General features: G+C 40.0%; 1 non-coding gene across 1 annotated transcript; it reads right to left on the bottom strand.

Moving 5' to 3' along the window:
- Positions 1 to 62159: 62159 nt before the first annotated feature.
- Positions 62160 to 62266, bottom strand: LOC136225159 (small nucleolar RNA R71). Its single transcript, XR_010686890.1, has one exon. It is a non-coding gene; the product is annotated as a small nucleolar RNA R71 (small nucleolar RNA).
- Between the last annotated feature and the right edge of the window lie 9823 nt (positions 62267 to 72089).

The following is a 72089-nucleotide window of genomic DNA, read 5'->3' as shown; positions in this document are numbered from 1 at the left end:
AAGGTTGCGAGTGTCGTTGTTATCACATTCCTCGAGCGCAGAACTAAGCGACATATGCTTTGGCCACGTTGGTGTCGGTATGGGATAATCCACAGAATATTGCCTCAAAGAATCTAGTATTGAGGAGGTCTTACAAACCGTGCTCCGAAGATGTAATGTTGTTAGGAGTGGATGGAAAGCCTTGGTATTTCGACATCATGAACTTCATGAAAAGTGGAACTTATCCGACAGAATTAGAGCTTAAGGATCAAGCCGTGATCAGAAGGTTAGCCCAGCAGTTCGTCATCCACAACGATTTTCTTTACAAAAGGCACGCCGATGGTTTACAATTGAGATGTTTAGACGAGGGAGAAGGCCATAAAGCAATGGAGTCAGTGCACTCGGGAATTTATGGAGCCCACAAGGGAGGAGCAGTGCTAGCAAAATCATAAGGCAAGGCTTCTATTGGCTCACCATGGAAAGGGATTGCAATGAATATGCGAAGAAATGCCCCGATTGTCAAATCCATGGCGATTATAATCACCTACCAGCTATGGAACTGCACGTGTTGGCACCCGTTTGGCCGTTTGAAGCTTGGGGCATTGATATCATCAGTGAGGTGAGGCCTAATGCATCAAATGGACATAAGTCCATCGTAGTTGCCATTGATTACTTCAGCAAGTGGGTGGAGGCAGAATTGTTTAGTAAGCTAGGATCGAAGCAGATGAGAAAGTTTATTAAAAAGCGTCTAATCACCAGGTTTGGGGTGCCTCACCACATGATCACGGATAATGGGATCCAGTTTCAAGGGGAAGTTAAAAGTCTCTTCCAAGAGTACGGTATTGAGCATCATAGATCGTCTCCATATCGCCCACAAGCTAACGGGACAGTAGAAGCGACCAATAAGAACCTTAAGAGGATTCTCGTAAAGACAGTAGCATCGCATCGAAATTGGCACGAGCAGCTTCCGCTCACTTTATGGGCTTATCGCACGACGATTGGAGCGTCAACTGGGGCAGCGCCGTTCTCCTTAGTATATGGGGCAGAAGCGGTTCTGCCTATTGAGGTTGAGAAGCGATCGCTGAGAATTGCGGTAGAAGTAGGGATTCCCGAGACAGAATGGGTGAAGAAGTGTTACGAACAGTTGGCTTTGGTGGATGAAAAGAGTATGAAGGTTAGGATCAGTCCTATCAAAGAAGGGGATATGGTGCTGAAACAGATCCGAATGATGCACATTGACCTTAGGGGCAAGTTCAGGTCAAACTGGGAAGGACCATTCCTCGTGAAGAAAATCCTAAGCAAAAGGGCGATGAAGTTAACTACTATGGACGGCATGGAGTTCTCTGAACCTACCCATCTGGATAGGCTTAAGAAACACTTTTCGTAAAAAAAAAAAAAAAAAAAAAAAAAATTCCCGATAGGTCGAAAACCCGCAAAGGGCGATCTATGCAACAATAAGGGACATCCCAATGAGGGAAAACTCGAAAGGGCGCTCATTTGAAAATTCCGGGATAATAAAAGGAGAGTTGAAAAATCGATGGGATCTGAAAATCGAAAAAAGGCGGGTCCTGGTAACAGTAGTTGTATCTTGAGCAATTATAAAAATAATGTATAAGCGGCTAAGTATTTCTGTTGTTTGTAGATAAATAAAGGCATGAATATATTTGAAGAGAATGATTGGAATTATTATGATCGACTGAATGCATGGTATTGTAAGTCATGAGTTATACACTTCTTTTCCCCACCACCAAATAAAAAGCCGACCCAAAAATCTTTGTCACATATACCCGTCGTACATCACGGTAGTACTAATAAAGTTGTAAACCGAAATAATGACGGGACTATCAATGAGAAGGAATCCCAAAGTCCCAAAAGCCCTCAAACGAATCAAAGCCTCTGAAGTAAGGTTCCCGCTCCCCGGCAACTCGGCGGCTCTCCACCGCAATCCGCAAACTCCCCTCAGCAGCTCGCTGGGCTTCTATATCCACATGACTCCTCTCCTCGGTTGCTCGGCCTCGCTCCTTCCAGTTGGAGCGCTCATTCTCCCTATCCCGACAATGACGTCCGATCTGAGCATCAGCATCCAGTAGCCGCTCCCCTTGCCCAACCGCCACATTCTCCTGTAATCTTCGGTCAATAGAATGGAGGGAAGCAATGTATAAAAAAAAGAAGAAGAGAAAAAGAGAGAAAAATATTCATTCATAATCATGTGCATACATATCACTACACTAGGTCATACCATAAAAGTATTCACCAGGTAATGGGCGTGACTCAAGTCAAGCCGTATGCATAAATACGCGGATAGCTCCAAGAAATCCGTGTGAGTTTAGGCAGGCTCCGATAGGTAAATTAAAATTCGATCAATGGGCACAGGCCCCGCTACGGACTGCGGTCTACGACATCATCAATAGGCACAGGCCATGCTACGGGCTTCGGTCTACGGTATCATCGACTCCGATCAAACGCGTACAATCCTGGTAAAAAGAAGCGACTGCGGTCACAAACTCTCGGACGAGTGATAAAGCCCAAATATCCAAGCAACTGCGGTCACAAACTCTCGGACGAGTGATAAAGCCCAAATATCAAAGCGACTGCGGTCACAAACTCTCGGACGAGTCATAAAGCCCAAATGTCAAAGCGACTGCGGTCACAAACTCTCAGACGAGTGATAAAGCCCAAATATCAAAGCGACTGTGGTCAAAAACTGTCGGACTAGTGATAAAGCCCAGCTAACATCAACAAGGAAACACATGCGATCGATGTAGAGATTAGGGTTGAACGATTGATTTGGAGATATGCAAAACGAAAGAACGCCTGCGATCGATGTATAGATTAGGGTCGGATGTTCGATTTGGAGGTCTATAAAATAAGAAAACGCCGGTGATCGATGTAGAGATTAGGGTCGAATGATGGATTTATGCAAAACGAAAGGACGCCCGCGATCGATGTAGAGATAAGGGTCGAACGACTAATTCCGAGATATGCAAAACGAAGAGTACCTGCGGTCGATTTAGAGACTAGGGTCGCTAGAGAGAGCAACTTTACCTGCGGTTGAGATAAAGACTAGGGTCGCTAGAAAGCGCAACTTTACCTACGGTCGAGATAAAGACTAGGGTCGCTAGAGAGAGCAACTTTACCTGCGGTCGAGATAAAGACTAGGGTCGCTAGAAAAAGCAATTTTACCTGCGGTCGAGATAAAGACTAGGGTAGCTGGAAAGAGCAATTTTACCTACGGTTGATGTAGAGACTAGGGTGGCTGGAAAGAGCAATTTTACCTGCGGTTGATTTAGAAACTAGGGTAGCTGGAAAGAGCAATTTTACCTGCGGTTGATTTAGATACTAGGGTAGCTGGAAAGAGCAATTTTACCTGCGGTTGATTTAAAAACTAGGGTAGCTAGAAAGAGCAATTTTACCTGCGGTTGATTTGGAAACTAGGGTAGCTAGAAAGAGCAACTTTACCTGCGGTCGATTTAGACTAGGGTCGCTAGATAGAGCTATACACTTGCGGTCGATTTAGAGACTAGGGTCGCCGGAAGGAGCGTTCGTCTGCAGTCGATGCAGAGGCAAGGACGGGACAACCAAGGCAAAGATCGAAGACAAGGCCGGAGCATGCGGCATAGAGATCAGGTATTCTTCCTCATACTCTTTACGTGTCTCTTACTTTTATATGTTTTATATTGCATGTGTTGCATTAGCAAAAAACGTTTTCAAAACACACACGTCACTGTCAAAATAGCAAAGTAGGGGTAACTGTAGACACCGAGTCGGAGCACCTGTGACGAAAACCTGAAAACAAGACGGTGGAAGCGATTGATCCCGGAAGTTTCGAAAAAAAATAATAAAATAAATAAGTTACGGTGGGTCGCTGTTGTTGATTGGATGGCTCGCGAATGCTTAGCGCCATGGTGCGAGTACTTAGCGGCGGCCGGCGCGCGTTCGACGACAGTCGGACACCCGCTCGACGATGCAAAGCGCGCGCTCGACGCCCGTCGGACGCACGCATCCAACCAGGAATAGCACGCGCTCGACGCCCGGCAGCGCGGAACACACGTTCGGACGTGTGGACGCCCGACGGCGCGGAACGTGAGCTCGACGGCCGTAGGGGGCGTGCACGCCCGGCGGCGCGAGACGCGCCCCGGCGGCCGTTGGGCGAGCGCCCAATCGCGTCGGGCGGACGCCCAACCTCGCGTTGGGCGACCGCCCAACAATTATTGGGCGGCCGCCCAACAATGTTGGGCGGTAGCCCAACGCAAGGTTGGGCGGCCGCCCAACATGGTTGGGCGGCCGCCCGATTTTACTCGGGCGTCGCCCATTTGTCCGGGGACCCGTTTGCCTATAAAAGGCACGGATCCCCATGCATTGAAGGGGGAGGGATTCTTTGGAGCTTTCTCACTCTAAACATTTTTAGAGAGAGAAAGTCAATTTTTTGGAGAAAATATTTTTTTCCCAAAAAAATCCAAATTTTCCCAAAGTCAAATTTTTACTAAAAAACACAAAAAACCGGAAAATCACGACTCGTGGAATCAATCGGCTTCGACTGTCAGATACCGAATTTAAGGTATTATCCGAGGACTAGACTCTTTTATTTTATTTAATTTATTTCCTTCTTCTATTTATTTTTATGTTATAGTTTTTATTTATTTAGTTATTCATTTATTTTATCACGTTTTATTTAATTTAGCGTATTTATTTAATTTTTGTCTCGTGTTGAATAAAATTTGGTTTTGTTTTAAAATAAAAAACCTCGTTTTGATATCCCAATACGAACCGTGATCCGATAAAAAGGTAGTTCGGGTATTAAAGACGTTGTAATTATAAGTTGTAATTTAAAGAATTTCCAAATAACGTTTTAAAATAAAAAAACGTCGTTTTAGGAACGTCCGTTATTGACTATGATCCATTTTTGGTAGTTCGGAAATCCAAAACGATTGAATTAGATTTAATTTAAAGCTTTTGAATAAATCTGGAAATAATTGGAGTGCTGCTGTAATTTGCCATTTCTGTCACTAATTGCTGTTTACCGACGGATTTTCGGTCGGTAAATCTGCTGGAATGTAAAAAATGCTGTTTTAGTCCCTCTTTCTCAACTTTTAAGTTTTTGATCCTTGGTATCCATATATATAGTTATGTAATATATACTTTTAAACTATTTTTTAGATATTTGGTACCTATAGTTATTTAGAATGTCTATATATTATTTTTCATTAATTTGATCTATTATAAGTATATGTATATATATATTTCCTTTTTCATTAATTTGAGTTATATTGGATTTTATTTTAAATGTTATTTACTTGAGCATTTTGGAGATAATTAGTAAATATTAGTGGATAAATATATATTATTTTTGACATTTAAAATTACATTAGTTATGTATATATATAGTTTTGGGATATTTGGGCTATATTAGTTATTATTAAATAAAACTATTTTGGTGACAAATGTTATTTTCTTATCTATGAGTTTTATTTACTATTTTCACATGTTTAAAGTATAAAGGTATTATATTTAGTATTTTCATATATGTATTATATAGTCTAATTGCATTAACTTTTATTTCATATTTCCTTTTTGGATTAAAATGTATATATATATGCTTATATTATTTTCTTTATTCTTTTGGGCCATTTAGGGGTCCATGTTTCAAATGGGCTTTATTTAGGGGTGAATTTTGGTTTAAATATGTTTATTATTGTAATTATAACAAGTAGAGAATCCACTAAGGAAAAAGGGGAAAATAAATCACAAAAAGAGTTTTCAATTTAATTATTTAAACTAATGAGTTTTTAGAAGTTTCTAATGTAAATAAATAGTGTTTTCTTGACATTTCAAAATCGTTTCCCAAAACATCACGCTTTAAAACCTTAGTCCGTTCCAACGACGGATTAAGCGAACCTTGTAATTAAAATCGTTTTCATTGTGAATAATAGAGTTTTTGAATCGTTTTCTTAAAAGATTTGTACAAAATAAATTGACTTGTATGCTTAACCACGTTTTCTTATTAAAGGTCTTTATCTTGATGTTTTCAAACGCTTGAGTCGTTCCAACGGCGATTCGGGTGAACTTCATCAAATGGGGTTTTTAAACGTACCTAAATCGTTCCAACGGCGATTAAGGTGCGAACCATGTAAATGAACTCGTTTTCGGGAAGTGAATTAGTATAGAATTAGTATGTAACACGGAACATAAATCACATTGTAAATAAATCAATTCTTCCTTCTCCCCCTCTCTTTCCTATGTATTTTTGAACTGATGTAAATGGGTGATTCTTTACCAAAGTGACTTTTCAATAATATATGCTCAAAATGGTTTTCAAAACGAGAAAGAAAAGGTTTCAAATGAATTTTAAACTTAAAGGAATATACGATTAGTCCGTTATCGCCTAACATGCTGAGTAGGAGGCCGGTGGTTCATAACCGGGCGATGTCGGGGTGCCTAGTAGCCTTTCTCCGGAAAGGAGCTAGCCTTCTCGGCTCGTACCTAAGTTTCCCGAACCCACACCGGTCTCCCGCAAGGGATCGGTGTTCATTTTCCCATTCGTGGGTGGCGACTCTTCCATATCTCCGAGCTCCGGTCCTGCCGAGCAGCTTGATTCCACGATTGGTTGCTTTCGGCGCCAATCACCGCTTACGTCGCCATGAGGTGTCCACCCCCCGGTCCGCCCGGGAGATTAGGCCGCGGCACCTCGTCTAACAACAGTTTATTAGATTTATCATAATAACATGTAATGATATTCATAGCACTTTATAAGAGTGAGGGATCTCAATTTTCTTTAATTAAAAATGGAATAAGAAAGGGGAGGAAACTTATCTTTTTCATCATAAAATTTCAGATTTAATGTAGAAAACTCTTTCCCTCCAATATATGGAGAACTGTATCTTTGGATAGATTTGTTGTACTGATTGAGCCAAAGTTTGAGATTGTGATTTCTATTCTGTTGACTCCATTGTTTTGTTCTTTGTGAAACTCTATACAATCAAGATTTTGTGATCTTCTATTGTTAGAGATCCACCTTCACCGCACCAATTGATAACTTATGGAAAAATCCTTGATCGGAGCACTTCCCTGTGAGGCGCCGTTGGGATCGGCCGGGGACACTCCGATGTCAAAGTCAGTAATATTTCTGAGAATAAACTGTAAGCACAAAAATAGAGAATCAGTAAGTGTACCTTTGATCCTAGGAAGCTGGGGTATTTATATAGGTTTCTGTAACCTTCAACATTAATGGGGAAGCAGGTGAAGAGTTGTGTCATTACTCATCTTTAATTGCTATCAATTCTCCATTAATCCCAGCATTTAGCATTGAAACCCTCAGAGTTGAGGTATTCGAACAGTCAAGTCTTTATTCCCCTTTAATGGCTATTAATTGCCATTTAATTGTATTTATTCCCATTCATGGATGGTAATAAAGGCGCCTTTTCGTATTCTTTGATCCGTCAAGGCGTATGTACGCTCTCCTTGAGAGCTATGGCGGGTCTCCACTACTCGTTCTCATCGGGCGTATCTCGTTATGGCGTATCTCGCCATGGTCCACGTGGTATGGCATAATTCTAGAAACTCCTTCCTTTTCTCCATTATTTGCATATTCACTCATGCATTAATCCTGCAATAATTGTCATTAATTCCATATTAACCATGCATAAATATCTCTTTTAGAAGGAATAATGGTTTGCCATTATTTCTATTTATTTTCCCTTATTCCTTATTCAAGAATAATTTGGGTTGTTATCAAGATTCATCAAGAAGTACACCGCAGGGGGATACCCAGAGGAAGTGCCGATGTTACCCGATGAGGAGACACCTGAGGCGGTGTTAACCATGGCTAAGTACAAAGGAGGTGAGAACCCCATCGACCACATAAACTGTTTCCGTGCCTACATATTTGACGCAGGACTCTATCGAAGTGAGTTGGTTCATCATTTTCCAAAGACACTCGTAGGAGAAGCTTTAATGTGGCACCGAATGCTCTCGGCAAAGGAAAAAGGGGACTGGGGGTCCCTCATGGAGGCTTTCGTGCAGAGATATGAGATGTACATCCCGTGGACTGGGTCGTTGGAAGATTTAGAAAGGATCAAGCAATTTCCCGAGGAAGCATTCGTGGATTATGCTAGGAGATGGAGGTTCAAGTATGCCTCATGTCGGGTCACCTTGAGCGATCAGGAGCAACTCATGTGTATCCGAAGGGGTGCTATTCCACTCATCGCTAGAAGAATGAATGGAGTGTTCCTCAGGGACTATGAAGAACTGATAGGCTGGGCTCGGTATGGATCGTCGGACCCTTCCTACATAAATCCGAACGTCCCTCACGTAATGGATCTGATGGTCGTGGATATTTGGGGAAGTTCCTCCGACGAGGAGGGTATCAATCTGAGAGTTCCGATCAACATCTGGGATGAGTCTGATGATGAGCTGGAAATGGCTGCTAGCACCGAAGGAAAGATTCTGTCAGGTTTTGAGATCTTCAATGATGTTACCGACTGGGGCAAAGGAGAAGCAAGCTGTTTCATCGAGGAGATCATGATGTTAGATCTTAATGCCGAGGAGAAGATGATCACTATTGAGGCCACTGTGGGAGCGGTGGATGAGTCCAGTACCTCCAAGACTTATGAGAAACCCGAGAACCCTGTTGATGACAACTAGATTACCGCTTTGTTTGAATCTGATGATGTACTCACCAATACTATCAATGAAATGAATTCTGATTTTTCTTACTTGCTTAATGTTGATTCTGATCATTCCATGCATTCTCATTCATATAACATGCCCACATTTGAAATCAATGCAATAGAAATGTCAACTTTAAATCTTGGCACGGATGAAAATCCTAAACTTATACAAATTGCTCAAGAATTAACTATCGAAGAGAGGAAAGAATTTGAGAGAATAGTTAAAAAATACGAAATAGTGTTTGCTTGGACATACGAAGACATGCCAGGAATCGATCAATCAATCGTAACTCACCGTATTCCAACATACCCCGAGGCTAAGCCCGTGAAACAGAAACTCCGACGCATGAGGCCGGAATGGGCAGATAAGATCCGAGAGGAAGTAAAGAAACAGTTAGAAGCAGGTTTCATCGAAGTAATCGACTATCCCCCTTGGGTCGCAAATGTAGTGCCATCGCGAAGGAAGACGGCAAAGTGAGAATGGGCGTCGACTATAGAAATCTTAACAAGGCGTGCCCCAAAGATGAATTCGCATTGCCTCACATCGACGTATTAATCGACAGTGCTGCATCGAGTGTCTTGCACACGAATGTTGACGGCTTCATGGGCTGCATACAAGTTCGGATGGCAGAAAAGCACAAGGCAAAGACCTCGTTCACAACTGAGTGGGGAACGTACTGCTATAGGGTAATGCCGTTTGGTTTGAAAAATGCCAGGGCAACTTACCAGCGAATGGCTACGGCATTGTTCCATGATATGATACACAAAGAGGTAGAGGTTTATGCGGATGACATGATGGTCAAGTCGGAGACGAGAGAGGGGCATTTCACTGCACTCGATAAGTTTTTGGCCCAAATTACAGAATTCAAACTAAGGTTGAACCCGAAGAAGTTCTTCTTCGGCGTTTCATCGGGGAAAATCTTAGGCTATGTAATTGGAAATAAGGGAATTGAAATAGATCCCGACAAAGTGAAGGCCATACGGGAAATACCGGCACCAAAGAATGAGAAAGAGGTGAGAGGGTTTCTGGGATAGGTTCAGTATATCAGTCGGTTCATAGCAAGACTCACTGCAATCTGCGAGCCGATCTTTAAGTTGTTACGGAAAGATCAACCCACGATTTGGAACGATAAATGCCAGCAAGCATTGGAGAGCATTCGGGACTACTTGTCTAATCCACCAGTTCTGAGACCGCCTAAACTTAGGAAACCGCTTCTCCTCTATGTAGCGATCGAGGAGCGATCTATTGGGGCAATGCTGGCCCAAGAAGGAGACGCCGGTGTGGAGCACGCGGTGTATTATCTGAGTAAGAAGTTCCTGGAATACGAGCTTAAGTATAACATGATCGAAAAGACGTGCGTGGCAGTAGTATGGCTAACGAAGAAACTACGGCACTATTTTCAATCTTACAAAGTGATCATTATTTCTCGGATGGATCCCGTGAAGTATCTGTAGCAAACTCCGTCTCTAACAGGGAAGCTAGCCCGATGGTTGTTGCTTTTGTCCGAATTTGATATCGAATACGTAATGAAGAAGGTTATCAAGGGGAGAGCCATAGCAGAATTTCTGGCCAACCAACCTCTGAACGCAGAAGAGGAAGAGATAAACTATGATTTCCCTGATGTGCACTTGAACGCAATAGAAGTCATACCATGGAAAATGTTCTTCGATGGAGCAGTTAATTCGAATGGGGCCGGAGTAGGAGTGCTACTTATCTCACCAGAGGGAGAAAGGATCCCGATGGCAAAGAAGCTATCCTTCCCTCTCACCAATAATATGGCCGAATATGAAGCGTGCATCTATGGGTTGGAGTCATTAGCAGCACTGGGAGCATCATATGTTGAAATCTGGGGCGACTCAAAGCTGATCATCGAACAGGCACAAGGAAACTGGGAAGTAAGGGAAGAAAGGTTACACCCGTACCTAGACCAGCTAGGGGGGTTGGCACAGAGGTTCAGTGAGTGCCGCTTTTATCATATTCCTCGAGCGCAGAACTAAGCGACATATGCTTTGGCCACGTTGGTGTCGGTACTCACAAACCGTGCTCCGAAGATGTAATGTTGTTAGGAGTGGATGGAAAGCCATGATCAGAAGGTTAGCCCAGCAGTTCGTCATCCACAACGATTTGCTTTACAAAAGGCACGCCGATGGTTTACAATTGAGATGTTCAGACGAGGGAGAAGGCCGTGAAGCAATGGAGTCAGTGCACTCGGGAATTTGTGGAGCCCACAAGGGAGGAGCAGTGCTAGCAAAATCATAAGACAAGGCTTCTATTGGCTCACTATGGAAAGAGATTGCAATGAATATGCGAAGAAATGCCACGATTGTCAAATCCATGGCGATTATAATCACCTTCCAGCTATGGAACTACACATGTTGGCACCCGTTTGGCCGTTTGCAGCTTGGGGCATCGATATCGTCAGCGAGGTGAGGCTTAATGCATCTAATGGACACAAGTTCATCGCAGTTGCCGTTAATTACCGCACCAAGTGGGTAGAGGCAGAATCGTTTAGTAAGCTGGGATCAAAGCAGATGAGGAAGTTTATTGAAAAGCATCTAATCACCAGGTTCGGGGTGCCTCATCACATGATCACGGGCAATGGGGTCCAGTTTCAAGGAGAAGTAAAAAGTCTTTCCCAGGAGTACAATATCAACCATCATAGATCTTCTCCATACTGTCTGCAAGCTAATGGGGCAGTAGAAGCCGCAAATAAGAACCTTAAGAGGATTCTCGTAAAGACAGTGGAGTCGCATCGGAATTGGAATGAGCAACTTCCGCTCGCTTTATGGGCTTATCGCACGATGGTTAGAACATCTACTGGGGAAACACCATTCTCTTTGGTATATGGGGCAGAGGCCGTTCTCCCAATTGAGGTTGAAAAGCGATCGTTGAGAATCACAGTAGAAGCAGAGATTCTCGAGACGGAATGGGTGAAGAAGCGATATGAACAGTTGGCATTGGTGGACGAGAAAAGGATGGAGGCTCTTTACCATGTGCAGTTATATCAAAGAAGGATGGCCCGGGCCTTCAACAAAAAGGTCAAGGCCAGCCCTATCAAAGAAGGGGATATGGTGCTGAAACAGATCCGAATGACGCACACTAACCCTAGGGGCAAGTTTAGGCCAAACTGGGAAGGACCGTTCTTCGTGAAGAAGATCCTGAGCAAGGGGGCGGTGGAGCTTGCTACTATGGACGGCATGGAGTTCTCCGAACCTACCAATCTGGATAGGCTCAAGAAATACTTATCGTAAAAAAAAAAAAAGAAAGAAAAATTCCCGATAGGTCGAAAACCCGCAAAGGGCGGCCTATACAACAATAAGGGACATCCCAATGGGTGAAAACCCGAAAGGGCACTCATTTGAAAATTCCGGGATAGTAAAAGGAGAGACGAAAAATCGCTGGGATCTGAAAACCGAAAAAAGGCAGGTCCTGGTAACGGTAGTTATATCTTGAGCAATTATAAAAATAATGTATAAGAGGCTAAGTATTTCTGTTGTTTGTAAATAAATAAAGGCATGAGTATATTTGAAGAGAATGATTGGGATCGTTATAATTTACTGAATGCAAGATAATATGAATCATGAGTTATACATTTCTTACCTTTCTTTTCACAATAAAAAGCCTACGTACTATCTACCCCACTCCCTATACACAAGCTATACATCGGGGTAATTCTAATAAAAGCTACGAAGCTATACATGATAAGCCTAATAAGGAGGGAAATCCCAGTGGGCCTCAAAGTCCCTCAGATGTGACGCCCGCTCCGCAGATAGGGTCTCCTCGGCGACTCGAAGTCTCTCCTCGGCAGCAAGGCGCCCCGCGATCTCCTCCCGCACCCTCTCCTCAACAGCAAGGCGTCCCGCGGTCTCCGCCCGCATCACCCCGGACCAGTGGTCGTTCCTCTCCCGATACACCTGGCCAACCCTGGCATCGGCCTCCCGCAGCGCTTCGCTCTGTCTCAGCTCATGTGCACGGAGATCGCTCTGTAAAAAAAATAATAAAAAAAAACAGATATAAAAAAGAAATACAGACTAGAATAGAAGTCGTACATACACATGTGCATACATTCCACTACACGAAAATAAAATAAAGATACATACCAGGTGGCTGACGCAACGCAAGCTGAGTCGATCTCTAAAGAAACCAGATAGCCCCACATAGTCGGTGCACGTCTCCCTCGAAGTCTGGAGAGCGTCTGAGGGATCAAACGGTATCCTCGACGTAAAGGCAGGAGGGGCCATCTTGACATCGGCATAAGCCACTCCGGACTGGTCATAGCAAACTGTCGCGAAATCCCTCCCAAAGTCAGGGATGGGTACGCCCAAAGGGGACCTCTCCGGTCGGGCGGCGCCGGAGGACTCGCCGATATAATAGGGCGGCTCGCTCGCAGACGCCTGAGCTCGGGCACTATCAAAGAAGTCTGACGTGTGGGCACTCCTCCAGGAACCCTCCTGCAAGTAGAGACACAATAAACACCCCTGACCATCTCGTAAATAAAAATAAATAGGCCGAACTGCTCACCGGAACCGCCTCCTGACCAAAGACTGCAGCGATAGCCTCCCCCGAAAACACGTCCGCCACGGGGTCCACCTCCATCGCCACCGCTGGGGCATCCCTCGCGCTCAATAATGTCGATAAATAGGGAACACGACCCCCGGCATGAACCCATACATCTCTACCAGCAAAGCGGCGAGTCAAATCCCGACGAATGACCGATAAGGGCATAGTCCGCACCGTAAACATGGAGACGGGGATCTCGCCTGGTGTCCAATGTGAGGCACTAACCCCGGTGATGCCCCGGTCGCCCAAGTACCATGCCCGCACGCAAGGGCCGGTAAGCACGCTCTGCTGCTCCTGGATCAGGGTGACGTACGCGTAATCGGGACCGAAGTCAAGGTCGTCCCACCTGAATCTAATCTGAAAGCACAAAGAAAAAGTCAGGTCTAATCAAACAAAAATCTAGCGCGATTAGAAGATATTTACCTGCCCCAAGGTCCGTGAATCAATCCAATCTAGGAGCTGCGCCACCGTCTGCCTCTCCCCGGCACCTAGATCGAACTCGCTCCACCGAGCCATAAGTGGGGGCTTCACTACCCGTGGCTTGCGCCGACGCTCGCTGGGAAGAATCCGCCTCTCGTAGGCCCAAACCTGCTTGTAAAAACAAAGGTTATGAACAGAAGGCGCGAAGAAGATAAAAGGGGCAAGTTAAGGATGAACCACGTACCAGAAGAGCAAAAGCGTAACCGTCGAAGTCCTTGCGCTTCCGGCAAGTCAGATCCAAAAACTTGTACAGGTAAGCTAGACCCGCTCCTGCCCAATCGTAAGACGCCACCGCGTCCAAATCACTGAAGGCCTGAATGAGACCCGCATGTATCGTCTCGCTCTTGGTGCGGAATATCGTCTCGCCTAAAGCATACACCAGGAAGCTGCGTACAGCCAGATCAGTGTCGTCGGTCCCACAAAAATCCCTACGACTCAAAAGCCTTGAGGTAGTGATGAACTTCACCGGGGTGGATTTGACACCCGTGTAAACTCCCGGCCCGATCAAAGCAGCCAACTTAGCACGGTCAACCCGTGGACGCATCATATCAAAGGAGAAGGGAACTGGAGTACCACTCCCCCGTAGCCCGGTCAGTAAAGAGAAGTCGCGGGGCGAGATCGTCATCTCCCTGAACGAGAGGTGGAAGGTGTGGGTCGAGTCAACCCATCTCTCGCATAAGGCCCGTAGGCCGAAACGGTCGCACACCCCGTTGGCGCGGGGCAGCGCTAAAATAAAGGGCTCAAAGCCCAACTCTCGCACACGGGCTCTCGCCACGGCGCCTAGCATGGAATACCACACATGAATATCTGCCGTAGTCCCGAAAATGTCGATGAACTGGAAAGAACGGAACAGGTAAGTTTAAATGTTGTTCCTAGGCTTGCATCTGATGAAAGCACGTTAATCTAGCTATTCTTTCGGTCAAATCTAACCCAGAGACATCTTGTCAATTTGGACCGTCATTTTGTGAAATCTCTCCCTTAGGGTGGTTTGCATAGGATTTGATTAATTCATTATTCTTTGATCTACTCTCGTCCGCATTGGCAAAGAGAATGCATTAGTCAAGTTTTTACTATTCACATGCATTAGTCAAGTTTTCACTATTCACGTGCATTAGTCAAGTTTTCACTATTCACGGGCATTATTCGAGTTTTACTATTCATGTGCATTATTCATGTTTTTACTATTCACGTGCACTATTCACATTTTTACTATTCACGTTTTTATTGTTCATGTTTTTACTATTCACGTTTTTACTATTCACGTTTTTACTATTCACATGCATTATCACGTGCGTTAGTCAAGTTTTTACTATTCACGTGCACTATTCACGTTTTCACTATTCACGTGCACTGTTCACGTTTTTGGTTTACTATTAGCAGGCATTGTTCGTAGTTTTACTATTCACATGCATATAATTCGCATTCTTTCAAAACGACAAATAAAGTGTTACTTGCAAGCAAAGGAATTCATGTTTTCTAACTAAGGTCTTCTAAGGCAACCTAGGGGTTAGCATGCAAATCATGTTCAAAGTAGGGATACTAAAGCCTAGAAATTTAGTCAAAAGACGAGGAAGTAAGAAAGTACTTACCTGGTTACAGCGGGTCCGGCTCAGATGAGATGTGGGGTCCTGAAAAGGGTCCACTGTAGTAAGGTTCACGAAACCCTCCTCCATGCCCTTCGTGCCATCATGTTGATCCAAATCCATCCCGAGAATAATCCAAATCAGAAGTTAGAGAGAGAGAGAAGAGAGAGAAGGTGTGGGGTTGGAATGAAACCCCACCACCTTATATAAGGAAAGGGAATGACATTCCCGTAAATAGTGAAGAAGGTACGATGTGACATAAAGGTAAAAAGTAAATAATTATTTACCAGGTTCACAGACCTCCGATTTGCAGTCCGTTTCAGCCTGCGCTTCTGCCAGACAGTGACCAATAATGTCGAGATAGAACTCCAGATGACAGCCAATTTTTACAGAACAGCGGCAGCAGTCAAAATACAGACGACAGTCAACAGAAAAATAATTGTTAGCTTGAATCATTCCGGACTAAAAATACGTTCCTATCAAACCATTCAAATCTCCAAGACACTAGCTCCAGTGAGAAAATACAGACAACGGTGTTTTAAAAGAATTCAGAATTGTTAGAAAGAACCTTTGCTTTTGAGCCGTTTTACCCGCGGTCGTGGACCAGGGTTGCTTTTGAGCCATTTTACCCACAGTCGTAGACTAGGATCGCTTTTGAGCCATTTTACCCACGGTCGTAGACCGGGGTCGCTTTTGAGCCATTTTACCCACAGTCGTAGACTAGGGTCGCTTTTGAGCCATTTTACCCATGGTCGTAGACCGGGGTCGCTTTTGAGCCATTTTACCCACGGTCGTGGACCAGGGTTGCTTTTGAGCCATTTTACCCCGGTTGTGAACCGGGGTCGCTTTTGAGCCATTTTACCCACGGTCGTGGACCAGGGTTGCTTTTGAGCCATTTCTGCCCGCGGTCGTGGACCAGGGTTGCTTTTGAGCCATTTTACCCCCGGTCGTAGACCGGGGTTGCTTTTGAGCCATTTTACCCACGGTCGTAGACCAGGGTTGCTTTTGAGCCATTTCCCCCCCGGTCGTAGGCCGGGGTCGCTTTTGAGCCATTTTACTCGCGGTCGTGCACCAAGGTTGCTTTTGAGCCATTTTTACCCGCAGTCAACTTAGGCTAGGGTGCGTAAGAAGAACATCCGCCGGCAGCCGATTCAAAGGCAAGGACGGAAAGAATCGAGAACGACGCCGAAACGCGCAGCGCAAAGGTCAGGTATTCTTCCTCCTACTCTTTACGTGTCTCTTACTTTTATATGTTTTACATTGCATGTGTTGCGTTAGCAAAAAAACGTTTTCAAAACACACACATCACTGTCAAAATAGGAAAGTAGGGGCAACTGTAGACACCGAGTCGGAGGACCTGTGATGAAAACCTGTAAACAAGACGGTCGAAGCGGTTGATTTCAGAAGTTTTAAAACAAAAATATATAATAAGAAAAGAAAAGTTAATGTGAGTCGCGGTCGTCAAGTGGACGGCTCGCGAGTGCTCAGCGACGTGGTGCGAGCGCCTAGCGGCAGTCGACGCGTGTCCGACGACAGTTGGACGCACGCTCGGCAGCGCGGGGCGCACGCCCAACGATAGTTGGGCGTTCGCCCAACTAATGTTGGGCGTTCGCCCAACTAGGTTGGGCGTTCGCCCAACCGGCTTTGGGCAACGCCCAATTTTATTTGGGCGTCGCCCAAAGCTTCCGGGATCCGGTGCCTATTTAAGGCACGGATCCCAAGGCATTAAAAGAGGGGGGATTTTTGGAGACTTTCTCACTCTAGACATTTTTAGAGAGAGAAAGTGATTTTTTTTAAGAAAAATAATTTTTTTCTCAAAAAGTCCGAATTTCCCAAAAGTTAAATTTTTACTAAAAAAGAGGAAAAACACAAAAAAACCGGAAAATCACGATTTGTGGAATCAACCGACTTCGACCGTCAATACCGAACTTGAGGTATTATCCGAGGACTAGACTCGTTTTATTTTATTTATTTCCTTCATTTATTTATTTTCATGTCATAATTTTATTTATTTAGTTATTTATTTATTTGTCACGTTTTATTTAATTTTCCGTATTTATTTATTTTTTATCCCGTGTTAAAATTCGGTTTTGTTTTAAAATAAAAAACCTCGTTTTGATATCCCAATACGAACCGTGATCCGATTAAAAGGTAGTTTGGGTATTAAAAACGTTGTAATTATAAGTTTTAAAAAGATATTTCCAAATAACGTTTGAAAATAAAAACGTCGTTTTAGGAAACTCCGTTATAGACTATGATCCATTTTTAGTAGTTCGGAGATCCAAAATGATCGAATTAGACTTAATCTAAAGCTTTTGAACGAATTTGGAAAGTTTTGGACTGCTGCTGTAATTCTCCCTTTTCTGTCACTAATAGCAGATTGGCGACGGATTTTCCGTCGGTAATCTGCTGGAAAACGAAAATTCATATTTTTAATCCATTTTCTCAACCTTTTGGTATTTGATTCTTATATATGTAAGTATGTAATTATGTAATATGATTATAAAAATTATTTTTGGGGTCATATAACTATTAATTATCTATTATGTAGTTATTTATTCCATATTTGAAATTTAATTTGTTTTGATTCATTATTTGCATATATGTATATATATTTTTGGGTTATCAAAATGTGGGGTTTAGCTATTATTTGGGGAGGGTGTTTTCTATATACTTATTATATCATTTTTTTTGCATTTATGGTCTTCCATTACTTTTACATAGTTTTAGTTAGGATGAAAATGTATTATATTTTGTATTCTTTTTCATTTTCTTTATTATATCATATAGTATTTCTCACTTATTTTTATATATAAATATATCCCTATTTTTAGATAAAATCATATATATATATATATATGTATTTCTATTTTATTTTTGTATACATGTATATATTCCAAATGAGTTTTACTTGGTAAATTTTGGTTTAATTGGTTCATTAGTGTAATTATGTGTGAATAAAGAGTTGATTGAGTGAAAAAGGGAAAATAAAATCACAAAAAGAGAGTTTAATTTGCTTATTTAAACTTAAGTTTTTCTAGATATTCCTAAACGTTTTCTTGACATTTTTAAACCATTTCTTAAAACATCACGTTTTAAAACCTTAATTCGTTCCAACGACAGATTAAGCGAACCTTGTAATTAAAATTGCTTTTAATTGTAAATAATAGAGTTTTTGAATCGTTTTCCTAAATGGTTTTTGAACAAAGTAAATTGACTTGTATGCTTAATCACGTTTTCCTGTTAAAGCTTTTATCTCAACATTTTCAAACGCTCGAGTCGTTCCAACGGCGATTCGAGTGAACGTCATTAAACGAGGTTTTGAAACGTACCTAAATCGTTCCAACGGCGATTAAGGTACGAACCATGTAAATAAACTCGTTTTGGGGAATGAGTTTAGCTTAGAACTAGTGTACAAACTAAAATCACACCGTGAATAAACCAATTCTTTCTTATCCCCCTCTCTCTCCTATGTATTTTAAATTTATGCAAAATGGGTGATTCTTTACCAAAATGGCTTTCAATAATATATGCTCAAACGGTTTTCAAAACAAGAAAGAAAAGGTTTCAAATGAATTTTAAACTTAAAGAGATATGCGATTAGTCCGTTATCGCCTAACACGCTGAGTAGGAGGCCGGTGGTTCATAACCGGGCGATGTCGGGGTGCCTAGTAGCCTTTCTTCGGAAAAGAGCTAGCCTTCTCGGCTCGTACCTAAGTTTCCCGAACCCTCACCGGTCTCCCGCAAGGGATCGGTGTTCATTTTCCCATTCGTGGGTGGCGACTCTTCCATACTCCGAGCTCCGGTCCTGCCGAGCAACTTGATTCCACGATTGGTTGCTTTCGGCGCCAATCACCGCTTACGTCGCCATGAGGTGTCCACCCCCCGGTCCGCCTGGGAGATTAGGCCGCGGCACCTCGTCTAACAAGTGTGTAGTTGAGTCTTTCTTAACCCCAAAGTAATTACCGCTTAAATAACATACGAAACCGAGTCGTCTAATACTTATAATTATAAATCCCGTGGATTCGATACCCGGTCTTAACTGGATTATTACTTGATTCGACGGGGTACACTTGCCCCTAAGTAGTGACGTCTAGTGAATTTAGAGCAATTAGAAAGACCACATCCATAGTCCCATAGCACACTCATATCACACTACATCCGTAAACACAGCTAGACGAACCACGCATCAGTTGTACCTCGGTTGTCCCCCAACATAATTGACCATCTCCACCCCATCTCCAGCGAAAGGGCTACCTGCTTGACAATCCTTTGCATGCTGGTCGCCGACACAATGCACACAGGTGGGAGGTTGGCTGAACCTAGTCAATAGGACATCCATCTTCGTACTCAACTCCACAACAACTGGGCTCTGTTCCTGATCTTCCACAGCAAATACCTGCTGCCTTGTGGGGCCAGCGAGTTTCTCCTCTTGCCACTGCACACTCTTCCTTGCCAGCTCATTGATCATATCATACGCTTTTATTGCGGTCTTCCTAAACAAATCTCCACCCGCGGTGGAGTCCATAGTAGCTCAGTTAGTGGGCATCAAGCCATGATAAAAGACGCTCACCAACTGATGTTTAGATATGTCATGATGAGGGCACATGCGCAGCATTTTTCTGAATCGGGTCCAAGATGTGTGGAGCGCTTCGTGCTCGGGTTGGTGGAATGAAGTGATTTCACCCCTCAACATCACTGTCTTCGAAGGAGGAAAGTAGTAGGATAAGAACTCCTTCTCCAATCCTGCCCATGTGGTGATTGACCCGGGCTCTAGTGTTCTCAACCATTCTAGAGCTTGCCTAGTTAGTGAAAACAGAAATAGCTTCAGCCTGGCAGTATCTTGGGGAACCCCATTTGTTCTCGCAGTGTCTGCGCACATCAGAAAGTGATCCAGATGCTCATTCGGGCTCTCATGTGCTTCTCCTCCAAACAGTCCCGTTTGTTGAATCAAATGAATTATGCCCGACTTGATTTCATAGGTGTTAGCTGAAATGTTCGGTGCAGCGATCCCAGACAGGTGCTGGTGTCGGTGTGGTGCTAAGATTTTGCTCATCGAGCGAGTGTCAACTTCTGTTTCAGCGTTCTCATTGTTCATGTTATTGTTGGGAGGGTTGGTCTCAGCCATCTTGATAGGCTCAGTGATTTCGTCTGGCTTGATAGTCCTATTTTGCTTGCTCCTGCGAAGAGTACGTTTAAGTTCAAGGTTAAGAAGGACACACGGTATTTCCGCTGATCGAGTATGCATATGCTGAAAAGAAAAGATAAATAAAATAAAAATGTTTTCCTTAAAGAAGGAAAGTATAACTATCTAGTATACAATTTTATCATACAATCTTATCGTACAGTATTACATAGTTCTACATGAATATTTTAATTTGTTTTTGGCGAAACAAGTAATAAAAATTTTTACACGACAACATGCCACATTCGTATGGCCTATATACAGAAACAAAAAAAATGTATAACCTAATTTATTCAACATATAAACAAGTAAACGATAATTTACAAACAAGTATATATATAAACAAGTATAAATGATATAGACAAAGGATATTCACAAACGAATGCCTAAACTAACAAATCGACATTTGGTTCGATATTGCAGAAGAAATAAATCGCCGGCTGTTAGACGAGGTGCCGCGGCCTAATCTCCCGGGCGGACCGGGGGGTGGACAACCTCATGGCGACATAAGCGGTGATTGGCGCCGAAAGCAACCAATCGTGGAATCAAGCTGCTCGGCAGGACCGGAGCTCGGAGATATGGAAGAGTCGCCACCCACGAATGGGAAAATGAACACCGATCCCTTGCGGGAGACCGGTGTGGGTTCGGGAAACTTAGGTACGAGCCGAGAAGGCTAGCTCCTTTCCGGAGAAAGGCTACTAGGCACCCCGACATCGCCCGGTTATGAACCACCGGCCTCCTACTCATCATGTTAGGCGATAACGGACTAATCGTATACTTCTTTAAGTTTAAAATTCATTTGAAACCCTTTTCTTTCTCTTTTTGGAAACCATTTTGAGCATATGATATTGAAAAGCCACATCAGTAAAGAATCACCCATTTATGTTTATACATACACATAGAGGGGGAAGAAAGAAGTGATTTATTTACAACCGTATTTAAATGTTATGTTGTGTGTCTATTCTACATTAACTTATTTCCCCAAAACGATGTTTATTACATGGTTCGCACCTTAATCGTCGTTGGAACGATTTAGGTGCGTTTTAAAACCCCATTTGATGAAGCTTACCCGAATCGCCGTTGGAACGACTCGAGTAATTGAAAACGTTTAAAGTAAAAGTCTTTTAATAGGAAAACGTGGTTAAATATACAAGTCAATTTTATTTTGTACAAATTCATTAAGAAAGCGATTCAAAAATCTCCATTATTAACAAAGAAAACGATTTTGATTGCAACGTTCGCTTAATCCGTCGTTGGAACGGATTAAGGTTTTAAAACGTGGTGTTTTGAAGACGATTTGAAATATCAACAAAAATGACTCTATTTATCTACATTAGAGATTTAAGAAAGTTCATTAGCTTAAATAATTTAATTGAAAACTCTCTTTTTGTGACTTATTTTCCCCACTTATTTAATGGACTCTCTAACTATTATAATTACATCAATAAACACATTTAGGCCCAAAAATTAATTTTTCCAAGTGAAGCCCATTTGAAACATGGACTTATAAATGACCAAAAGAAATAAAGGAAATAATATAGATATATATCTACACATTTTAGCCCAAGAGACATAAAATAAGAGTAAAAGAAAATATACTATCTAATACATATATAAGAAAGAATAATGAAAATAATATATTTATACTTTAAACATAAGAAAATAGTGAATGAAATTCATAAATAGGAAAATAGCATTTATCACTCAAAATAATTTTATTTAACAATAATTAAGATAACCCAAATATACCCCAAAACTATATATATACATAACTAATATAATCCTAATGTCAAAAAGACTATACGTTCATCCCTTAATATCTACTAATTATCTCCCAAAATGCCCAAGTAAATAACATTTAAAATAGAATTTAATGTAATTTAAATGAATAATAATAAAAAAGAAAGTAATATGTACATATACAAAAAATTAGAATAAAAATGGAATACCAATCTCCTATAATAATTATATATGTTAAAGTTTTAAAACAATTTGAAAAGAATATATTACATAATTATATATATATATACTAAGGATTAAAAGTCTAAAAGTTAAGAAAAAGGGACCGAAATGGCATTTTTTACATTTTGGCAGATTTACCGACGGAAAATCCGTCGGTAAACAGCATTTAGTGACAGAATTGGCAAATTACAGCAGCACTCCAATATTTTCCAGATTTATTCAAAAGCTTTAAATTAAATCTAATTCAATCGTTTTGGACTTCCGAACTACCAAAGATGGATCATAGTCGAACACGGAAGTTCCTAAAACGATGTTTTTATTTTAAAACGTTATTTGGAAACCTCTTTTAAATAAAAAAAACTTATAATTACAACATTTTCGATACCCGAACTACCTTTTTATCGGATCACGGTTTGTATTGGGATATCCAAAACGAGGTTTTTATTTTAAAACAAAACCGAATTTTATTTAACACGAAACGAAAATTAAATAAATACGTTAATTAAATAAAACGTGACAAAATAAATAAATAACTAAAGGAATAAAAACTATAGCATAAAAAAAATAGAAGGAGAGAATAAATTAAATAAAATAAAGAGTCTAGTCCTCGGATAATACCTTTGATTCGGTATCTGACAGTCGAAGCCGATTGATTCCACGAACCGCGAACTCCCGATTTTAATAAAAATTTAGTAAAAATTGAACTTAGGAAATTTGGGAATTTTTGAGAAAAAAAATATTTTTCTCAAAAAAATCCACTCTCTCTCTCTCTAAATGTTTAGAGTGAGAAAGTTTTCCTCCAAAAGCCCCCTCCCTTTTCACCTTGGGATCCGTGCCCTTATATAGGGAAACGGATCCCGGAACAATGGGCGACGCCCAAAAAAAAATTGGGCGTCGCCCATTGTGGTTGCGCGGTCGCCCAACCTAGTGTTGGGCTACCGCCCAACATTGTTGGGCGATCGCCCAACTTTCGTTGGGCGATCGCCCAACGGCGTTGGGCGAGCGCCCAACGCGAGGTTGGGCGCCCGCGCCCAACCCTCGTCGGGCGTCCGCCCGACGCGTTGGGCATCCGCCCGACGTGGTTGGGTGCCCGTCCGGCGACCCTCGGGGCGTGCCCCGCGCCGTCGGACGCGTGCACACCGTGGCCGCCGAGCGCGCGTTCCGCGCAGCTAGACGCTCGCACGTCGCGACCTCGAACGCGCGCCCCGTGCTGCCAGGCACGTGTGCTCAACGGCCCATGAGGGCGCGCACCGCCAGCGGTCCCAGGCATTGCTCGGGCGTCGAGAGCGTGCCACTCGCGGTGCGTCCGACGGACGCCGCGCGCACGTCTCGAGCCGTCAAACGGGCGTTCGACCATCGTCGTCCGCGTGCGGGATGCCGTTGTGTGCCCGCGCCGTGCCGTTAATTTTCCTCAGCTTATTATTCTTTATATATTTTTCAAAACTTCCGAAATCAATCGCTTCGACCGTCTTGTTTCAGGTTTTCGTCACAGGTCCTCCGACTCGGTGTCTACAGTTGCCCCTACTTTTCTATTTTGACAGTGATGTGTGTGGTTCGAAAACGTTTTTGCTAACGTAACACATGCAATGTAAAACATATAAAAGTAAAAGACACGTAACGAGTAGGAGGAAACATACCTGACCTTTGCGCTGCGCGCTTCGGCGTTGCTCTCTGACTGCATCAGACTCTACTTCGGGCTGCACCCTAGTTCACGACCGCGGGGATAATGGCTAAATAGCTACCTTAATTTACGACCGCGGGGATAATGGCTAAACAGCTACCCTATTTCAAGATTGCGGGGATAATGGCTAAATAGCTACCCTGATTTACGACTGCTGGGATAATGGCTAAACAGCTACCCTATTTCAAGATCGCGGGGATAATGGCTAAAAAGCTACCCTATTTCAAGATCGCGGGGATGATGGCTAAACAGCTACCCTATTTCAAGATTGCGGGGATAGTGGCTAAACAGCTACCCCATTTCAAGATCGCGGGGATAATGGCTAAACAGCTACCCCATTTCAAGATCGCGGGGATAGTGGCTAAACAGCTACCCTATTTCAAGATTGCGGGGATAATGGCTAAACAGCTACCCTATTTCAAGATTGCGGGGATAATGGCTAAACAGCTACCCCATTTCAAGGTTGCGGGGATAATGGCTAAACAGCTACCCTAGTCTACGATCTTAGGTAAATATGGCTCAAAAGCAACTCCGATCTACGACCATGAGTCAGATGGCTCAAAAGCAACTCCGATCTGCGACCGTGAGTCAGATGGCTCAAAAGCAACTCCGATCTGCGACCGTGAGTTAGATGGCTCAAAAGCAACTCCGGTCTGCGACCGTGAGTCAGATGGCTCAAAAGCAACTCCGGTCTGCGACCGTGAGTCAGATGGCTCAAAAGCAACTCCGGTCTGCGATCGTGAGTCAGATGGCTCAAAAGCAACTCCGGTCTGCGACCGTAAGTCAGATGGCTCAAAAGCAACTCCGGTCTGCGACCGTGAGTTAGATGGCTCAAAAGCAACTCCGGTCTGCGACCGTGAGTCAGATGGCTCAAAAACAACTCCGGTCTGCGACCGTGAGTCAGATGGCTCAAAAGCAACTCCGGTCTGCGACCGTGAGTCAGATGGCTCAAAAGCAACTCCGGTCTGCGACCGAGAGTCAAATGGCTCAAAAGCAACTCCGGTCTGCGACCGTGAGTCAAATGGCTAAAAAGCAACTTCGGTCTGCGACCGTGAGTCAAATGGCAAAAAAGCGGGTTCTGTTTCTGAATTTTCTTACCACACTGCTGTCTGTATTTTCTCACTGGAGCTATCATCTCGACGATTCGATGGGCACACGTTTGAGTCCGAAATGAAATAGACTACTGATTGTTTTTCTGTTGACTGTCGTCTGTATTTTGACTGGTGTCACTGTTCTGTAAAAATTAGCTGTTGTCTGGAATTGATGTTTTGACAATGTTAGTCACTGTCTGGGAGAAATGCAGGCTGAAACAGACTGCAAATCGGAGGTCTGTGCACCTGGTAATTAATTATTTACTTTTTACCTTTATGTCAAATCGTACTTTTTTCACTATTTACGGGAATGCCATTCCCTTTTCCTATATAAGGTGGTGGGGTTTCATTTCAACCCCACACCTTCTCTCTCCTCTTTCTCTCACTAGACTTCAATTTGGATTATTCTCGGGATGGATTTAGACGAATGGGATGGCACCAGAGGCATGGACGAGGTTTATGTAAACCTGGATAGAGTGGATACCTTCCACGACCCTACAACACACTTGAGCAGGACACGCTGCAACGAGGTAAGTGGTTTCTCACTTTTATTTGATTTGAACTCTAGGATTTAGCACTCCTATACGAACATGATTTGCATGCTAACTCTTAGACTACCTTAGAGGACCTTAGCTAGAAAACGTGAATTCCTTTATTTACACGTAACACCTGTTTGTTTTTGTAAGAATGCGTGCTATATGCATGTGAATAGTAAAAACATGAATAGTAAAAACTTAGCTAATGCACGTAAATAGTGAAAATGATGTGAATAGTAAAAACTTACCTAATGCCCGTTAACATACGTGAATAGTAAAACCTAATCTACGCTCCTCGTCACCGCAGACGAGAGTGGATCAAAGAATTGACTCAACCTTACGTGAAGGACCCTACATGAGAGATTTTTTTACAGAAAATTGGTCCTAACTGACCGGATGTCTCTAGGTTAGATAATGAAAGAATACATGTTCTTGACGCGTTCTTATCAAATGCATGCTTTAGGAGCCGTATTTAAATTTTCTTGTCTTGTTCTTTTTAGTTCATTGAGATTTCGGGGACCACCGCCGAGATTCACTCATGGTACGATAGGCTAGGCGCCGCAGCGAGAGCCCGCGTGCGCGAGTTGGGCTTCGAGCCCTTTATTGTAGCGCTGCCCCGCACCAACGGGGTATGCGATCCTTTTGGCCTACGGGCCTTATGCGAGCGGTGGGTTGACTCGACCCACACCTTCCACCTTTCCTTTGGGGAGATGACCATCTCGCCTCGAGATTTTTCGCTATTGACCGGATTGCGAGGGAGCAACACTCCCGTCCCTTTTTATTTTGGCATGATGCGACCATGGGTCGACCCTGCTAGGCTTGCTACCTTGATTGGACCGGGAGTTCGTCTATGCGCCAAGTCTACTCCGGCGAAGTTTGCCTCTACGACGAGCCTCTTGAGTAGACGTGATTTCTGCGAGACTGACGCTACCGACCTGGCGGTTCGTAGTTTCTTAGTATATGCTCTGAGTGAGACGATTTTCCGTACGAAGGGCGGGAAGGTACACGCAGGTCTCATTCAGGCACTTAGCGATCTGGATGCAGCGGCTTCTTATGATTGGGCAGGGGCAGGCTTAGCCTTTCTTTACAAGTTCTTGGATCTGACTTGCCGGAAGCGTAAGGACTTCGGCGGTTATACCTTTGCCCTGCTGGTACGTGACGCCTTCTTGACTTATCCGTCTTATCTTTTTCGCATTTTTCACACTCCTAGTCCTTGTTTTTACCGCAGGTGTGGGCATACGAGAGACACATCCTTCCTAACCGGTCTCGACCTCGACCGAGAGTGCCGAGGCCGCCATTTATGACTCGATGGAGGGACTTCGACTTGAGCACTGAGAGGAGTCGGACAGTGTCACGGCTTCTGGATCGGATCGACTCGCTGAGCCTGAGTCAGGTAGATTTTGCCCCATCGTGCCAGATTTTGGTTTGAGCCTTTCTGACTTTCTCTTTGTGTATTTTGCTTTAGATTCAGTTCAGGTGGGATGACCTCGACTTCGGCCCTGAGTATGCATACGCGTCAATGATCCAGGAGCAGCAGTGTGTGCTCACCGGCCCCTACGTGCGGGCGTGGTATCTAGGGGATCGAGGCATTACCGGGGTTAGAGACGCTCATTGGACGCCGGGTGAGATCCCCATCTCTATGTTCTCGGTACGGACCCTGCCTTTATCGGTCATTCGTCGGGACCTGACCCGTAGGTATGTTGGTAGAGCGGTGTGGATTCACGCCGGGGGCCGCGAGCCTTATTTGTCTACTTTACTGAGCGCGAGGGATGCCCCGGCGGCAGCGATGGAGGTAGATCCGGTGGCGGACGTATTTTCGAGAGAGGCGGTCGAGGCCGTCTTTGGTCAGGCGGAGGTTCCAGTAAGTGATTCCGTTCTCTTTTCATTTTATTCGTGATATGTTCGGAGGTTTTATTGTGTGTTTTTTTTTGCAGGAGGGATCTTGGAGGAGTGCCCACTTATCTGATTTTTTTGATGGCACTCAGACTCAGACACCAGCGCGCGAGCAGCCCTACTTCGTCAGCGAGTCCTCCAGCGCAGCCCGATCGGAGAGATCGTCCATAGGCGTGCCTATACCAGGCTACGGGAGGGATTATGCTACGATCCGCTATGACGAGTCTGGGACACCTTATGTGGGATTTGAGGCGGCCCCTCCTATCTTCTCCTCGAGGGTCCCGTTTGATCCCTCAGACGCTTCACTGACCACTAGGGAGACCTGTATAGACTACGTGGATCTATCCGGCTTCCTACGAGATTGCCTCAGCTTGCGCTGCACCGACCACCTGGTATGTATCATTATTGTACTTTAGTGTAGTGAAATGTATGCATGTATGTATGATTTATGTTTTTGCCTATGCTGCCTCTTATCTGTTTTTTTTTCTTGTAGAGTGATCTTCATGCCCATGAGCGGAGACAGAGTGAGCTAGTGTGGGAAGCTGATGCCCGAGTTGGTCATGTGTATCAAGAGAGGAACGACCACTGGTCGGGGGTGATGCGATGGGAGACTGAGGGTCGCCTTGCCGTCGAGGAGAGGGCGCGTGATGAGTCGATCAGACGCCTTGCTGCAGAGGAGAGAGCACGAGCTGCTGATGAGAGAGCACGGGTTTCTGATGAGAGAGCACGAGTTTCTGATGAGAGAGCGCGTGCTGCCGAGGAGACACTATCTGCGGAGCGGGCATCTCACCTGAGAGATTTTGAGAACTATTGGGACTTCCCTCCGTATTAGGCTCGTTATGTATTGCTTTGTAGCTTTCATTGTTGCTTTGTAGCTTTTATTAGAGTTTCCCCGATGTATAGCTGATGTATAGGGAGTGGGGTGGATAGTAGGTAGGCTTTTTGTGAAAAGTAGGATAAGAAATGTATAACTCGCGATTCATATAACCATGCATTCAGCAGATTATGATGATTCCAATCATTCTCGTCAAATATATTCATGCCTTTATTTATTTACAAACAACAGAAATACTTAGTCTCTTATACATTGTTTTTGTAATTGCTCAAGTTATAACTATTGTTACCAGGACCCGCCTTTCGGTTTTCGGATCTCGGCGATTTTTCTCCTCTCCTTTTACTATCCCGGAATTTTTAAATGAGTGCCCTTTCGGGTTTTCACCCATTGGGATGTCCCTTATTGTTGCATAGGTCGCCCTTTGCGGGTTTTCAACCTATCGGGAATTTTTCTTTATTTTTCTTTTTTCTTTTTTTTACAAAAAGTATTTCTTAAGCCTATCCAGATTGGTAGGTTCGGAGAATTCCATGCCGTCCATTGTGGTTAACTTTACCGCTCCTTTGCTTAGTATCTTCTTTACGACGAATGGTCCTTCCCAGTTAGGCCTGAACTTCCCCCTCGGGTCGGTGTGCATCACACGGATCTGTTTCAGCACCAAATCTCCTTCTTTGATAGGGCTGGTCTTGACTTTTTTATTGAAAGCCCGAGCCATCCTTCTTTGATACAACTGTACATGGTAAAGGGCTTCCATCCTTTTCTCATCAACTAAAGCCAACTGCTCGCATCGCCTCTTTACCCATTCCGCCTCGGGAATTTCTGCTTCCACTGCGATTCTCAACGATCGCTTTTCAATCTCAATCGGTAAAACTGCTTCTGTGCCATACACCAAAGAGAATGGTGTTGCCCCAGTCGAGGTTCTGACTGTCGTGCGATAAGCCCACAACGCGAGTGGGAGGTGCTCATGCCGGTTCCGATGTGATTCCACCGTCTTTACGAGAATCCTTTTAAGGTTCTTATTAGCTGCTTCTACTGCCCCATTAGCCTGTGGACGGTACGGAGAAGACTTGTGATGTTCAATGCCATATTCTCGGAAAAGATTCCTTACTTCCCCCTGAAACTGGACTCCGTTATCCGTGATCATGTGATGAGGCACTCCGAACCTGGTGATCAAGTGTTTTTCAATGAACTTTCTCATCTGCTTGGATCCCAGTTTGCTAAACGACTCAGCTTCTACCCATTTGGTGAAATAATCGATGGCGACTGCAATAAACTTATGTCCATTTGAAGCATTAGGCCTTACTTCGCCGATGATGTCAATGCCCCAGGCAGCGAATGACCAAATAGGTGCTAGCACATGTAGTTCCATGGCCGGAAGATGACTGCAATCGCCGTGGATTTGACAATCGTGACATTTCTTCGCATACTCGTTACAATCCCTTTCCATGGTGAGCCAATAGAAGCCTTGCCTAATAATTTTCTTAGCGAGTACTGCTCCTCCCATATGGGCTCCACAAATTCCCGAATGTACTGATTCCATCGCTTCGTGGGCTTCACCCGCATCCAAGCATCTGAGTTGTAATCCATCAACGTGCCTTTTGTAAAGCAAGTCGTTGTGGATGACGAACTGACGAGCTAGCCTTCTAATCACAGCTTGATCCCTAGGTTCTGACTCTGCCGGATATGTTCCATCTTTCATGAAGTTCACAATATCGAAATACCACGGTTTTTCATCTGCCCCTAACAGCATTACGTCTTCGTAGCACGGTTTGTGAGATCTTCTCAATACCAATGGTTTCGAAGCCAGGTTCCGGGGGTTGTCCCAAACTGACACCAAAGTGGCCAAGGCATCCGCGGCCTGGTTCTGAGCTCGAGGAATGTGATAGAAGCGACATTCTTTGAATCTCAATGCCAACCCTCCTAGCTGATCTAGATACGGACGTAGCCTTTCTTCTCTCACTTCCCAGTTCCCTTATGCCTGTTCGATGATCAACTTGTAGTCACCCCAAATTTCGACATATGATGCTCTCAGTGCTGCTAATGACTCCAAACCATAAATGCACGCTTCATATTCGGCCATATTATTAGTAAGAGGGAAGGATAACTTCTTCGCCATCGGGATTCTTTCTCCTTCCGGTGAGATAAGTAGTACTCCTACTCCGGCTCCACTCGAATTAACTGCTCCGTCGAAGAACATTTTCCATGGTATGACTTCGATTGCGTTCAAATGTTCATCGGGGAAATCATAGCTTACTTCTTCCTCTTCTGCATTCAGGGGTTGGTTAGCCAGAAACTCTGCCACGGCCCTTCCTTTGATAACCTTCTTCGTCACATATTCAATGTCAAACTCGGACAAAAGCAACAACCATCTGGCTAACTTCCCCGTCAAGGATGGAGTTCGGTATAGATACTTCACGGGGTCCATCCGAGAAATAATGATCACTTTATACGATTGGAAATAGTGCCGCAGTTTCTTCATCAACCACACCACTGCCACACATGTCTTTTCGATCATGTTGTATTGGAGCTCATACTCTAGGAACTTCTTACTCAAATAATAGACCGCGTGTTCCACACCGGTGTCTCCCTCTTGAGCTAACATTGCTCCGATAGATCGCTCCTCAATTGCTACATAGAGGAGAAGTGGCTTTCCCAGTTTAGGCGGTCTCAACACTGGCGGATTAGACAAGTAGCTCCGGACGCTCTCCAACGTTTGCTGACATTTATCGTTCCAAACAGCGGGTTGGTCTTTCCTTAACAACTTAAAGATTGGCTCGCAGATTGTGGTGAGTCTTGCTATGAACCGGCTGATATACTGAACTTGCCCCAGAAACCCCCTCACTTTCTTCTCATTTCTCGGCGCTGGCATTTCCTTTATAGCCTTCACTTTATCGGGATCCACCTCAATTCCCTTATTTCCGATTACATAGCCTAAGATTTTCCCCGATGAAACGCCGAAAAAGCATTTCTTCGGGTTTAACCTTAGCTTGAATTCTGCAATTCGGGCCAAAAACTTCTCGAGTGCGGCAAAATGCCCTTCTCTCGTCTCTGATTTGACCATCATGTCATCCACGTAGACTTCTACCTCCTTGTGTATCATGTCATGGAACAGGGCTGTGGCCATTCGCTAGTAGGTTGCCCCGGCATTTTTCAAACCAAATGGCATCACTCTGTAACAGTATGTTCCCCACTCTGTTGTGAACGAGGTTTTCGCTTTGTGCTTTTCGGCCATCTGAACTTGCATGTAGCCCATGAAACCATCCACATTTGTGTGTAAGACGCTTGATGTTTCACTGTCTATCAATACATCGATATGAGGCAAGGCGAAATCATCCTTGGGGCATGCCTTGTTAAGATCTCTGTAATCCATGCACATCCTCACTTTGCCATCCTTTTTCGCAATGGGCACTACATTTGCGACCCAAGGGGGATAGTCGATCACTTCGATGAATCCTGCTTCTAACTGCTTCTTCACCTCCTCTCTGATCTTATCTGCCCATTCGGGTCTCATACGTCGGAGCTTCTTCTTTACGGGCCTCGCCTCGAGATATGTTGGAATACGGTGAGTTACGATTGATTGATCGATTCCAGGCATGTCTTCGTATGTCCACGCGATTTTCGTATTTTTTAATTATTCTCTCAAATTCTTTTCTCTCTTCAATAGTTAGTTCTTGAGCAATTTGTATAAGTTTAGGATTTTCATCCGTACCAAGATTGAAAGTTGACATTTCTATCGTATTGATTTCAAATGTAGGCATGTTATATGAATGAGAATGCATGGAATGATCATGATCAACATTAAGCAAGTAAGCAAAATCAGAGTTCATTTCATTGATAGCGTGGGTGATTACATCATCTGACTCAAACAAAGCAGTAATACAATTTTCATCCTCAATATCTTCGGACTTCTCATATACTCTCGAGGTACTAGGCTCAATTTCAGCTCCTGTAGCCGCTTCAATGGTAATGACCTGCTCCTCGGCATTTGAATCCAGCATCATGATCTCCTCGACAAAGCAGCTTGCCTTTCCTTTGCCCCAGTCGGCGACATCATTGAAGATTTCAAACCCTGGTAGAATCTTTCCTTCCGTGCTAGTCCACGACTCGGAGGTTCCCGAATATGGCTTTCCATGCCCTTCGCTTACAAAATGCTTCCTCAAGCCTATTTTTCCTTCTGCACTCATGTTGCATGGACTCCCCTGCTCATATCCCAAACCCCTCCGGGTTTTCTGACTTTTAAAATCCGGAAACTCCGACAACCCTTGATGGTGTGCTCCTAATCCCATTCCCGGGATGAAACCTCCTTTCATCATCTTCACCACATCGGTGGTCATGCTCGATTCGTAAATCCCGGAGACTTGGAATCCGGAGAAACGTTGAGGCTCAATTCCCAATGCTGCCACCGAGCTCAATTTCTCAGCTCTAATTGTAACTATCTCCTCCCCGAAAGGGAACTTGATCATTTGGTGGAGCGTGGAGGGCACACCTCCCAGCTTGTGGAACCAAGGGCGTCCCAACAACACAGCAAAAGTTACCAGGATGTCCAACACTGTGAATTCAGTCTCTTCCTCATGCGGCCCTACTTTCAATTTGGCCTTGAAGACTCCTTCAATATGCCTACGGCTGTCATCGTATGCTCTGATCACTGTTTCAGAAGCTGTCAAATCTCCTCTCTCCACTCCCAACTTGGACAAGAGCTTCATAGGACAAACATTAATGGCCGATCCATCATCGACCATAACACAGCTAGTCTTCTTCCCGTTAATTTCCGCTCGGATATACAATGGCTTGTTGTGAGCCTTCCCCTCTTCTGGGAGATCCTCATCGGTAAATGTGATCTCAGTCCTCTTTCGAGCCATAATTGCCCCTACTAGCGCTGTCGGCTCGGTATTGGTGGAGATCACCAAATTTTGCAACTCCTTCATCAGGTTCTCACGATGGTACTTAGAGTGGCATAAAACTTCCTAGACCGTAGACTTAGCTTGCGTCTTCTTCAACTGTTCAAGAACTTGGTCGTCGGGCTTAGGAGCCGAACCTTCTCCAATCTCAATCTTTACCATTGGTGTCTTTCCCTCGGCCACAGGACCTGATCTCGTCATCACCGCAACTTCCGGCTCGTCCTCTGACTCGTCCCAAATGTTGATAGGAACCCTTCGATTGGCATCCTCCTCGTCCGAGGAACTCGCCCAAATGTCTACGACCATTAAATCCATGACGTGAGGAACACTCGGATTCAGGAAAAAGGGATCCGCTGATCCGTACAAAGCCCAACCTATCAACTCATCATAGTCACGGAGGGACACTCTACTCATTCTTCTTGCGGCCAACGGAATAGCGCCTCGTTGTATGCACATAAGCTGCACCTTATCGCTCATTGTCTCATTACACTGCTCATAACCGTGCCTCCACCTTCTAGCATAATCCACAAAATGTTCCTCGGGGAATTGCCTAATCCTGTCCAGATCATCCAGGGATCCCGTCCATGGAATGTACATTTCATATCTCGCCACAAAGGCATTTCGGAGCGGTATCCAATGGCACATCTCTTCCTCTGACAAACCCTGATGCCACAATAAGGCTTCTCCCATCAAGGTTTCTGGAAAATGTTCATGCAACTCACACTGTGGGAATCCAGCGTTGTACATATGATCGCGGAATATCCTCGCATGCTCTACAGGATCTCGGTATCCACCATACCTAGGCATTGCTAACACCGCATCAGGTGTTTGGTAAGACGGGGAATCAGGAGTTTGCTCTGCTAGCATCCATACCGTATATTCCTTGATAAATCTCTTCGTCATAGCTGCCCAATCGGTCTTAACATACATCGGCAGCGACATGTACCACATCAGCGGTTCACCCATCAATGAATTACAAAACAAGCTAGTGATCTCTTCCTCTTTGAAACCCAAGGCTGTCATAGTCGACAAATAGAAGTGAAGGTGCTCCATAGGGTCCTTATTGCCGTTATACTTGCTCACCCTTGGCAATGGACGCTTGATGGGTCCAATCTGCATTGTAAAGTGCTCCGCGGTTCTATCCTCAGCTCTCTGATATTTTTCAAGAAACAAATCCGACAACCGATCCCAATCGTGCTTGCAAGAGTCGGGCAATGAATGGAACCATTGCAAAGGCTCACCTACTAGCGAATGGTGGAACCACTGAGCAATTTCATCTACCCCGAAGGATTCAATAAACATGTCGTGCATATACTCATGCAAGTGCACTTCGGGATCCCTTCCTCCACTGAACAAACCCAAATTTGGCACGATAGTCCGAGACGCCCCTTCACCGGTCTCTTCGGCACTATCCTCGTCATATGGTGCTCCACCATCTGATCCCTCCTCCATTGGTTCTTCCTCTTGTTCCTCACCCAAGAAGGACACATACAAACCATTTCCCACATTGCTTCTTTCGACGGAGTCCAACAACTCCTCTACATCTTCCTCAAAAGATTCCGTCACTACAGTTTCCATCAAACCAACTCCGATCACGCTCACCCTATGATTAGGCAATGGATTGCGCCTAACGGAAGGGTTTGCTGATGAAGGATCAGCTATCTTCTTCTCCTCAATCAAATCTTGGATTTCGTGTTTCAGCCTCTCGCAATTCTCAATCGTATGGCCATAACTGCTGTGGAATTCACAATACCCTCTAGCCTGAATCTACGGAGTAGGTTGAGCTTTGTTATACGGGGTAAGGGCTTTCAACAACCCCTTCTTCTGCAGATGTTCAAAAACTTTCGCATAGGTCTGATCGAACTTGGCGAACCGCCTCTTTTCGATAGCATTAAGATCAACCATTTTCACTGTCGCAGATTCCGTACTCGCGCTAGGCCCTCCGGCACTATATCCCGACTTCGTCCACTTGGTATAAGCTTTCTTCGGCTCCCCATCGCCTTCGACAGTCAAGGCACACTATACATTTGATTGAAATCTGTGAACGGCATATATCTCAACTCATTCTTAATATATGGCAACGTATTGCCAATCACCATTCGGATCTGATCTTGCTCAAGCGGCTTCTGTTTCATGACCGCGGCCTTAGCCCTCCATCTCTTCACGAAGTCTGAAAGGGATTCTCCAGTCTGCTGCTTAGTGCTCTCTAACTCTTTCAAAGTGACTTCCAACATGGTGTTAAAACTATACTGAGCGATGAATGACTTCGCTAACTCCTTCCAATCCTTCTTTGTCACCATTGGCAGCGCATGGAACCATGTGAGGGCAGCCCCCTCCAAGTAAGTGTTAAACAGCCCCAAGACTTGATCCTCGGTCAGGATCATGTGCTTCATTACCGCAACGTACTGATTCATGTGAGCGGTGGGATCTCCAGTTCCATCGAACTTTTTCATGTCAGGGAGCCGAAATTTCAAAGGCAAAGCTGTTGCTGTCAAGCAATTCTTCAAGTTATAGAAATCCTGACTTCCGGAGCTTCCTCCGTGCAAGTCCTGCACTTCCTGTGTGATGTGTTGCCTCCACTCCTCTTCCTTAGCTTTCTCCTTCTCTAACTGTTTTCGGACATAATCCTGATAATCCTCCTCATTCCCAAAGTGAGGGCCATCGTTCACCTCATTCTCAGCACGCTTACTACCACTCTTGTTGTCCTTCAGTGCTAACTCAGCTAGCTGGGCCAAGATTGCGGCCAGCTGGTCGTTGATATTGTTCACAGAATTCTCCAATTCAGCCACCTTCTCATCGGTTGCAGACATACTGACAGAAGACTGAGTATACTCGGATGAAGATGATTCAGAAGCCACAACTACTGATTCGGAACTGTCTACTCGCAACTGATCAAACTGTCTGACAAGCCGATTACTCTCGCGAAACCACAACCGCTTAATGATGATGTCTGCGCGAATGGTATCCATTGGTATGTATGCATGATTTCATATGCATGATTCGTGGTGTGTGCGTTTATTTATTTACGATTATAAGATAAGAAGAACAAACGTTAGTTCTATTTACATGTATCACCACATCTCTCTTCCATCCTTATTCCTCCACACACTCATTGGTCCAGGTCTCTTTCCTAGGATTTTGGGTTTTTGGCTCACATTGCGGTCCCGGGGACGCGTGATGCCGTCGATTATTGCGGAAAAATAAATCATTCATCAGATAATACAGTTCGTTTTGATGTATCAACGTTCAGTGACTAAGAAATCGACCAAGTTGGATTGTCCTTTCGGAATAACTCGTCTTTCGTCCTTTCGTGAGACGCATTAATTCGGGTTTTGACTCCCTTTGAGCGCATCTCAGTTTTTAGACGTGGTTCGAGTTATTCTTCTAGTCCAATCGTTCGTTATTGTCAATGACTCGTTCCCTTTTGTTCGCGTGGGTTCGTGTCTCGATTTTTGGATTACAACGGGACCTTTTGGATCTATCGAGAGACGTAACCACATGTTTATTTAGTGATGGAATCACTTTTGGATTTTATTTTAGGGAACGGACTCATCGCGTAACGCGTTTGTTCTTAGCGTCGAGGATCCGTTTGCTCATTTTAGCTACGTGAAAAAGACGGCGAGTCTTATTTTGAGCGCACGGTAACCTTTCGGCTAGCAACAGTTCGTTGTTCTTCCCAATCCACGGGATATATCATCTTAGTGTGGTTATAGAAAATCAACGTTTCGTTGAATCGCCTGCTCATTCAAAGCGAGGACATCACCGTTCTCTTTCCTTTAGGCACGATTTAAGCAAACACGTACATCGGACCATATTTCTTGCAGTTTTGGTAACGGTCGAAATGATCGAGTCGTTAGTCAAAACCCGCAGTCTCGTCCATATGGCGATGGTTTGGCTTAATTCGGCTTCGAGATTTTAAACGGGGTATACACTCGTTCGAGGCCCGTATTCAACGGTATTGGTTTATTTTCTTTAACTGCTCTCGGGATTAACATATATCGTAGATTCGGAATGATTTTGGTCGTTTAGTTCATTTTTTTCTTCTTTATTTTCTTAGTCATCTGTACGGACACATCCATTTCTCTTAAGAACGACACGAGGCATAACGTAAAAGCTCGTCTTTTATTCGGAAGGGACGGGCTACTTGTGCGAAACTTTTCACGTTACAACAAGGTCGTTCCAAACAGAAATGTTCTTCATTTTCGTTTCGTCGTGATCTCGTTTTATCCTAATTTATTTAAAGAATGTGAATAACGGCTACCGTTAATATAGTCTTTTGTATCGAAATGTAAATTATCCTTAACACCGAACCGATTCATACTAATACGTGCTTACGTCATAACGTATTTCCTGAACACGTGCCTTCGTCGGGACACCGAAAGGGACAAGGCGGGTCGCACATGTTCATTCATATGAGATGACTAAGTCGTCTTTAGTTCAAATCGTTTCGATGTTTTAGGGTAATTAGTATGCCGATTCATGAGTATATATTAACGCATCGTCTCATTTTCTTTACATAGTTTAGGATTAGACACGTATTATGGCGGTTTGAAAACACGAACTGATTCATTTATCACATCAAAAATAGTAACGGGTAATCCTATGGAAACTTCTAAGGCTACTATATGCTGACACGGCTGACCGCGGGACCTCACAGGACCGCACAGATTCGCCCCTAACGAATGGATGGGGACCCTCTGGCGCCTTACTGTAAGGGGGAACTTACGCTATCCTCTTTCGAGCGACGAATGGACTCTCGCTAGAGGTTTCGCGGAAATTACCCAAAAGGTTTGCAATAATGCTCGTGGTTTTAAAACGTGGTGTTTTGAAGACGATTTGAAATATCAACAAAAATGACTCTATTTATCTACATTAGAGATTTAAGAAAGCTCATTAGCTTAAATAATTTAATTGAAAACTCTCTTTTTGTGACTTATTTTCCCCACTTATTTAATGGACTCTAACTATTATAATTACATCAATAAACACATTTAGGCCCAAAAATTAATTTTTCCAAGTGAAGCCCATTTGAAACATGGACTTATAAATGACCAAAAGAAATAAAGGAAATAATATAGATATATATTTACACATTTTAGCCCAAGAGACATAAAATAAGAGTAAAAGAAAATATACTATCTAATACATATATAAGAAAGAATAATGAAAATAATATATTTATACTTTAAACATAAGAAAATAGTGAATGAAATTCATAAATAGGAAAATAGCATTTATCACTCAAAATAATTTTATTTAACAATAATTAAGATAACCCAAATATACCCCAAAACTATATATATACATAACTAATATAATCCTAATGTCAAAAAGACTATATGATCCCCCAATATCTACTAATTATCTCCCAAAATGCCCAAGTAAATAACATTTAAAATAGAATTTAATGTAATTTAAATGAATAATAATAAAAAAGAAAGTAATATGTACATATACAAAAAAAAATTAGAATAAAAATGGAATACCAATCTCCTAAAATAATTATATATGTTAAAGTTTTAAAACAATTTGAAAAGAATATATTACATAATTATATATATATATACTAAGGATTAAAAGTCTAAAAGTTAAGAAAAAGGGACCGAAATGACATTTTTTACATTTTGGCAGATTTACCGACGGAAAATCCGTCGGTAAACAGCATTTAGTGACAGAATTGGCAAATTACAGAAGCACTCCAATATTTTCCAGATTTATTCAAAAGCTTTAAATTAAATCTAATTCAATCGTTTTGGACTTCCGAACTACCAAAGATGGATCATAGTCGAACACGGAAGTTCCAAAAACGATGTTTTTATTTTAAAACGTTATTTGGAAACCTCTTTTAAATAAAAAAAACTTATAATTACAACATTTTCGATACCCGAACTACCTTTTTATCGGATCACGGTTTGTATTGGGATATCCAAAACGAGGTTTTTATTTTAAAACAAAACCGAATTTTATTTAACACGAAACGAAAATTAAATAAATACGTTAATTAAATAAAACGTGACAAAATAAATAAATAACTAAAGGAATAAAAACTATAGCATAAAAAAAAATAGAAGGAGAGAATAAATTAAATAAAATAAAGAGTCTAGTCCTCGGATAATACCTTTGATTCGGTATCTGACAGTCGAAGCCGATTGATTCCACGAACCGCGAACTCCCGATTTTAATAAAAATTTAGTAAAAATTGAACTTAGAAAATTTGGGAATTTTTGAGAAAAAAAATATTTTTCTCAAAAAAATCCACTCTCTCTCTCTCTAAAAATGTTTAGAGTGAGAAAGTTTTCCTCCAAAAGCCTCCCCCCTTTTCACCTTGGGATCTGTGCCCTTATATAGGGAAACGGATCCCGGAACAATGGGCGACGCCCAAAAAAAAATTGGGCGTCGCCCATTGTGGTTGGGCGGTCGCCCAACCTAGTGTTGGGCTACTGCCCAACCTTGTTGGGCGGCCGCCCAACATGAGTTGGGCGGCCGCCCAACAATAGTTGGGCGGCTGCCCAACAATGTTGGGCGATCGCCCAACGCGAGGTTGGGCGCCCGCGCCCAACCCTCGTCGGGCGTCCGCCCGACGCGTTGGGCGTCCGCCCGACGTGGTTGGGTGCCCGCCCGGCGACCCTCGGGGCGTGCCCCGCGCCGTCGGACGCGTGCACACCGTGGCCGCCGAGCGCGCGTTCCGTGCAGCTAGACGCTCGCACGTCGCGACCACCGAACGCGCGCCCCGCGCTGCCAGGCACGTGTGCTCAACGGCCTACGAGGGCGCGCACCGCCAGCGGTCCCAGGCATTGCTCGGGCGTCGAGAGCGTGCCACTCGCGGTGCGTCCGACGGACACCGCACGCACGTCTCGAGCCGTCAAGCGGGCGTTCGACCATCGTCGTCCGCGTGCGGGATGCCGTTGTGTGCCCGCGCCGTGCCGTTAATTTTCCTCAGCTTATTATTCTTTATATATTTTTCAAAACTTTCGGAATCAATCGCTTCGACCGTCTTGTTTCAGGTTTTCATCACAGGTCCTCCGACTCGGTGTCTACACCGGCAATGGCTCCATAAACTTGATGCGCCTCCGTAGAAGGCTCACTAAGGGATAAGTGTACCCCGTCGTTAAGTAATAAAATCTGGACAAGTCCAGGTATCGAATCCACAGGATTTATTCCTGCAAGTATCGAGCTACTTGGTCTCAGGTGTTATCTAGGCTATGAGGGGTTTGAATTGGTTTTGATTAAGTTAAACTACTCGTAGTTAAGTTACCCCTACTCCTAGCTAAGTTATTCTACTCCTAGGTGATCTTTTACCAATGTAATTACCCAAAGGGACATGAGGTGATACGATAATAATGAAAATAGATTGTTTAGACAATGGAATTAAAACCTAATCTAAGTCACTTGTGTCCGAGGCGATTAACCCTACCTATCCCCATGAGGTACCTAGTTCGTGATTCCCTTGTAAGGCCGAAACTAGCTTTAAGGCTCAGCAATTTGGGCTTAATCTTCTATAGGGTCGTCAATCCTATAGGCACTGACTAGGTTAGATTCAGCTCGCAATATGTGCCAACTTAATTTTGGGATTATCGAATGAGTTAAACCAATCAGACAAAGCGTAAGACAAAGAATCAAGCAATAAAACAATTGAACAAACAAAACTATAATATATATTAAAGATGAAAAGTATTGTCACGAAGATACAATGAGCCTAGGATTTATAACATGGATCAGAGGCTAGACAGAATATAAAAGAAGAAAAATCCCTTTCAGGGAACCTGTCTACCAATGCAGGCGTCTTCCTAGGACTTAAGGGTGGAACTTGAGCAATCCTCGGTGAACGGAGCTTCGGAGGTGTCTTCAATGGAGTTGGAAGGAGATGGAGGAGGTGGAGAGGATTTCCCAAGGTGGAAGCTAGGGTTTTACAAAAGATAAAAGATATCTATTTTACAATTGGAAAATCCTATTTATAGACGCGGTTCAGGCCCTCTTTCTGACCTAATTCGTATCCTTTTGCAGGTGGGAAGACGTGGGGTCGATCGTGGCGTCGTGGGACCGGGAATCAGTCTTTTAACTGATTCTCGCAGGGCAGCTCGCCGAGCTGGGTGAGCCAGCTCGATGAGCTGGCCTTTGCAAGCCAGCTAAACGCGAGCTGGCATAGCTAGCTTGCTGAGCTGGCCCCTTAAAGGCCTGCTCGACGGGCTGGCAGTTAGGGATGGCAACGGGTAGTGTACCCGCGGGTACTCGTCACTACCCGACCCTAATGGGACTACCCGTACCCTTTATCAAAGGGTATGGGAAGGGTATGGGATCAAAATAATTACCCGTTAGGGTAATGGGACGGGTATGGGAATACCCCCCAGGGTACCCGGTACCCGTTACCCGTCATAACATTTATATATTAAAAAAATTATTGTTTTTTAGATGTAATGTTTGAGATTTTAAACCTCAACCTTTTGTTTTTCAACCATTGAGTGATACCACTAAGCTACTTATTCTTATTGATTAAGGTTCAATTTTTAGATAAATGATTTATTAAATTTATACTTTGTTAAATTTGTAATATTTTTTTATTTTATTTATTGATCCTTAACGGGTAAGGGTACCCGTGGGTACCCGTGAATTAAATGGGAAGGGTATGGGATGCAAAAATATACTCGTTAGGGTAATGGGACGGGTACGGGTAATTAAAAAATAAACGGATAAGGGTTTGAGATTGGCACTATCCGCGGGTACCCTACCCGTTGCCATCTCTACTAGCAGTGCCAGCTCGCCGATCTGGCCCCAAAAAGGCCATTTCAACGAGCGGGAATGCCCAGAACGCCTTGCGGGACTGCTGGATGTCCCGAAATGATACTTTCACCCGAACTCGTTCCTGTTTTAACCTGCACATGCACGTAAACTCCAAATAACATTAGTTCCGAGGCCAAATTGACCCGCCAATCGCTCATTTTGAGTGAACACTCCGTTTGGTGCGACTTTTGGCGGATCAATTAGCTATAAAAGGTAATGGAAATTTAGCGTACATGCTAATTTGGCCATATTTGCCTAAAATAATCAAAAAACGAGCCTAAACAACGAAAAGTAAATAGAACATATACAATTTCTAACTAACTCACACAAAAGCATATAAATGCGAGAATTGCTCGCTTATTCATAAAATAACGCTAAAAACCGTCCTAAAACCGTACCCAAAGATAGGGGTTTTTGACCCCTATCAGTGGGGGGCCTTCCAGTCCTGGGGGAAACGAGTTTCGATGATCATGGACCAAGGGTGTTTTGCTGGAGATTACATTTCCCACCATCACTCTACCGATGGCTCGATTGTCAAGAAAGCGCTGAATCTTAGCTTATAGCAGGTCTTCAACTTCATGGGGCACCATGCCCTAGATCGGTGTCTGCTTATAGGAAGATGGGTTCCGGTAGGTGGGCCTGCATCCGCCATACTGGTTCGTAAGGTTGCTATTGCGGGATTCGAAACTGTCAAACTCCCCAAAGGGGTGGAGACAACCGCTAGTCCAGGGTCCCCTTTAAGGAATTGTCAAATTTTTGCATTCTCCTCTTGAAGACTTCTTTGCTGGTCGATGATCCTCATTTGAGTTGCCGTCTGGACCGCCTGCGTCGCTTGGAAGCTATGGATGATGTTTATGAGCTAGGCAGTGTTGTATGCTTCTTCCTCTAACGGTTCCACCTCCTCGAGCAAGGGGGCCAGGTTCATCGGTGCTATGAGGGGACTCAACGATGGTTCTTCTGTAACCCCCTCACTAAGATCACATAATATCTCACACAGTATTAGTTACAGATATGCTTTCAATTCTCAATCATATAAACTTCAATCTCATATAAAATTTACATATTATACATAAGAGAAGGCATTTACAATTTACAATACAGGTTTAAGTCATTATCCTGCATAGAGGATTTACAAAACAAAAGTACATCACAATACTCCAAAATGCCTAGACGAGAATGGACTGACATTGCCGGTGCAACCTTAAACAAAAAGAACTCCACCTAACCTGCAAAAAAATCTGTTGGCAAGGGGTGAGCTGCCTACTCAATAAACATATTACACATATATGTATACAAAAGTAATGTAAAGAACACAGATCAAAATATATCATCAGTACCAAGTTAGAATTTTCAATGGAAAGATATTCACTTGTTTCACTTATTATAGTAATACTTATTTCAGTAAGTAAGAGCCCTGCTATACTTAGATAATATATATAAAATGGTCATTGGGCCCAATTTGTATCCTGGCTCACTAAATTCGGAATATAATCATATGTGCTACGGAGGAGTTAAACTCAACTCACGTACTCATATATCTCAACACATGTGCTTCCAGCTTACAATATTCGAATAACACTCTCAACTAGGACCATTTCATATATCCATCTAAGCAAGCTCGTATTCATTTATAATCCAACCATTATTCAGTTCCAGTATGTGCACAAAGCTCAACATGCCACAGTTACTCATAACACTGCAACGTACTTAATCATATCACTTTCTTATCTATCCCAATGTATCACAAACACTCGAACATTATTCACCTCAGATTCAACCACATCTCACAGTCAGCAAGTCACAATCCACAATACATTCATACACATATATAAGCAATATGCTTACCGTCGCACTCGGTTTGATCTATTCTACACGATCGGGTGTGTGTTCAATTGCACCTCATCCTCCTAATGTCACATAAAATTTCTACAATTAGTCTTAACATAAACTTAATGAAAATATAAACTAATGCATGCTATATGATTTACAAGACACTAACCCTACAAAGTTCATGCAATCTAATCCTTTTATCTGAGATCATCACATGACCTACTTGCACACATTCTTCCATAACTCTCTCTATATGAATCCAAATGTCTTGTTTCTTGAACCTAATGAAACTAGACATATATGGGTATAACATATCCAAAATTCACATTAGTATCAATTCTAAACAATATATGGCATGCAAAATGATTATGCTTGTTTCCAGCCAGGAAACAGACTACCTAGCTTTGCATCTACCATAATTCACTCAACCTAGCTCACACTAAACACAATGGATTGCCAAATCCTTTTATAGACATATACTTCAAGTAGTTAGGAACACTTTTTTATAAATAAACTTTCTCAAATTATGACTCTAAGGTCCTCAAAATGCTACATCAATATGGATGCCTCACATGACATTCAATTTCGAGCCAGTCATGATCCATCTAGGTTTTCTTCATCTATATATTGAATTAAAGTCCCATATTTTACAAAGAGTTTCTTAACATATATATGAACATAGTTTATTCTTTATGTATTTCCAAATTCGAACAATATCAAGATGAAAACATGTTCCAAGATGACTGAAAGCAGTACCCTATATTTCTATTTAGGGTACTTGATACATATCTTTCATTTGGACAGCCTAAAACCAATTTAAACAACACCAAAACACAACAAACTCAATCATAACTCATCCATAACAAATTCTATCATCATAGCTAGGTATTTCAGAATCTCAAACTCATAGAAAAGAAGCTAAAACAACATACTAACCTTCAATTTGTGTCAATCACCTAGTATGCTTCCTAACTTGACTTGTTTGGCTTGAAAATGGATGAAATTGGAAGAGTTTTCTTTGGAGGATATTAGGGTGTGAAAAGGGAAGATTTGCTGAAGCTATGGTCGAAATTTGGGCAGCAAAGGATAAAAATTGAGTCATATACATCTTTTTGAATCAAAGAGGTGTATTTTGTCTTAACCATGGGTGACACCTCATGCTTAGTGAGGTGCTTGCTCACAAACTTCATTTCCAGCCCTACATAAGTCTAATTTAATCAATTAAGGTCATGTTTGTTTGTTCATTTAAGTCCTAAATCAATTAACCAATCGTTATATCTTAATGACACACTAATCGCCTCCTAATCGCACGATAATCGCATTATGCATACGAAATTTCCAATGACAATGAGATGAATCTAAAATGTATGTACTCAATCATGAAAACATATATGAATGTGGTAAGAATCATATGTTAGGGTTTTAGGGATGTTACATCTTCCCTCCCCTGGTTCGAGGAAGTTCCTATGGTGGCCGTTAGTATTTCCTTCAGCGGGGTGATCTATGTTGTGTCTTTCATTGCTCAGTGTGTGATGTGCTTCTGACCGATCTGAGGTTCACTTGCTCTCTATGTTCAACGCACCAAATAATGGATATGTGGAATAACGGTAGGCCTTCGCAATCAGATGTCATCTCTATGCAGGGAGCGGTCCCTGGGAACACTCCGATGGTCAAATCAGTTTCTAGGTAGCAAGAGAGATAAAGTAATAAATTATAGAGAGAAAGTAGTCACCCCCCTTTTGTGATCGGTTGGTCCTCGTTTTATAGACGATGAGCAGTCCCTGGGTGGGCCTTGTGTTTGTAGTTGGGCTAATTTGGGTTGGGCTTGACCTATATCCTTTATCATTGTTTATTCGAACTTATTAGTTCATAAGAGATCAAGGAATGTCTAAACATTATACGAGGATGACTGTACCGTGCCTCATGTTCAATATGATATTATTTAGCAAGGGATTACTATGAGATTACTATTAGATTCTCAGTCTTTGAACATGAGATTAACATCTGAGTTGGATTCTTATAGAGGTTAGCTAAAACCTATTGATGATTGGATTAGACGAATTAGAAGTTCGGTCTAACCACCATCTTTAGATATACCTATCAGGATCTCTTATGGAAAGAAGCTGTAACATAATCTTTTTTTTACTTAAGGAAGGATAGAACAGTCGAATAGTAGAATTTAATTGGATTAAATTCATATCCAGTCTGACTCAAATCAAGGAAACAATGAGAGTAAGGCAAAACTGAAGTTTTAGTTTTCAGTTCAATTGGATTAAATTGGAAATATAAAATTCAGAATAAATAAATAAATAAATATATATATATATTTGAAACAAAAAAATAATGCATTAATGAGCCAGATCATGGCAAAATTGAACAATGAAACAGAAACAGAACTCGGTAATAAATTAAAAACAGAAGGGCAAGTGGATAAACGAGAAGACTGTGCTAACATATGTGCCATCCCATTCGCTTGCCGCCGTATCCATTTGACTGAGTAAGAGTCATTTGATATTAGAATCGGTCGTATTTGAATAATTCTATCCCCAAATTCAGAATCATTAACAGAAGTAGAATTTATTGCATCAATTACTTGTTTAGCATCAGATTCGAAAACCACATTTCTTATTCCATCAACTTGTAGCCATTGCATAGCTTGTAATAGAGCTTCGACCTCACATTCTTGTGTTGTCGGACAACATAACAGACCCGCAAATCTCCCTATCACAAACTTCCCATATGCATCTCGTACTGCTGCTCCCATCCCTGCACGACCATCAGTGTTAAAACATGCAGCATCAACACAACACGAGAGAAATCCTTCCGATGGTGGGTGCCAAGCCGTGCAACCATCTGATGAAATATTTCCTGCTACTGTACTTCTGATCTGCTATTCTCCCGTACCATTCCGATTTCTCAAGGCATTTGCTTCTGACCAATCATTAAGTACTATGCAAGCTTGAGCCACTATTTGATCTGTTGTACGAATCTCATACTGCCAAAGACAGGTATTTCTAGCCGGCCATAAGCTCCAGAGGTGCATCAAAAATGTTTTCACAATTTGTTCCGGTGTTGCTCTAATCATATTATGAAACCATGCTGTCAAGTTCTCAGCCACTGCCGCCTCCGCATTAATTTGATCCAGAAGTCCCGCCTTCTGCCACACTCTTATTGCTCATGTACATTCAATAAAAAGATGTCATCCATCCTCCCAAGGTTCGTTACATATCACACAAGTATTACATACCTGTAACCCACGTATTTGGAGATTCACACGTGTTGGGAGACAATTGCGTGCTAGTTGCCAGCCAAAATGCCAGACCTTATGTGGAATTTCAGCATACCACAATTTTTTCCAAGCACCCTGAACATGAAATCTCTCTCCTGCTTCCAGCATTGTAGCCAGTCGGTAAGCACTTTTCACTATGTAACGTCCTGAAGAATGAGATTTCCATATTAACCGATCCTCACTAGTCAAAGTACCAACAGACAGTTTGTGAATTTCTGTAATATCTCTATGCTCGAAAATTTCCTCCAACAGCTCTTCATCCCAATCCCTGGAATTATGGATAAACAAATCATTGACTTTCAAATACTCCAACCCTTCCACCATAGGGGTTCCTATATAGCCATCCTCCTCATCATGCAACCATCTCTCAGTCCATACATTTATTGATTGACCGTTTCCAATTTTCCATCTGATTCCTTCTTTAATGATTAGTTGGGAACTCCAGATACTTCGCCATATAAAGCTTGGTGAATGCCCCAATGAGGCCCCCATAAAATCCCCTCTTGGATAATATTTAGCTTTGAAAACTCTACTAACAAGCGAAGATGGATTGGTAAATAACCGCCATCCCTGTTTTCCCAACATAGCAAGATTAAAGGCCGTGAAATTTCGGAAACTCAGTCCTCCCAACAATTTTGGAGCACACAATTTGTCCCATGCCATCCAATTCAGTCCTCTCTCACCTGACTTTTTATTACCCCACCAAAACGAATTCAGCATTCGTTGTAATTCCTCTGCCGTCGATATAGGGAGCAGGAATACACTCATGAAATAGATTGGGATGGCTTGCCCTGCTGCTCGAATAAGTGTAGCCTTACCAGCTTTTGACATTCCTTTTCCTCTCCAGCGTTGTAGCCGCTGCTATAACCTGTCTCTGAAGTGTGCAAAGATTGCTCGTTTCGTTCTACCCACCAATGATGGAAGACCCAGATATCTTCCCGTATTCAATGGACTAGTAATACCCAAAATGCTAGAAATTCCCATAGCCATGTCATTTGCCACATTTCTACTGAACATGATTCCAGATTTTTGAAAATTTATAGCTTGCCCCGAAGCTAATTCATATGATCTAAGTAATTTTTTTAAGACTCTACTTTCAGATATGGTAGCCTGACAAAATAAGAATGCATCATCCGCAAAGAGCAAATGTGAAATCGCAGGCACCCCTCTCTTAACTCGGCAACCATGCAGTAACCCCCTATTCTCAGCTGCCTTTAATAATGATGTCAACCCTTCAACACAAAGCAGAAATAAATACGGTGATAGTGGATCACCTTGGCGGAGTCCTCTTTTTGGGCAAACAGGACCAACCAATTGATCATTTATTCTAACCATATATTGCACAGAAGATACACAATGCATTATCAAATTAACCCATTTATCTGCAAAACCCAACTTTAGCATCAATTCTCTTAGATAATTCCAATCCACTTTGTCATATGCTTTACTCATATCAACTTTTAATGCCACACTACCTGCTTTCTTAGCAACATTATTGTTAATGCTATGAATAAGTTCAAAAGCGACCAAAACGTTATCATGAATAGACCTCCCTTTAATAAAAGCAGATTGATTTTCAGAGATAATTCCAGACAAAAGCATTTTCAATCTATTTGCTAAGACTTTGGAGAAAATTCTGAGTATAACATTACACAGTGCTATTGGACGAAGTTCAGTCATAATAACAGGATTCTCACATTTTGGAATGAGAGTAATGATAGTATTATTAAGCTCAGAGGGGAACATACCTTGATCAAACAATGTTGATCCAGTAATGAAGATATCATCTCCAATTATGTCCCAGAATTTTTGATAAAAACCTGGATTAAATCCATCAGGTCCTAGAGACTTATCAGGATGCATATCAAATAAAGCTTTCTTGAATTCATATTTTGTCAGTGATCGCAGTAATTGCTCATTATCCCAATAAGTGATGCGTGGCTGCATTAAATCTACCACTTCACTCCATTCACTATTACTGTCAGAAAAAACCGATAATATGCTTAATGTGTAATTAATCAAATAAAGATATGATTAATGTACATAATTTAGGGTTAATTAATTTTTTTTGGTAAATATGATATGATTTAATTAAGACACAATTAAGAAAAATCTAATCCCTAAATTCAAGCCATTGAGGCCCCACCTTTTATCCCACTAGGTATAGATTTATTTTCTTTCCTAATTAATTAATGGTTAATTAAAATATATAAGGAAAGAAATAAAATCTTAAAGGATTAAAAAAGTGGATATCTCCATTATATATAGATTGAGTTTTCTTTTCACAGATTTAAGAAAAGAAAAGGCTCTCTCTTCTTCATACTAGAAGCAAAACTGTTCCGGTACTTGCAGATTTTGGCCAAAAAAGGTTGATTTGGTACGAGAATTTGATTCCTATGATAGCCAACATCTCTTCCCATTCCGTAAGGGATGAAGTAGAGGGAGTTCTCCTTTCAACTCCTCAATCTCATTCAAAGGGACTTTCTTGCTTCATGTTTTGGTGAAAGATATTTTTCTTAACTCTAATCTTAATTGCATATGGTAGATCCTTGTGGATCGGTATTTTATTTGCTTATATGTGTTTTACAAACTGTTAAAAGCATGTTAAAACTCCATCACTTGTATTAGAGCCAATCGTATACTTGTTTTAATTAGGTTTTAATTGGTTTTTAGGATTGTATGCTTGTTAGGGTTCATGGAAATTAATTAAAATTAAATTTTAATTATTTATGATTAATTGGGATAAATTAATTAATTGGTAAAAATTATTTTTCTAGATTAAATATAATTTTTTTTGATTTTTAGAAATTAATTTCGATGAAAACGGAGTTCTAAAACTCAAGTTACGACGTTTTTAGTTTTAAATGGTAAATCTGATTTCAAGCATATGCAACAGTTTTTTCCAGAAAGTGTTATCTTTGGCTGTTTTTTAATGCTGATTTTTGGACAGATTTATGTTTTTAAAAATGTTGCATTTGGGTTTGGGAAAATTAAGTTATTAAATCTAAGTCAAATTAGGGTTATGTTTTATTTTGTTTGGGAAACAAATTAAAATGTAAATAACCTTTTGATATATATATTAAATCATGATTTTATCAAATAGAAGTTTATATTAATTGGATTAATATGAATCTTTAAAACTATACAAGAATGTTAAGGTAATTTAAATTTATCATATTGTAAATTTTAGTGATTTTGTAATTAGTATAATATTGAATATTACCTATTAAAAATCAATTTATGAAATTAGATTTTACAAAAGGGATAAAATCAAGACTTAAATTTAAAAGTGTATTTGGATAAAAAAAATACACTCTGTCATTCGGAAAATTATTAGAAGCATCTGGTTCTTCATGTCAAATAGAAGATCTTCCATACATATTTTGTCATATGCAACATGGATCCACACATATTATAAGAGGTCTTACTATTTTAATTATTAAGCAGTGTCATAAAACACGTGTTCAAATGTGAATTGGAGATCCTCCTAGTGACATAGAAGACTGAATCCTTAATATAAAAACTTGTGTCATTCGGCCCCTATAGTTGAATTTGACCCAAATGTGTTTTATATAATTTTAAGTATATCATTGGATAATATGACATTAAATTTGATATAAGTATTATATATAAGTTTTGATAAATATATTAGTGGTGAAGCTCTTAGCCTAGTGGTTGAGAGCTTACCTATGCCTTGGGAGGTTATGGGTTCAAATCACATCTGAGTCTGGTGGGGATTTTTCTTTTTTCTTAAAAAAATAATAAAAAATATATAGTTTATAAAACAAGTAAAATGTTTTATAGGCTAAGGCCATTTATTAACCCTTTAATTAAAATGTAATATTGGATATTACATATCCTAATTGGACCGGACTCATTAAATTATCCCAAGTTAATCTAAGTCACAGTCCATGGAATTTATGCTAGACATAATACAAGTGTAAGTCCTAGAATGAAATATTTTGTTAATTGGATTATGGAAAAGATTAAAATCAATGTTTTGGTTTTAAGTTTATAACTCACGAGTAGTTAGAAGGAAATTGAACTTGGAATTTTACTGCACGGACAATTCTAGTGTAATAATTGAATCATTTATTGAATAAATAAAATCATTAGATGATATATGATTCAATTTTATGCAATTTTATAGTTAAATCGGTCATGAATTATTATATGTAATTGAAACATTTTTTATACATGTTTAGATTGTTTGTAAATATGATTTATATGGGTTATTTATCTAGTATTAATCTTTGTGTTGTAATTTTATAAATACAACATGTGTGTCATTTTATAAATACAATATGCGTGTCATTTTTTTTTTTTTTTGTAATTTTAGAATAAGTTTATTTTATATAATTCAAAGAACACAAAGAAGCCCACGCGGAGGCCTAGACTTCGAGTTGGAGCCTAGAAGCCCAAAAGATTATTTCTATTGTAATTTTAGAAATTTCAATAGGTTATACTAAGAAGACTATGTAGAATCATTTTATATTTCTCTTATTTACGCTTTGAGGATGCATGTCCATTTCACTCACTAGAAATGTTTAGATCAATGGGCCATGTAAAACCGTCTTTGGATCCGCTTTAATTAACTAAATTAATAATCCCTCAATAGTAAGTCATATGTGCTTTCCACAAACGAACCTTATCAAGACACCGATTATTTAAATGTAGGTCATGCCAAGACCGGGTGTGTTGGATCATTTTGTGAAGCAAGGGTTAAGGTATCAGATATGTTTACCATCATGTTGGTAGTTTCGATTTAACGTGGACCCCAGGTAGACCCTGGTCTTAAGCAATTGGCACTTTTTTTAGAGTGCTTAGGCCCCAAGATCTGCTTGGGATCCACGTTAAGTCGAAACCACCAACCTGATGTTAAACGTATCCGATACCTTAGCTCTTGCCTCACAAAGATGATCCAACGCACCCGGCTTTGGCACGGCCTATATTTAAATAATCGATGTCTTGATAAGGTTCGTTTATGGAAAGCACTTATAACTTACTATTGAGGGATTATTAATTTTGTTAATCAAAGCGGCTCCTATGACGGCTTTACATGGATATAAAACATTCTAGCGAGTGAAATGTGCATGCACCTGAAAGCGTAAATAACAAAAAAAAAATGATTCTACGTGGGCTTCCTAGTAAAACCTATTGAAATTTCTAAAATTTACAATAGAAATGATCTTCTGGGCTTTTGGACTCCAACTTCAAGTTTGGGCCTTCTTGTGGGATTCCTTGTCTTTTATGAATTACATTTAAAATTTATTCCAAAATTACAAAGAAATGAAAAATGACACACGTCGTATTTGTAAAATCACAACCGAACAATTATTACTAGATAAATAAGCTCATGTAAATCATATTTACAAACAATCTAAGCATGTATTATATAAAAACGTTTTAGTCACATATAATTCTTCATGACTAATTTAACTATGAAATTTCCTAAATTTGAATTCTAAATCATCCAACGATGTACTTATCCAATGAATTATTCAATTATGCCACTAGAACTTTCTATGTCTAAGAAAATTTCTATTTCAATTTCCTTTTAACTACTCGTGAGTTGTAAAACTTAAAACCAAAACTATTGATTTTAATCTTATTCATTTTTCTAATCCAATTTAACAAAATATTTCATTTCAGGACTTATACTTGTATTATATCTAACATAGATTTCATGGATTTTGACTTAAATTAACTTGAAATAATTAAGTGTGTCCGACCTAATTAGGATATGTAATATCCAATATTACATTTAATTAAAGAGAAATTTACACATACATTCATATTTCAAAAACTATTTTCAATTATGTCAAGTCCTAATTTTCAATTACGTTAAACTAATAAAATCATTAATTTTAATCTATTTTAAGAATTGGAGTTTATAAATTAAGGGTCTAAGATATATTGTCTATGGTTTAGAATTTATGAATTGAAGTTTTGAATTTTTAAATTAGGATGTAAAAACATACTTTGTTTGTTATATATGAAAAATAATGACATATTCAGAATTAAGTTTGATAATCTGATTTAGTTGTAATTTTGTAGTTAATTATGATATTCCTGTAACTAACTTTTAATTTATGAGCCTAGCCCATTAAAACAATTTATTTCATAAAACATTATTATATATATATATATATATATATATATATATATATATATATATATATATATATATATCAAATTTCATAAATTATATTATCCAATAATATATTTATCAAAACTTGCATATATATCTAAAAGTATTTTTATCCGATATTACACTAATTACAAAATCACTAAAATTTATAAATATGTCAACTTTTATCATCCAATGATAAATTCAAAATTACCTTTACATACTTGTACAATTTTATTAAGTTCCACATTATCCAATAATATAAATTTATATGTATAAAATCATAATATTACAATTTAATATTTATATACACCATACATATATATTAAATTTAATATTTAAGGTTATTTGAATATATTTTTGTCAATAAAATTGAATGTAGATTGTGTTGGAGAGATGGGGGGCAAAAAGTCCATGTATAATAGGATAGGAGTGAGTAGTTTTTTCCTGAAAAATCTCTCCCTTATCCCATTATCTTTTATTTAATATTTTTGTTAATTAAATTAGATTTAAGATAATTATCTTTTAATTTAATTATCAAAACATTAAATCATAATCTAATTAATTTATATACATATAACTATATATTAAATTAATTTATCCAAATTAATATTCAATATTAATTTATATAGACTATGTTGGCCTTTAATTCAAATACCTTTAATCAAATCAAGTTTGATTAAACATGTACTTAATTAGAAAATAATAATATCTAATATATTATTTAAATTCTAAACTAAAGTATTATATTAGAATTGATTATACATATACCATCATCTAATGTTATATTACAAAGTTCTAACTATAATATTAATTATTTGTATATACAACTATATAAATATATATTATATGGTGTGTGGCACCCGTATCAGGGAACCAAGGTTGAGGATCATCAAAATAGGGGGCTTGAGGTTGTTGATAGGTAAGTGAGTTTGAGGTCTGTGATTGGTTCCTGAATCTCCGACCTCGGTAACAGTTTTGAGAGGTGCCTTTGTTTTATTTTTTTACTACACTTATCAGCCTAGTGGTTTATGTTCCCCACAAATAAAAAAATTTCCTTTTTTTTTTGGTAGGACGAGCAATAGTAATTTGAGGGGAAGATTTGGTACTAATATTCATTAAGGCTATTGAACCATGGGCTTTCCTTTTCACAAAATCTCATAAGAGACCAACTGATGATACAGTTTATGAAAATCAAGTTCAGCAACCGAGTTTGATAACTGCGAGGCAATAACATGATAAGATTCTTCATTAACATGTTGAAAGATTAGTGGTGAAGCTCTTAGCCTGTTGGTTGAGAGCTTACCTATGATCCTAGAGGTCATGAGTTCGAATCACATGGGATAGGGTGCATTTCTCTTTAATTTAATCTTTCTTTGTTTAATATAAATGAACTGCGCACAACTTTAAAAAAAACATGTTGAAAGATTAAGCTAGGTAGAAGATCAAAAGGATAGAGCTGAAGCAGTTAAGTCATCAAGGATACCTTAAGTTTTTGCAGATATTCATCAAATGAATTACCATCCTATCTCAAAGTTTTCATTTCAACAATTAACTGTAGACATTTTCTTTTCTTCTACGATAGAGTTCAATAACAGAGAGCGAGCAGTGTTTTCTATTGTGTCCCAAGATGTAAAAGATGGATTAAGAATATAATCCACATGATTATTCTGACGATGTAAATATTTTGGCGGGGCAGGAGCTGACCTAAGCACATAATCATATAACCGATGAGTTTGTAAAGTGGTTCTTATGTTCATTTTCCATGAGTGGTAATTTATAGATGTTAATTTGATATTGACAGTTATATTGGTTGGAATAAAAGCAGAAAAATACATTGGATGAATAATATCAGAACCTAATATAGGAATACCCGAAGTAGAATCGGGTTGAATGAATACCTGATAGAAATTGGGATAAGAATCAAAACTGGTACTTGGAATTGTATAACCGGATGTGTGGAATTATGACCGAGGTGGATTGCCCATAGGCTGACTAGTAAATTGTGGCTACTGAGGTAGGAATACCGGGAAGACAGATGGCGACTTGAGGCAGTCACGACAGACCAGACGATGACATAGAACCACCGAACAGAGACGACTCTGACAGAAACATTATCACAGACGAAAGAGGGATATGCGAAGGTTGTTGGTGGTTGTTCGGTTAATAGGAGAGGATATGTATTAAGTATTGTTTGGTAAATTACCGAATGGAGAATTAAAGACGTATTGAGTAACTAGTGGAGTGATAAAGGATGAGGTATTATCAGAGATCATTGTGTATCTTTGGGAAGAAGGTTTCCGAGAAGCAAACGATTTGGAGGAAGAACGGGAAGGAGTATCTTCGTCTTCATCATCGGCAAAGATGAGGAGTTTCTTGGGTTTTGAAGAAGCTTTGCGGGCAGTGGCAGATGGCGTGGCGACATCATTATCGTTATTCCCGTCTTCGCTGTCGTCTCTTGGCGGTGAAAATTTCTGGATTTTGCAGAACTCATAGTGGTTTAAATGGAAATAGTAAAATTCAATTGAGAAAGGGAGGGTTTTAGCTTATTGTTGGTAGTGATTAACTTTCAATCGTTTCATTCTATCAAAGATCAGTTGCTTTGCAAAATAAATACAGTTTAAGTTAGCAAACTACAACTAGGGACCGCAATGGGTGTCCGACACTATCCCATTCTAATGGAACTATATGCATCCTGTATAAAATGATATGAAATAGGTATGAGATCAAAACCATTATCCGTAATTAAGGCTATTAATTAGTTGGAGATTCTCCATCCCCATTGGAGACCCGGCCCGTTCGGGACAAGGAATCCCCATTTGGGATCCCCATGGGACGAGGATCATTTTATTTTGTCCACGACAGCCGGGAAAGGGGCGGGTATGGTTATAAGTGTCTCATCCCCGTTCCCATCCCTATCTCCGCATATTCCCAATGGGATCCCCAACCAAATACATAAATATATGTAAAAAATAAACTAAAAAAATATATATGTGATTTAGATAAACTAAAAAGGTTGAGTTATAATCTGGTTGGTTTAAAACATAATATATTCTAAAAATAAATTAAGATAGATTAGGTAAGAGCTCTAATTAGGTTGGTTTAAAATTAAAACGGAACATATGCAATTATGCGTAGAAATTATAAAATCAAAAATTTGAAAGCTAATAAGTAATGTATGCACTAGCGATGGGGATTCTCATCGGGGGATGAGGATCATGTATAACCAAAACCTTAGAAGCCTTGAAAAAGTGAAGAAATTAAAAACTTAAAAGGGGATGGGGATTCCTCATGGGGCAGGGATGGTAGTCAAATATTCCCTATATGTTGTTCGGGGATGGGGACGTGCAATCCCCGATAGACTAGTGGTCGGGGATGGTTAATGCGATCCTCGTCCCACCCCGTTTACAACCCTACCCGTAATGGGTATGGAATGAGTATGAGACAAGGTACCGGGTACCCATTACCCGTCAAAATATTTTATATATTAAAAAATAGGGATAAGGTACCAAAATAGACCTATGGTTTTTTGGGAAGTATCAATTTAGGCTCCACGTATAAAATAGCACCAATACAGGCTTAATGTTTAACAAAAGGTATCAATTTAGGCCTCGATAACTGATTGGACATGTCATTCCTATTACTCCGTTAAGTTCTGATTTCTCCCTCCATGTACAATTAACAAAACTTAACAGAGTAATATCAATGACGTGTATCGTTCTGTTATCGAGACCTAAATTGGTACCCTTTTTTACACGTTAAGCCTATATTAGTGCTATTTTTTACATGGAGGCCTAAATTGATACTTCCCCAAAAATCATAGACCTATTTCAGTACCTTATCCTTAAAAATATTTTTGTTGTTTAGATATAAGATGTGGGCTTCAAATCCCAACATTTTGTTGTTCAACTATTGGGTGATATAATTCACCTACTTTATTTTTATTGATTAAGGTTCAATTTTTAGATAGATGATTTATTAAATTTATATTTTGTTAAATTTGTAATATTTTTTGTTTTATGTATTGATTCCTAATGGATAAGGGTACACACGAATTAAATAGGACGGATATAGGATGCAAAATGTATACCCGTTAGGGTAATGAGACGTGTTGGTCCCGTATAACATGACAAGGTTAGTTCTAAGGGGGGATAGGAACTATTTAAAATTTTGTCTGTTAAGGCTGACTTCTTTTCTTCTAGAAAAGGTTTACACAGCGGCGCTAAGTAGTTTTAAGACACAAGCTTAGTCAACTGGTGACTAAGTCTGTTTCTTTCCTTGAGTCAGGAGATAGCACGTAAGTCTATTCCTGAACTCAGCTTCTTAGTGCACTCAACTCAGCATGAGTTCGTTACTTAGTCAGTTTTATAGTAAGCAAAATATAAAGGAGTTTAAGGTTAGAAATATGTTACTCAAAAGACATATCCTGGTTCGGCCTCTCCGCCTATGTCCAGTCCCCGGAACTCGTTCCGAGCTTTTTGAATCCTCTACTAAGCTCTTTAAAGGTAGAGCACGAAACCTTTTACAAAAGAAGCTAAGTATACAAGAGTACCTTCCTCTATTCCTCTACTCACTCTTATCACTACCGCTGAGTACTATAACCGAGTACTCAACTTCTCTTTTCTATACTTCTAGAAATGATAAGTGTTTATCCTAAACAACAATTGCTAAGACACTTTAGATGAATAAAATCACTCTAGACTTTTACACAATGATTGGAATTGGTGTAAGATTTGCTTTGCTATTCTCACAGAACTTCAAGTATGAATTTGGTCAGCGTTTTGACTAATTGAAGATCTGCCTCGAATGAAGCATTTGAAAGGCCTATTTATAGTGACACTTCAAGCACCGATGATTTCGAATTTCGAAATAACCGTTGGAGGCTAACGGCTTCCTGTCGCTTTCACTCAGGACGTGTTCAGTGTCGTTGGCCAATGAGATTCTTGCATCTTCTGTCTACGGCAGTGCTCAGCAGCTTTTTGTCAGATGAACAGAATGTTTGCACATTTATAGTAGAGTCTTCCAGACAGCTTACTGTGTCTTCTGAGTTTTACCCAAAGTAGAAATACTTTATCTCCAAGTTGATTCTGTTCAGCCGCTGACCCGACTGCCTTGTCGTTCAATTCAGCAGCTTCGTCTTGAAGCTTTTATTAGATGGCTTCTCGATCCTTCTTCATGCTGAGCTACCGTTTTACTTGATACGACTGCGTTTTGTCTTCCCGGGCCGTGAGGTCTTGATCTGTTGACTTGGGCTTGACTTTCTTTTGTGGGCCTTAAGGCTTTTTATCTTAATGTCTTATAAGTCAAATAACTCAACATTGAACAAACACATTAGTGTGAATAAATCAAAGCATTTAAATTTAATGTGTTAGAATATTTTTATCATTTACATAAATAATTTTGTCAAATCAAAATCATATGGAAAGGTGTTTCAACAAACTCCCCCATTTTGATGTTGGCAAAAATATTCAGTAAGGAACTCAGTGTTGAGCTCCCCCATGATAGTTGACCTTGTTTTTCTCAAGATACTCCCCCATAAGGGTTGAGCTACTGAGTTAGTTTTACTTTAAACATTTCAAGGTTTAATCAAGTAAGTCTAAGGTCAGTTTTCAGACTTAGGTCAGCTCATGGAACATATTCTTTTTAACTCAGTTAAGTTATACGGAAGATTTAGATATCAGAGTACGCTGAGTATATCTTTGTTCAATGAGGTTTAGTTAAGAGGACATATAAAAGAGGTCAACGTATAGATCAACATAGCAGACAAACATGAAGCAATGTAAACAAATAACACAGTTGATTTAATGAAGATACGTTAATGTTTAGCACAAAACATAAGTAAGCATCACATAAGATTAGTCAATTTGAAAAATAGATGCATGCATAGTTTTGGATTAATGGTCAGCACAACAAAATACACCAGGAAAAGAATACAAGTTTTAAAAGCTAAATCTAGCAAGTCAAGCTATTTTTTCTAGTAGTTGACTTGGGCAGAATGCTCTTTGGCTTTTCCCTTTTGTTTCTGCTGACTGCCAGATGCTTCTCCTGTATGCTGAGTTCTACCAGTTTGTTCTTTCTCCCCCGTTTTGCCAGCATCAGGTGGAGGAGGAGTGAAGGTGTCGTCGAGGGCAGCACGATTTAATCTCACGGAATATGCCTTAAGCTTTTTCGTGCTTTCATTGAGACCGTCAAAGACGGGAACACCATCATCCAGGACAGAACGGGGAACCCTGACCGAGGCACTAAGCATACCCAGAATATATTCCTGAGACTTCCCAACCCAGGTGATAGTGTTAGTCAGCATGGCATAAGCTTGATGAAACATCTTTAGCAAAGCCGAATCATAAAACTGACGTTGAGCATTCGTGTGGCGCATATGGTTGAAAGTGACTTGAGAGTACCGTAGAAGTTCATTTGTCTTGAGTTGGTCAGTTTCCATCTCTTCCTTACTCAAGTTGAGTAGACGGACAGCCTCACTGATTTGCTGAATGGAGCATTAGGAGGAGGAAGAGAGTTGCTCGTTTGTCTTGGCTAGTTCAGAATGAAGCTGGGTAAAGAGATTATGAACCTCAGCAGAGGTGGCTGTTAAGCCCAAAATATACCTAAAATATCATCGATAACTACATCAATATTGCTTCGAATTTATGCTATTTATAACTGTTTAGAAAGCTTTTACTCTCGAATATGTTTCTTTCATGCAAGGTACATAAATATTTGGTAAAATCCAAATAGGAACGAAAAGAGCTCAAAAACAGAAGAAAAACCCTACAAAAGGAGTCGAAGACGACGAAAATTAATAACGCCAAATCGAGGACGAGCACGAAAGCCGAAAACGACGAAAAGTTCCGTGCCGCGACCGCGGCCCCCCAATTCTCGATCGCGACACGCTTCCTTCAGCTTCTCCTTCCCTTCGTTCGAAGACCAATTGATGCTCCCCCATTCTCGGTAGAGAATTAAATATTCTCAGTACGAGCAGGAGTCTGTAGAAGCCAAATTGCACACTTTCGTTTTCGACGAAACGCGTTCGTTCGGGTGGATAAAGACGTCCTTTCACAACGGACACGATCCTTCACAACGGACACGACACTTCAATCAAGACTCTTCAACATCTATAAATAAAGAGTTGATGAAGAGTTGAAGATATGTAGAAGAAAGAGATTAGTATAGAATTTATGCAGAAATTTCGAGTCAAGTGATTCAGAAGTTAGATTTCGATTCTGTAAAAAGCAATATGCTGTACACACATTGTTTATTCAATAATAACAAGTTCAGTAGCGTTTAGACATTGTTCCAATTTAGTTTTCATTTTGGTAGTAGACCGACCAAGTCTCTATTACGAAGATTCAACGAGAAGATTGATTAGAGGATCCGCCCCTGAGCCTGACAAACTCTAACGAAACCCAAGGAAAGGATTGACAACCCGTTCACTTACAAGTCGTCGAATGTTTCCATGCTCCATGTTCTCTGTAAACTTGTATCAATTTATATTTCATCTAATAAAGTCTGTTCTATTCGATAGATTTTTATGCAGCACTTTGGTAAAGGATCCGAAGTGGATTGATGCTGGTGTTTTCATTAAAACGTATTTAATTCAAAATCTTTACAAGGAAACTTTGTTGAACACTTAGGCAAATTATTATCTTGGAAGAGTTTTAATTTGATTAAGGGCAATTATCCCGAATAGGGTTTTGTCATGTTCAAAGCCTAATAATTAGAGGTTCCGTCATTTATTTCATCTTTATAATTCATACAAAGTTTAAAGTTGTTTTCTTTGCTTAATGCAAACAAATACATTTGTTTACTTTTCTAAAAAGTACTAAACGTTCCTGTCTTGCAAATTCATTTTTAAATCAGAATATTTTCTAACATCTTCATACTCTAATCTAATTCTTATTCTAGCAATTTCAAAACTAAAACCGATTAAACGATTTTCCATAGTATAAACCTTAAAAGTAAATTTAACCGATTCAAAATAAGTTTTGTTTAAAAAACGTTCCCTGTGGGATCGATATCTTTTATTACTACAAGCGTATACCGTGCACTTGCGGAAATCGCTTAACAAGTTTTTGGCGCCGTTGCCGGGGAACGCCAAATTTTTGACAAAATTTTAAATTTTTCGTGTTTTATTTCGAATCTAGGTTTATTCATACTTATTTTAATTTTTTTCGTAATTTAATAATTTTCAATTACTAATATATTTATTCTTCAAATTCTGTTTTGTAGGTAGTTTCGGTTCGTGCAAGATTTCAAGTTCATGCGCAGTTCTTGAAGTTCAGGCATACCACCAAAACCACTAGACCCAGAAATTGAAAGGACTCTTAAGAAGAACAAAAACAACAACAAAAACAAAAACAAAAACAAGAACAAAAACAAAACTCCAGTAAAGACAAATATCGAGTTTGGTAAAATGGCAGACCCACCAACACTTATGGATTACGCTAGGCCAGGTGTGGCCGGTGTGACCAATAATATCGTTAGACACAGAATCACCGCAAACCAATTTGAAATTAAGCATGCATTGCTTAATATGTTGCAAAATAATGTAACATTTTATGGGTTACCTAACGAAAATCCTAACACCCATTTAACAAATTTCCTTGAAATTTGTGACACTTTTAAAATTCCAGATGTGACTGCAGAAGCAATCAAACTTCGCCTTTTTCCTTTCACTTTGAAGGATAGGGCTAAAGAATGGTTAACTTCTATGCCAGCCGCAACTTTTGCCACTTGGGAACAATTAGCCCAAGCGTTTTTATCAAAAAAATTTCCTTTAGCAAAAACCGCAAAAGTCATTAAAGAGTTGACATCTTTTTCTCAAAATGATAATGAAACTCTTTATGAGGCTTGGGAACGTTTTAAAGAACTTCAACGTTTATGCCCACACCACCAAATGCCCGCTGAACTTTTAATGCAAACATTTTATAATGGACTAAATCCTACAACTAGAGGTTCATTGGACGCTATGTCTGGAGGATTATTCATGAAGAAAACATCTGCCCAAGCAAGAGAACTTTTGGAGGAAATGGCAATCAACAGCAGTATGTGGCCCGCGGAACGTGGACACATACCAGTAGTGAAACCATCATCCTCAGCAACGTCATCAGTTAAAGGTATAGTGAATCTTGATCCAGTAGCGATGTTGCAAGCCCAATTTTCTGCCTTATCGCACAAAATTGATAGGTTTATGGCACCGTGTGATCCTAATGGAAAGCCAATCCAAACGGATGTGGATTACGAAGGTATGAGTGAGATTGAATAGGTAAATTTTGTCCAAGGGAAAAACCAAAATAATAACCCTTATTCCAATACATATAATCCTGGATGGAGAAATCATCCTAACTTTAACTGGAGAGATAATAATAATAATGCTAATGCTAATCAAAATCGTACCACCAATTATCAAAATCAATCGAGAGATACGATTAGCACTTTATCTTCTAAAATCGACAAATTTATTGATGCTATGAGCGGAAAAATAAGTAATCACGACGATGGTTTTAAACGGATCGAGAATAAATTCGATCAGCTTATTAAAAACCAATCATCTAGCATCCATAATTTGGAGGTTCAAATTGGACAACTCGCTAAATCAATTCCATCCCGCAAAGAGGGAAGTCTTCCAAGCCATACGGAAGAAAATCCGAAAGAGCATGTTAAGGCTATCACTCTTCGTTCAGGGAAAAATTACTTAGGCCCGAAAATGCCCGGAAATTCGACTTTACCTGGAACTGATTTACCAAAACCCAAAGAAGATACTTTAAAACAAAAAGATGCACCAATTGACTCTAGTACAAAAACTTTTGTACCCAAACCACCTTTTCCACACAAAGTCCGCAATAAGGACTATGTCAAACAACTTTTAACATTTTTAGACAAACTTAAAAATTTGCATATTAATTTGACGTTTATGGATGCGATTACGCAAATTCCCAATTATGGTAAATTCCTCAAAGATTTAATATCAAAGAAAATCAGTTGGGAAGGAATTTCGTCCATTTCACTAACTGAAGATTGCAGTTCGATTGTGTCAAGCAATTTGCCCACTAAACTCAAAGATCCCGGATGTTTTACCATTCCGTGTAAATTGGGAGATATTGAATTCCCGAGTTGTCTTTGTGATTTAGGAGCAAGCATTAACTTGATGCCATTATCTATTTTTAATAAGTTAGGCTTAGAAGAAGATACCAAACATACCAATATGATTTTGCAATTAGCGGATCAAACCACTAAAAGACCATACGGTATAATCGAGGATGTTTTAGTTAAAGTTGACAAATTTATTTTTCCTACCGATTTTATTATTTTAGATTTTGCTTATGATGTTAATTGTCCGCTAATCTTTGGTAGACCGTTCATGAACACGGGACGTGCTCTAGTTGATGTGTCGGAAGGGAAAGTAGTTTTAAGAATATGAGATGATAAGATTGAGTTTGATATGAATCAAGCGATGAAATATCCTATGGAGGATTTCGCTTGTATGAAAACTTGATTTAATCGAAGAATGTGTAAATGACATTGTTCAAAAAGAAGAAATAATAGAACCTATAATAAGTGAGGAACTAGAAGATAAGGACCCAGAATCTTTGATTCGACAAGATGGACCAGTTCCGCCTTCGATTATAGTTCCACCTAAATTAGAACTTAAAGAATTACCAAGTCATTTGAGGTACGCTTTCTTAGGCGAAGGCGATTCTCAACCTATAATTATCTCTAACAAATTAACACAAGTTCAAGAAGAGAAATTGAAAGAAGTTGTTAGAAATAGGATAGGAAGTATGGGTTGGCAAATTTCAGACTTAAAAGGCATTAATCCGAGTATTGTAATGCATAGAATTCACTTAGAAGAAGATAAGCCACCTAAAGCGGATAGGCAAAGACGCCTAAATCCCAATATGAAGGAAGTAGTAAAAAATGAGATTACTAAACTTCTGGACAATGGAATCATCTACCCTATTTCGGATAGTGAATGGGTTAGTCCAATCCATTGTGTACCTAAAAAGGGAGGCATAACAGTTGTAAGGAATGAAGAAGGTGAATTAATACCTTTCATTGATCAGATGATCGAAAGGATAGCTGGTCATGCTTTCTACTGTTTTCTAGACGGTTACTCCGGATTTTTTCAAATATACATTTACCCGGATGACCAAGATAAAACAACCTTCACATGTCCTTACGGAACATTTGCATGTAGGAGAATGCCCTTTGGTCTATATAACGCACCTGCAACATTTCAACGTTGTATGACTGCGATTTTTAATGATTTCATTGAAGATATCATGGAAGTTTTTATGGATGACTTTTCAGTTTATGGAGATTCTTTTGATTCGTGCCTAAAAAACTTGGATAAAGTTTTGTCTAGGTGTGAAGAAACAAATTTGGTATTAAACTAGGAAAAATGTCATTTCATGGTTGACGAAGGAATTGTTTTAGGTCACAAAATATCTGAAAAAAGGATTAGAAGTGGATAGAGCAAAAACTTCAGTAATAGAAAAATTACCCCCTCCAACTACTGTTAAGGAAGTAAGATCATTTTTAGGACATGCCGGTTTTTACAGAAGATTTATTAAGAATTTTTCTGTAATTTCCAAACCACTCACTAATCTACTCATGAAAGATTCCACCTTTGATTTTAATGAAGATTGCGTTAAAGCTTTCGAAACATTGAAAACAGCTTTAGTCAGTACACCTATTATTGCTAAACCCGATTGGGATTTACCATTTGAAATTATGTGTGATGCAAGTGATTTAGCTGTCGGATGTGTTTTAGGTCAAAGGAAGGATAAGAAACTTCATGTCATTTATTATGCAAGTCACACACTGTCCGATGCACAATTAAACTACACCACAACTGAGAAAGAAATGTTAGCTGTAGTTTTTGCATGTGATAAGTTTAGGTCATACTTGTTAGGTTCGAAAGTTATTATTTATACTGATCATGCAGCATTAAGATATTTATTTGCTAAAAAAGATGCAAAACCACGTCTAATTAGATGGGTTTTATTATTACAAGAATTTGATATAGAAATAAAAGACAAAAAGGGAGTAGAAAACCTTATCGCCGATCATCTATCGAGAGTTGAAGATGAGAATGGTCCTATAGGTGAAACTATCGGTATACGAGATAATTTCCCTGATGAACATCTCTTTCAAATGAAAAGTGTCATGTCGCCATGGTATGCAGATATTGCTAATTATCTTGCAGCCAATATTGTTCCGGAAGGATTAAATTTCCAACAAAAGAAGAAATTTTTCTTCGACATTAAACAATATTTTTGGGAAGATCCTTTTTTGTTCAAGACTTGTGGTGACGGGATAATTAGGAGATGCGTTGGTGAAAATGAATATGAATCCATAATGTCGGAATGCCATTCTAGCTCTTATGGAGGACATAATGGAGCTAACAAGACAGCAGCTAGAATATTTGAATGTGGTTTCTTTTGGCCTACGATGTTTAAAGACGTCCGTTCATTTATTACTCGCTGTGATAAGTGCCAAAGAACAAGAAATCTAGGAAGGAAAGATGAGATGCCCCTCACAACCATATTAGAAGTTGAAGTCTTCGATATATGGGGAATAGATTTCATGGGACCTTTTCCCCCTTCTTTTGGTAAAACTTACATATTAGTTGCCGTTAATTATGTTTCCAAGTGGGTTGAAGCAATTGCAACCCCAACGAACAATTCTAAAGTTGTCGTTAATTTTCTTGACGATATATTTTGTAGATTTGGGTGTCCAAGAGTCATCGTTAGTGATGGCGGTACTCATTTTATAAACCGAAGTTTTGAAACGCTTATGAAAAAATATGGAGTACGCCACCGCATATCAATGCCATACCATCCTCAGTCAAATGGTCAGGCGGAGATATCAAATAGAGAACTCAAATGGATTCTAGAGAAAACAGTTTCATCCTCAAGAAAAGATTGGTCATGTAAACTCAATAATGCGTTATGGGCATACCGTACTGCATTTAAAACACCAATAGGAATGACTCCATACCGCTTAGTGTATGGGAAGGCATGTCATTTGCCAGTCGAATTAGAACATAAAGCCTATTGGGCTATTAGGGAACTTAACTTTGATTTACGACAAGCAGGTAAGAAACGTTTGCTCGATTTAAATGAGTTAGATGAGTTACGCCATCTTTCTTACGAAAATGCAAAGATTTGTAAAGAAAAAGTGAAAAAATGGCACGATGCCAAAATTAAAGTCAAACACTTTAATGTTGGGGATAAAGTGCTGTTATTTAATTCACGACTTCATTTATTTCCAGGAAAACTTAAGTCCAGATGGATAGGACCATATTTAGTCGTCAAAACATTCGATTATGGTTCTTTAGAACTGGAAGGTCCTAACGGAGTTCGTTTCAAAATTAATGGTAATCGATGTAAAATCTATTACGAAAATATTTCACAAATAGGAATTTCGTTCGTAACAAGATTATCTTACGTATAAATCACTCAGTTTTTCTCACACAGTTTATTTTGTTTTATTTCTTTTTATATTTTTATTCATTTTATTTTATTTTATTTTTATTTTATTTTATTTTATTTTTATTTTTCAAATGCCATTTTTATGATTAGATGACTTTATGTTATGATTTAAATGCATAAAATATGTTTATTTCATGATTTTAGATTTAATTTTAAAAAATTAGAATGAAATTGAAGTTTCAGGCAATTCTCTGCCGAGAATTTGGAATTCTCAGCCGAGAATCCTATTTTTCAGATTTGTCCAAATAGGTTAGGTTTTTTCTGAACTTACCGAGAATAATAAATTCTCTACCGTGAATCAGGAAATAGGTTACGACGACTGATTTCCGCAAGGAAATCAGCGTGTCGCGACCGAGAATTTGGAATTCTCGGTCGCGACACGCGTTATTCCTGCACAATCAGGTCTGAATCATCCTAAACCTTCAGACGAACCCTTTCACAAACGAAGCCATTAGTTTCTTCATTTCCGAAAGGTGTAATTTTATACCTTTTCGCATCAAAACAACACCTCTTTTCATCTTAAAATATTATAAAGTCCTAGAAGATTCAAGTTCTGTTACAAATCTTTTCATCTTTGTTAGATTTCTGATTTCTTCAAACACCATTTTTCATTAAGTAACAGACACTTTGTTTTTTTTTAATTCTACACTATGCCTACCAAATACAAACCTTCAAAACACAATGCTGCCTCAAGCAACAAACGCCCAGACTTATCCAAATGATATGGGGCGCCTTTTCCTATCTTCAATCATGATGAAGGTAGGCGTTACTGGAATCTCCGTTACAAATTCTTCACTGGAATGTTGTATATGGATGACTTTCTTAACACCCAACTTGGAATTAGTGATGACATGAGCCGCTATATGGAACGCTTAGGGTGGACAAAATTTGCCAAAATGCGATTTCCAATATTAGGCGACTGGATACTCGAATTCTTTTGTACCGTTCGTTTCACTAACAAACGACGGGTACGTCTAAGTTTTCGTCGAGATGGCGAAATCTTCACTTTCGGCTATCCCGAGTTGCATGCTTGGTTTGGTTTTCCCCCGAGGGATACAATTAAAAGTCATCCTGGAAAAGACATGACATCCATTGATATTTGGAGAATGCTCACTGGATTCTGGCGATTCAATTCAAAACTCGCCTATAATCACTCCTTTCACTCCAACTCCATGCTGTATTTACACAAATTCTTATGTCACAGTCTGTTCGGTCGCACATTTAGTAGTGTGGTCCGTGACACAGATCTTTATGTTCTTGGAGATATATTCCAGGGAAACGCAGTAGATTCTTCAAAAATTCTGATGGAGGGTCTTGTCGCCGCTTCTCGATCCAAGGATAAAAAGATTGGGTTCGGCAATATAATCTGTGGAATAATTCTTGGTACCAAGGGTACCATTGATGTTCCATGGAGTGATGATGAATTCTTCCCGACGATAGACTATGAATTTCTAGATCACGAAGGACTTGTGAAACGTGTCTTTCGCGCAGGGCCTCACTTTCTTTCTGCACCGGAACGTCAAACTTTCGTGCAGTTTCAAATTGATCGTATTAGGGCTAGAAATATCCCGTTTGATAGGGATGAGTATGTAGAATAGTTTAGGTTTATAAGTTTTATTTTTGTAAATATTTATGTATTTTGTGTTATTTAGTTTCATTCTTTGTGTTATTTTTGTAAATATTTATGTTTTGTTTTATTCAGTAAAATTTCTATTTCATTTTAGTTCATTTATTAATTTTACAATGGTTAGATATATGTTTGTTCCATTTCCTAAGTAATCATGGTTAAATCTATATATAAGCCATAATGTTGAACAATTCTACTTATTTTTTTGTTACATAAAGATAAAAAATGCTTTAAATAACCTAGCATGTTTTTCTTAATCAACACATATATTCACACTTAATCCAATTTTACAAACTTAATTCATTGAGTTTAATACATTAAGTTTTTCCAATTCATTCAATTGATTAAATTCATGTAATTAATATATATTCATATGCACTTATTATGCACTTAATATGATTCTTTTAACTTATATGCATAAATGACCATTTAAGTTTCATTAATTCTTCATAAACCATTTATTTCACTTAAATTCCAAATTAAACCTTTGGTTTTCCTTGCAATTAATGACATTTATTTTTAGTTTTTGAGTACAGGGACAGTTTTTATTAAGTTCAGGACCCAATTCCTCAACAAAATTGCACAAACCAAGTCATTAGGCATCCAAATAGCCAGTTTTGACCAATTCTCTATCGAGAATTAATAATTCTCGGTATGAGCAGCAAAAACGGACCGATTTCAGGGCGACAATTCCCTGAAAGTCGCGTGCCGCGGCCGCGGCTTTGCTATTCGCGGTCGCGACACACGATTTATAGGCCTTTTGATTCCGATTTTTGATACAATTTTTGCCTATTCCTATTCTACCTATACATCTACCTAATCCCCCTATATAAACCTACTTCTTACACAAATCTCACATCACCTCTATTTTTACCCAATCCCTTACTCCAAACTCTTCCCCATAAACCTACTTTTACTCTTCCCAATTTATTCATTACCATTTCTATCCTCTTTTCCATTCAATCACTTCCAATTACAACTCCCAAACTCATCTTCAAGCTTTGCTCTTTCTCTCAATTCCTTTTTCTTCTTCTTTTTCTTCTCAAACCCTAAAACACCATTACCATGGTAAGAACTAAGCGTGTTGGTAACAAGCCCACTGTTACGGAAGCTAATCGCCTTCGGGTTCAATATGGAGCTTATTTCGACATCGTTTCGGAGGAGGAAGCCGCTCGTTTCAAACATTTTTCACAAGCCGATCGTCAATTTGTGGACATGCACTTCCTAGACTTCCATTCGGTAAGACATTGAATTTCTCCACTAGAATTGATGCTTTTATTGAGGCATTGGGTTGGCAAGAATTCGTTAATATGCGTTTTCCGCGTATTAATGAATATGTGGTGGAATTTTTTGTCACTTTGACCATGAACAAGAAGAAAACCTCAATATCTTTTAGGAATAATGATACCACTTACACCATTGATTATGAAGCAATGGGAAACATGTTTGGTTTCCCTACTTCTGATTTTTATGATAAGCCTAAAGATTTTGATAATGATGCTATTTGGCAAACTCTTTCGGACCAAGACTATTTTAATTCGAAAAACACCTCAAGCAAGTTGATTAAGGACAATTGTGTGTTCTTCTTTCATAAATTTTTGAGTTTTTCCTTGTTTGGGCGTGTTGAGAATTCAAAGATTCAGGTTCGGGATTTGTTTGTTTTGGATAGTTTGTTTAAAGGCTTGCGGATTGATAGCATTGGTATGTTGTTTGATAATTTGTTCCGTGCTTCGAGGGCTACTACCATTCAAATCCCTCTTTGTAATTTTATCACCGCTATTGTGTTGGGAGCACGGGGTGAATTGGCAGATTATGACATGACCACCTACCGTGGGTATGTTCCCCTCTTGGACATCTCGGCTCTTGAGCGGGCTCATTTATTGCTTCCGTAAGGTCCCCCCGTCTTTATTTCGTGCGCCTCCCGTATTGCCCACCTCCGAGGCACTATGGGTGGTGGCACTTCAAGTTCTCAATTTGTAGGTACCGAAGGCGGCGGAGAGGCGGAAGGAGAGGAGGATGAACCACAAGCTCAACCACAACCCCAAGCACCTCAAGCGGATGATCCGGTGGATTTGAGGAGGATTTTGAACCAAATCAATTCCAACAATCGTCAAATGAACTTAAGAATTGATGATTTGGTAGAAAACAACATGGTGATGAATGACAACCTCAACCTTTTGAGGCGTGAGCATAGATCGACTCGGCATCGGATGCTTTCCTTTTTCCGACGCCGAAATGTGGAGACTTCACCTACACCTTCGGATTCCCCGCCTCAAGCATAGGTTGTTTTCTTTATTTTTATTTTTATCTTGTTATAATTTGGTACAATTTTAATTTTACTATGTTTGGTACAATTTTCCATTTTTACTTTTATGTTGAATGTTTCATTTGCTACAATTTCTATCTTTATTATCGTATGCCTTATTTCGTATTTAATTTTTATGTTTTCTCAATTTTTGCACCAATGAGGACATGGTCCAATTTAAGTGTGGGAGGAGATATACATATATCATTTACACATATACGAATAAAATGCAACGAAGATATTATTTTGCAAAACGAAAAAACGAAAAAAAAAAATGCAACGAATATTAATTTTTTATGCAAATGCAACACTAATATATTGCAACACATTTTTCATATGTTCATAAATTAACCATAAGTTAATATGATTATTTGTTTAGGTTATCATTATCGTTAGAAAAAATATTTCTATACATATACGGGTAATATTTTTCAAATTTTTCACAAATCTCCGATACGATTTTAAGTAAAATTGTCTCGAGTAAATGTATTTTAATTAAATAAATTCTTTATTTTCAATCTCTATTTTATATCATGCAATTCATGATACAATAAATCTTATTTTAAATTTTCAATTAGGTTTATAGGCATTAAATTGAACTAACAATTTTTAGCTCGGTTTGATTTCGTCTTACATTAACACCAATTGAAGTTTTTAAGGAAACTTTAGCCATAATACATGTTGAATTTTAAGTCAATATAGGATGAATGTGCTATCTTTCTTTTTCCCAAGTTTCCATTTTATATTTCATATTAATTAATCAATTAGTTGAATTCTTAACTTTTGGCCACGATTGAGACCAACCTTATCACAATCGAGGTATGAAAGGGAAGAAAATTAAGTACTGTTTACTTTTGGCCACGGTTGCGACCATCCTTATCACAATCGAGGTATGAAAGGAACGTTAAAAGCAATAATAATAATAAGCGTGTTTAAGTTTAAATTAACGATTGCGTCCACCCATGGCATGGTCGGTACCTCTTAAGCAAACACTAAAAAATAACATACGTATAAAGTTACGATCAAGACCACCCTTATCTCGGGTGTAACTAAGCAAATAATTAACCTAAGTACTTATTTTAAAATAATATATCTCGTATATTAGTTTAGGTTTGGGAAAGGAAATTTTGTGCTTTAAAATGCCTTGAAACGAAAGATTCAATAACATGCGTGCTTATATCGTCCCGAATGCTTCAATTCAAAATTGGAAATACAAGACGAGTGATATATCGTATATTATACTAAGTTAATTTGATGTTTTGCGTATAAATTTGCCATGCGAAGTTAGTCTTT

This window comes from Euphorbia lathyris, chromosome 3 (assembly GCF_963576675.1).
Source record: "Euphorbia lathyris chromosome 3, ddEupLath1.1, whole genome shotgun sequence".
Lineage (NCBI taxonomy): Eukaryota > Viridiplantae > Streptophyta > Magnoliopsida > Malpighiales > Euphorbiaceae > Euphorbia > Euphorbia lathyris.
The sequence above is the reverse complement of the archived record's forward strand: the minus strand, read 5'-3'. Positions and strand labels throughout refer to the sequence as shown.